Here is a 72,089-nt window from a genome sequence, read left to right on the forward strand (position 1 = left end):
CAGAACATTCTATGCACTAGTCCTTAAGTGGCAAAAGTCAGACATTCCCGGTTTAGAGCATAGAGTCGACAATCCTTTATAATTCTTAGGTTTATTGAAAACCATGCATAATGCTTGTCGACGACATAATATTCCTGCAAAAAGTAATATTTATTCATCGTGTTATCAATTTATAAGTTGATATTTACTTTTTTTCATAGATAAGTGGTGATGATAACAATGAACATATTTAATAGTGATTATTCAAATATGGAAAAACAGGAACTTCTCAAGTCATCCATATCATGACTTTAGGCTTTAGAGTGAGAAAGCCAGTTTACAACATAGATTATGCTCTAGATACAATATTAAAAGTACTTAATACACACGTTAAAAATAAATATATTCAATTGAGTGGAAAGTCAATATTCATTAATTCTTATTTAGTTGATTATATTGATTAATTTAAAAAAATAATTTAATGCTGTTATTAACTACATTTTGAAAAATAAAGATCTGCCATTATTCAATGATATAACCATAAAACAACATATAACCACTTAATTAACTATGGAATATCAATAATATAATGCAAAAATGGCGTACTATGTCTGTCAGTGTTTTAGCATATTGACAAAGGATATGGTAATTATCACTATCAGATAAAAGCAATAAAAAAAAAAAAAAATCTTAGAAATCTTTTCATATTATTTACTTAAAATATTAATACTGTGATATTTTAAATATAGAAGTTTGAGTTTAAAAGTTTAGTAAAAATGTTGCTTCGTGTTCTATTCAGTTAAACTTTTGAAGACTGTAGAGGACTATTGGGAGTTAAGTATGTATTTAGTGTACTTAACTCTGTTGCATTTCAAGCGAATAATAAACCAAAAAATGAAATTGATTATGTTGGTGTAATCAAAGTAATTAAAAATGTAATTTTCTATATCTTAAATAGATCAGTTATAATGCTGTACGTGTTATTGCATATTTGTTATCTATTGGTTGTGAAGAATGGAATATTAAAGAAACATCTAGACATAGAGTATTAGATGGTTTAACAACAGCCATACTAGATTGGGATCTCGATTCTGATCCAGATATTATTCAACATTCCATTGAATTAATACTACAGCTTGCACAAATTTGATACACACCTCAGCACACACCATAATATTACATGGTCTTTGGCAAATTTTACAAAAAAATACCGTAAGTTTTATGACTAATGTATTAAATATATTGAAAAAAAAAAAATAAATATAATAATAATAATATAAATAATAATATATGTAATATATTACAATTATTTACAGCTGAAAAATACTGTTCCATGGTGATAACAGAAGGTGGTTCAAGGATTATGAGTGAACTACTCGAAGACTAAAGTATACTTTATGTCAAAAATAAATGTGAAGCTATACATAGTTTAGAACAAATAGTTATCAACCAATGTCTAATGCAGTGTTTCTCAACTTTTTTACTCTGGAAACCCCCTTTTTGAATTTCAATTTTTTAGCAACCCCAACATATATATTATTTTATATACTCCTATGAATTATTATTTATAATTCATACTTTAAGTACTGTACATTACACACTATACAGTGTACATAAAATACATATATATTATAGTTATTTTTAACTAAAAATTGTATATCAAATATTTTATTCTATAAATATATATTTAAAATAGGGTTTTGATGGCTTGGTTATTGCTGTTGATATGACATTATTTCGTCAATTCTTGGTGTAATTGACTTTGTTAAACTACTACTCATAACATTAATATATAATTATATATATTCGTATTATGTAATATTATAATATTTGAATAAAATAATAAAATATTTAAATTTTAAATCATAGGCGATCCTAAATAATAAGTTGGCAACCCCAAAAGGGTTTAATATGTGAGCAAACCATTGATAATGAAACAACATAATGAATTATAATTATTTTTACGACACATTTATATAATTATTTTTACTTTATATTGTATGGTCTAATCTAAATTTACTTTTAATATTTATTGATTAATGTCATTGATTTCATGAACCTGTGTAATTATTTTGTTTTATACATTTTTTTATATTTTGATTATGTATTAAAAGTATAAGTTTAAGTATACCAATATATAATTTTTAGATAAAAAGTTAACATAGTAAAGTAATATTGTAACATTTTTCAAGCTAATTATTCATAGAAAAAAAAAATAGAATAATTTGAATACTTAGTATACAAAATTATTAATTTTAGGAATATATATTTTGTAACTTTGTTGCTTTATTAGTTTTAATTGATTGGGAAAGTTCAATTAAATTTAAATTATTACATTAACATGCTTAATTTTTCACATTATACAATTACTACAAGAGAAAATTGAATGAAATTAAAATTAGTTTTGAAATTTAAAAGTTATAATCTAGTTGATTTATTTTTACTAGTATTCTTATTGTTTTTAAAATTAAATTAAAATGAATCGTTATTCATACCATTTGATAAAAAAATGAATTCGCAAAAAACTATCAAAATTATGAATTTCTTAATGTAGGTTAAATGTTATTTTTTTAATATAGAAATAAATAATTCGTGTATATATACATGAATAAATAACTTTTTATATTTACAATATTATTTACAATATTTACAATTTTTATTTTGTTCTTTATTATTTTATTGTTTATTTTTTTATTGACTCTATTTATCTGCTGCTCATAACTACTATTTCTCCATCGACAAAAAATTATCTTAACATTAAAAGATTCATGTTTACTTGAAAAAAACGGATTAAAATTTGTAAATCTGTCATTTGAGGGTTAAATTATAAAGACAAAAATCATATTATTTTTGTATTTATATAGTTTAATAGAAATTATATAAAACGTTATTTCAATTTAAAGATACATCCAGATATACTCAACTTATAGAATACCACTTTCTGACTTATTCAGAAACAAATAAATTATAAATCGCACTCTCAGTGCATATATTACGAGAGGATCGCGACAGCAAAACGTGAGCTAGTTTTTCGGAGCAGTTATCATGGCTAAAATGAACGATAGTATCATTATCATCCTGTGTTTGTTATCAGTAAATATAATATAAAATCTATAAATATGATAAACAATTTCAACTTTGACGTTATTAACTCTATTAATATTTACAGTGAATTAGAATATTCGTTATTTTTCAATTTACCTTAACTACTATAAAGTATCAAGCATTAGAAATGCTCTCCTAAAAAATTTAATATTTTTGATATATGGCCTTCTTGCACTGATAGTGCGATATATAAAACGTATAATATTTTAGTATAAAAAAACTAATTTTAATAGTATATATAACTATTTTTATGTTTATTATAATAGAAAAATAATTTTTACTTTAAAAAATATAAAATTCTAAACGAATTTGGTTTGAATGTACTTACAATAAATTATTTATTCGTGATTATATAACATAAAAGAATATCTCATATGGTTATAACTGTTATATCCTAAGAAAAAAAATATGTATAATTCTTTTTAAACCAAATAGAGAAAAAGAAGAAAAATATAAATATTTTTCGACAGTAAAAATTTTACATAAAACGCGTAGTTAACTTTCTAAAAAAACTAAACTTTCCGGTTGGTATTATTGGAATCTAATGGTTATAATTATTATGAGTAATTACAATGTAGTAAGTTAAGAGCAGCGACTTACATAAACACATTTATTGTACCTAATCGTAAATTATGTGAATAATATTTTTAATAAATTATAGCTTAAAATATTTTTATTTGTATAATAACATATTAGATTAGATTACTTTTATTTTTTTTCTCATTGCAAGTTGATCTCGAAAGACTGGCCATCACGTAAAGCAGTATTATATTCAGGGATGAATCTGAAGGTTGTCTAATGGGAGGAGGTGAATAGAAATACTTATGAGTGGTGTATAAAATACAATGAAGACTTAATCGTCTATTTAGATCGATCTATCTAAAAACACAAGGGGGACAATCGCCATGTCCCCCCCTCCCCCGTAAGTCCATCACTGATTGTACCTAAATTTCATTGAGCTCTAAAAACGTTTACTGTAAACTGTAGACAACGTAATCTACTGTTATTCGTAAGAACGTTTGATTTCCCACCATCTTTGGCAGTGTGACCAACATGCAATGTTTCATATAGATCCTTTTAGTCAATATTAATATTTACGATAACAATACACTGGCTCACGGACAACGGTCAAAGCGGAACAGCGTCTGTTATGGTAGACCACGTTTTTTTATGCGTTACCCGTAAACATTAAGCCAAAACCTGTTTCGATCGTTTTTATTAACACTTTTATAATCATTGAACTATATTAGTTAACATTATTACTTAACACTATATTACCTATAGTTCCGAGTTTCCTAATTGGCAGTTCCCCGCTCGGTCAAAATATGCAACCAGTCGAAAACCGAGTAAAATCGTCCAGTAATTTGGTAAGTTTTTGAATTATAGTTAAATGTATCAGTAATAGTATAGTAATGTTCAAATAAAGGTTTATACTTCCATTAATTCTGTTCATTCCAGAAACCAAATTACTCGTTAAAATTTACTTTGGTTGGTCATACAAAAGCTGTGTCTTGCGTTAAATTCAGTCCAGACGGTGAATGGCTTGCCAGTTCGTGTGAGTAAATTTATAGACAGGGTTCTTATTCGTACATTAATATATTTATGTTATTACATGTTACGTTTATTATTTTAAATTAATACAGTGGTTGTCGCTTATAGTGATCAAAAATGCCAGGAACGGAACAAACAGCCGTTATAAGTGCATTTTTCGTTGCTTACAGTGTTCAGGTTTTCAATTATTGTGATCAGAAATATAAAATATAAGTATAATTTACAATAAAATCACCTATTTTTGTGTATAGAGAAAACGATTACGAATGACAATTATCTTAATCGTGAACTTTAATCGAGCTTATCTTATCTAATGTAACCCACGTAGTAAGCGACACTTCATATGTACATTCGTACATGTTTGAAACCGTTTTTGTTTTCACAAGCACCGATATTTTTACACTTTATACCCAGTTTATTTTCGTCCGTCGTTCAGTTTGTATAGTATGTAGTTGTATATTGTATTATGGCTAGTAGGAGCACATTTTCAATTAGTGAAAAAAAATGTATTTTCGAGTCGCCACTTATAGTGATTTCCGGTTATAATGATCACAGTTCTCTCGAACGAATGTGATCATTATAAGCGGCGACTATTGTGTTATTAAATTTACTAACATTATTTTATTTAAATCCTTAAAATAACACATAGTAATAAATGAAATTTGTTTCTAAACCCTTATGTGTATTCATTTTAACTAAATTTGATTATGTTAAATTTATTAATTATTTGAATTTCTTTTGTTTTAGCTGCTGATAAGTTAATTAAAATTTGGGGCGCTTATGATGGCAAATTTGAAAAATCTATTGCTGCACACAAATTAGGAATCAATGATATCAGCTGGTCGTCTGATAGCCGTCTTCTAGTATCTGCTTCTGATGATAAAACTATAAAAATATGGGAATTAAGTTCGGTAAGAAAGTATTTATAATAAAATCTACATATATATAAAAATCTTGTGTCACAGTGTTTGAAATGACAACCGATTTTAATGAAATTTTGTATATACATTTGTTAGGTCTGCAAATGGTCTTATCTATTTTTTAAACTCCTAAGTGATATTGTTTAATACATCGTAATTTAATTGAATAATATTTGACTCGGTCAATAACTGCGCAATTGAAAATAAATTATTAAATGATACTATTAAAAAACTATTAAAAACTATTTAAAAACTATTAATTTTATTTTTGGTATTAAATGATGGGTATTGAGTACATTTTAAACAATAAGATCCCGCAACAGATGCCAAAACAAACAAGAATGGTAGTTCGAAGGATTAATATGCATATCGGTTGATGATTAGATACGATCAGGACAACTTATTCTGCGATGTCGTAAGCTTGGTCAACAATCTATGGTCGACATGTATGTAATGATAAAGAGCGAACGATTACTATACTTACGATTCAATCAAAAAAAGCTGCGTGCGGAAGATTCTTAAAACAATTGTTAGATATCGGTGATGAGAAAGTTACTACAGATGAAACGGGATACATACAATTACCGACCTATTTCTGCACAATCATTTACACCGTTTACAGCACTCCATACCTCTTACACTTATATAACACATCCTTATACTCCTATATTAAATTAGTTATTTTTTTCTAGCAAAATATTCTCTAGAAATAATTTATATGACATAACAACGTTTGACAGGTCAGCTAGTAAATTTATAATTTTATAAATACCTACAATAACTGTAGCAAACAATTGTTGTAAACTACATTAGCTATTTTATAATAAATTGTTTATACAAATGTTTAACACTTAATCCTCTCATTAAACTATAATTATCATTTAATTTTTAGGCAAAATGTGTCAAGACACTTATAGGCCACAGTAATTATGTTTTTTGCTGTAATTTTAACCTTCAATCAAATTTAATAGCTTCTGGATCCGTAAGTTTTCAAATATTTTGAATTATTGTATATTATTTTATAATATATTCATTAATTAATTAGTTTGATGAAAGTGTGCGTATTTGGGAAGCGAAAAGTGGAAGATGTTTGAAAATACTAACTGCACATTCAGATCCAGTCAGTGCTGTTCATTTTAATAGAGATGGATCACTTTTAGTATCTAGTAGTTATGATGGTATATGGTAATATAAAATTATTTCATATTGTTATTTGTACTTATTATATTTTAATTCATTTTACTAACTAATATTGTATTTATAAAAATTTTTAGTCGTATTTGGGATACTGCCAGTGGTGAATGTTTGAAAACAATAACTGATGAAGACAATCCACCAGTTTCATTTGCGAAATTTTCACCAAATGGTAAATACTTATTGGCTGCAACACTAGATAATACGCTAAAAGTATGGGACTACACAAAAAACAAATGTCTAAAAACATATGTAGGTCACAAAAATGAGAGATATTGTTTATTTGCAAATTTCTCCGTAACAGGTGGAAAGGCAAGTGTTACATGATAATTATTATACTTATATTTCATGTCCTTACTTTAATTATTATTTTAGTGGATAGTTTCTGGATCAGAAGACAATATGGTTTATATTTGGAATTTACAGACGAAAGAAATAGTACAAACATTACAAGGACATACTGGTAATTAAACTTTGTTTAAAACTTACGATTTTCTTAAAAATTTTATAAATTCATTTTTCAGATGTAGTCTTGTGTACAGCATGTCATCCTAAAGCAAATATACTTGCAACAGCAGCATTAGAAAATGATAAAACTATAAAACTTTGGAAAAGTGATATTTAAAGTTGAGTTGAAATATGAAATAATTCTTCATTGTATAATGTATACAAAAGGAATAGTTATATTCTCTTGCCTATTGTCTTATTGTAATTTTAAAAACTGTAAAATAATCTACAGTGATAATAAGTGTTTTTATCTATATGTTTGGTATTTTTTTGCTCAAAATTATACACTTTTCACAACAATACAAATGTAAACTTTTATTAATTTTAAGAATTATTTAGAAAAAATGCCAAAATTAGAGTGATGGATTTAATTTTATGAAACCTTCAATCTGAATTTGCTTTTTATTTGAATAATATAATTTTTTCAAATTATTTCCAAATTATTATATAAAGCAGTGTTAAAAAAATTGTATTTATTTTTTCATAATAATAAATTTAAATTGATATCCAACTGAACTTAAAAATATACTAATGTAAATTTAATAAAAAATGGAATATTAATAAACTTATAATTGTTTTATTTAGTTATAGTAAGTCTTATTTAAATTTAGGTGGATTGATAATAATCGATTCTTAATTGTCATTAATATTATTATATTTTGACTTAAATTAGAATGAATTTATTAGAATATTTCATAAATAAGTTTATTTGCTATACAATTTGTTTGGTATTTTCATAACATTTGAAATAATTGTTTCACTATTCATTCCTTAGTGTTGGTCCATAAGTACTATGTAGTACTCAATAGAATCCAAATTTAAGAATAATTATTACTTATTTAATACTACATATTGATAATAATGTTATGTATTAAAAATAAATTGTTATGGTAAGTTGTATTTAATATAGTAAAAACAATTTGCAAACATATATTTATTTGAACCATATAGTTTGTTGTATATTTTAGGGTTAATAAATATAAATATATTATATACTGAACAAAATATTTCTGAAGTATCTTTATATACTTTTGTAAATATTGATAAGAATCAGTATAAAATAGGAACTTAGTTTTTTAGATAGCTGTAAAATATAAATACCAAAAATTTTAAATATTTTTTTTTTCTTTTTAGCGATTTTTATAGACCATTAATATAATTTTCTTAATATTTCAGGGGGGCTTCAGCCTCCTCAGCCCCCCATTAGCTACGCCATTGATTCAAATTATGTAAGCATCTACGCTGTTTCTATGACATTTTGAACATTCATGTTTTTCAATACGATTGTATAAATGCTTCCAATCCGTTATGCCATGGATAAATGTATTATTATCAGTATACTTACCATACAAAATATAGCAGGGTTTTCTAATCTGAAAGTTATCCACATACAACTTCCTCCATCTTTTTCAGTATATGCTTTGGCTGCAGAAAATGGTATATTTGTTTGCGGTTGATGCGAATGATATTATAAATATGCAGCAAGAACATTTTCATTTGGCCGAATAAAATAATTATGGTGCAGATCAAGTTCATTCCATTTTTCCACCTCCATACTTTTTTTGCGCCATTTTCAGCATAGACATCATTAAAAACATCTATAAAATTTCCTTTAAAAAATATAAAATAAAAACCTATTAGATACTTTTATTTAAAAAAAAAAAAATTGAATTCCTTTAACAATATTTAAATATAAACTGTCAAAATTACATTTGGTATGAATATATGGTAAAGTTTGCTAGAATTATTAACTATGTAGGTTAGGTTGTACCTAACCTAACCTATTACCTTCTTTCTGTGTGTCATTCTGTACATCATCATGAAAAGTAGAGTTAATAACTTCCACTGCTAAATGCTCTTGTGCACATAAATTTGTTGGACCTATAAAAAATTATATTAATTATTATTTAAAAATCTTTTAAAATATTTTATAATAACAAAGTATTATTAAATCATTAGGTATAAAAAACGCAAAGAATAACAAAATAAAATGAAAGAATACAAACAAGAATACTTATTTTTACATAGACAAAATTTAGTTTTGTAAAAAAAATAATTAATTAATTAATTAAATAATTAGGTAGTACCTAATAATAATTTAATACAACAAATGAATTAATTATAGGGCTAAGAAAAATATCCTTTCGATAATGCTGGTGTACATAAAAAGTAATGTAGTTGTAATCAATTTTATATTATTAAAACTATTTACAAAGAACACACATATCGTGCAATATTAAAACACATCTAGAGAAAAAAAAATGTTTAGTATTGATAAAGAACACAATACATAAATTGTTTAAGTGACTCCGTGAAACGCGAGTAATAACTATTAATTAAACTATTAATAAAACTTATTTTATGATAATTATAAGTATTTTTCTTGCTATAAAAGTTAATTAGTGATATTTCGAAAGCGTAAGATGATGTATATTTACTAAATTTAAAAATATTAAATAATTAATATCTATATTACATTTTTAAATATATAAAATGAAGTAAATATATTATTTTGTACAATATTGTTTTTAAATAATATTTATTCCCATAGTGATCTTATTTTTGTACTACACTCAGTTGAAATACGCATATTTTGTATCTTTATTTTTTCTTATTTTTACGAAATAATAATTTTACATAGTGAAAAAATCATAGACCTATTAACTATTTTTAGTTAATAGGTCTATGGAAAAAATATCACGCCTAAAATATAATTTTATTATTGTTTCTATGGTTTTTTTTTATTATTATTTTTTGCCTTTGTTAATGTTTTTATGGTTATCAGATATATATTCCATCGAAAAATGTAAAATAGTTGAAATTGTTTAATTGTTTAATAACCGATCAAGTTATAGTCTTGTGCGATTCAATAAAAACCGTTTTATTAATAACTTTTTGGTGTATTCGCAACAATGGCTGAAGATCACTCCGAGCACAATACAATGAAGAATATTTTTATAGACTTTTGGAAGAATAAACAGTCAGAGTCGCTATCAACTGAACGTCTAGATGTACGTGAATTGTTGACTAAATGTTTAGAAGAAGTGACTGCGTCGTACATGATAAGTAAGATTTAATAAAGCCGAACGGGGTGCTACATTCATAGGTGTAAACTGGGAGGGGGCAAAGAGGGGGCAATTGCCCCCCCTAAAAAAATTAGAAGGGGCAGTGCCTCCTCTGGTATTTAACATACCTTGTTTTAAAATAAGTACAAAACCGCTGGTTATAGCTATTATTATAACATTTTTTTTTTTAAATCTTAAATTTTCGCTTATCTAACATAATGTTAGAAAATGAATAATTTTATATAATAAAATGTAAGTAGTAAAGCGGCATTTAGCCTCGGACACCCTTTTTGTTAGATATGTAATTATATTTTTGAGATAATTGCCCCCAGTTGATGTTTGATGACGACTGAACAAAAGTGATTTTGTAATATGATCCATCTGCTTTAAGTCTTACTTCAACGAAAGGAAATCGAAACGTCCAATAATTTAATACGTTAAACAGAGCGATTAGTAATAGCAGGTCGTAGTATGGTCGTAAAATTGAGGTGTGGTGCGTGAACATTTTTAACGCTCTGTAGAAATTCTCTATAATTTTGTACTTATTCCTTGGAAAAAAAAACCAAATTCCTGTCCTCCTTTAACAAGATTTCCTTCTCTGGGTAAATCCATTGATCGAACATAATAGACAGTGTAGTGGCAGGTATACTAAGGTGACCATTTCCAGAAAGAAAAAAAACGGGAGAGTAGTTACTTTCTCTCTTCCCACCGAAATAAATTGCATTTTAAAACATAATTATAATAACTAAAAATATAATACATTAATTTTTAAAAAATAAAATACTGTTAACAAGAAAATAATTAATTTTTTATTATTAAAGTATTTAACATTAGGGAGATCGTTCCATATCATTACTGATTCATTTTTTTTAACTACAAATTAGAAAAATACTTAACAGCTCTCTTCAATATTCATGGATTTGATAATCCTTTTCTACACTTTTCACTCTTTTTCGTACTTTTCTAAAGAAATTATTGAATTTAACAGTTATCGGTGCTTCAAAAGAATTTACAAAATTGTGAACAAGCTAATGTTGTAAAGTACTGTTTCCCAATAATTACGGATCTTTTTAATATGGATAACATACGATTGCGAACGGACTTTCTCCCGCAACACAATTGCGAACATTTTTACCTGTCTTTTTTTTGTGTGTCGTTGTCAAATTTGGTATTAGGCCCGATGAACACCAAAGTAGAGCGGTTATATTTCTAAGCTTTTATTACATATTATTTTATTAATGTACCAAGAATCATTTTTTAATTAAACATATTTTGTATCATTTTATTTTAGTTTGTAACGTAATTATAATATAACAGTATTGTAGTGATCACTGTATAGAACACTGCAATCGACTTCCACATTTATTATTTAACGACTTTTTAACGTTAGTGTGAGGTGACTGTGAGAGAGATAGGTTTTTGATATAGGATTATATTTATAGGATATGGAAATAAAACGGGATTAAAACTGGTTTGTTTTCTAAACACGGGATAAAAAGCATCCCATGCAAGGGCGTATCTAGAAATTTTTTTCGGGAGGGGTCCAAAACATGTATATTATAATTTTATTGAATTTAGATTTTAACTTTTGATATTTGGTTAAAAATAAGACAGAAAAAGATTTAATCTTTTTTATCAAAATTAATATCATATTTTCATATGATATTATGATATAAAATCAAAAGCAGTCAATGATTAATTAGATCTTACGTCATTTTTGACTGAAAATATTTGTTGGTATTGAAAATGAATTATTATTTTAAAAATTCGTAAAATATTGAAGAAATTTCGAGGGAGGCGGTCCAGACACCCTGAACCTCCCCCCAGATACGGCCTTGGTTCCATTCGTATTTTGTCGGAACAATGAGAGATCATTATCATAAAAGGGGGACAACGTCGTTTTAAACGAGTCGTATGGTCTGTACCACCTTTGATGACGTGCACAGTCGGCGTTAGTAGGTATCAGGGGCGTATTTATAGGGAGTCGAGGGGGCCCGGGCCCCCTCCGAAATGGAAAACACCATTGTTAAAGATTGTTATTTTTAACATGGATATGTCTAAATCCTGGGGGTTTCCGAAAATTTGTCGCGACACTGAGAATGTTGCTTATGCAATAATTTAAAATTTTATATTTATAAAACATGTTTATTCTTTTAAGAAAATATGTGGTAAATTTTGAGTGACTCTAATAAAAAATTTGTTTATTACAATGTAGTTTTTATACTTTTAAAAAATAATAAATCATTAAAAAAATTGAGTTTCTTATTTTTCTAATGGTGTAAAGACTGTCGAGAAGTCTTATAGTGTTAAAGTAATTTTTTTCGTAATAGTGTGCTTCCTCCTTTCTTTCCACCCAATAAATTAAAACCTATATACGCCACTGGTAGATATGTTAATATGATGGTGCGTTGTATGTGAGCGCAGGTGACGTGGACCCGATGTTGAAGAGCACCATGGAGGAAATGTCGAAGACGGCTCTGAAGCTTGTCCAGGACGTACCGCCAGGGGGAAAGCTGACCGTGTCGGACGCGACTCTGGACACGGCGTTCCGGGCCGGTGTTGACGAGAGGGCGGAGGAGAACCACGTGGTACCGGATACCGCGCGGTGGCTGTTGTCTTTCACCAACGTAGTGCTGTACCCGTTCATCTCGTCCATCATGAAGAGCACGCTGTTCGTGCCGTACGACGAGTATTCCGACTGGTATTTTTCTGTTGATTTAAAACGGATCAGTGATGGCGAAACGTGCCATGACGATGTTGTTTTTATTGTTCTTATTATTTTTAATGTCATACGTGTACGTTTTACAGGCAATCTCAGTACATCGACTGCTTTGACAAGATCATAGACACTTATATGGATTTGTATGACGAAGGCGGCGAGGTGCATTCTGAAATAGTCCAGATAACGAGACTCAATAACGTTTACAAAGCGTTGTTAGAACTGTTCGAGCTCGTGGATTTTCCTATCCAATCCGAACGGAGGTCTCCAGACACCACATCCGCAGAACCTAATAATAATGATATTTTGTAGTACGCGGTATTACGATTGTGTGATGAAAGTCACCTGTTCGAACAATATTTTTTTGTATACGATTTAATTAAAAAAAAAAAAAAAAAAACACAAGATAATACGAATATTAATACGTAATAATATATAAGAAAAAATAGATTTAAATATGTATAATATATATATATATATCTTCATCAATCTTCAGTATTGTTATAAGAATTATGAAGTCAAAGTTGTTAACGGTTATTATTATAATTATTAATATAGAAGTTTCTATTATTAATTTCAATTTAAATGATTCTTCAAATCCTTTAATTTAACTCTAACAGTTTATCATTTATACATCAAATATAAATTAATACCTATAATTTACTTATTAAAAATAAAACCTTTTATCATTACATAGTTATAAATCTTCTTTCGAACAAATACTTGTGTCTCCGGAAAAATAATCCTCGAACTACTAATGTAGTGACCGTAATTTTCTAAGCACTACACAGAACATTACAGGGTCATCAACCGCGAATACCGTAAAAATAATAATACGTTGGTTGCTGATTCGTTACGTAATCTAACTCGGTGTAATTCCGACAGTCTGAGAGTATGCTGTTATTTCAAAATAATTATAATATATGAATGGATTACCGTGATGATTGCAACCACTGGGCTATGTAATCATATGATAAATATAATAAATACGACGTCAAACACTTTTCTCATTCAAACTACTATTGGTAATACACGCGCGTGACAAATGCAGTGCAATAACACCACGAGAACGCGAAAAACGTACAATAAAAATAATAATAATAATAATGTACCGTGTTGTATATACTAGGGGTTTATTTATTTATTTATTTCGTATTTTCTCTTCTATAGCCGTTCCCGTCTCATGAATTCACATCAGTGCAGTTCTCTTCGGTGATCTTGAGTGGTCTTGCGTATCCCCGTAAAGGTCTTATTTATTGTCCGATATTAGCGCTTTCTTCAGTGGCAGCCTATTTTCGAACAATGTTTGTCGTCAGGAGCGATTTCAAACACTTGGTTGAGAAGGACCAAGTTATAATTTTCATACGAAAATACGAGAGATGTAAGTGGCGAGCGTCAAATTAATCTGAGTGAGGGGGGAAATACTTTCTTGGTGGGGGTCAACTAAACCAGTACATTTTCACATAACTATAACAAAAAAAAAAATTATTTACAATAAATTCAAGTTGTCTATTTAACTAAATTTAGTTAAATATTCGAATACAAAATAAATAAAAACATTATTATTATTATACGCTATTTGTACTCACGTGGTAAAAGGAATTCTCTCAAAAAATACTATTAATACTAAAAAGATTATTTTAATAATCTTTTTCCTCCGAAAATTTGGGCACAGCTATCTTCTGATAGAATACATACGACAAATTCGAAAACAACCGTTCATACTATGCAATTTATCGGTCACCGGAGACATCCAAATTAATTTGATTAAAAAGCGCGCGAATCATTATTAATTTGAAATATATTTTATAAATAGTACGATGTTGGTTGATTTCAACGAAATGTATTTAATAAAATCATGAAAATCAAATCAACTAACATTACTATAAGTACCTATTTCATTCTAGATAAGTCTTTTCTTCTTTTTCGCAGCTAAAATATTATCCCACGCCGAACAGTATACAGCTTCAGCTACTTTAAACCAACATGAAAATGTTTCAAAACCCATTTCATGTATTAATTTGAACCTATGTACATCATCAATTAAATCAATATAAAATTATTCCATATACATTCTGAACTTCTGTTAATAAAAAAAATAATAAAAAACATACGAACGGCGAGCTGCGATCGAAAAAAACATGTAGTGTGGTCGGCTCTGTGTAAACTATTGTAATTTTGGGTACGTCGGAAACATATGGGCGCCTCCAAACCGCAACACGATGCATACTTTTTGTTTTCGACCGATTTCGGATCGTGATCGGTCTAGTCAAGTCAGGATAACGCGTTTTGTATGTCAATGACGCGCAATTTTACGTATTGTGTTTTAAATGGCCGATCATTTACGTTTTATCGGCTGCCGAAAAAAGCCAAGTCCGATCCCCGTACTCGATGCTATAGGAATACGGGATTTTATACCTTAAAACGCTGACCCACGCGTGACGAGGAGGGCGGAGAGAATAGAAAAGAGCAACAGGTTGTAGTACTATAAGCGCGCAATCGTTACCACGGCGACGAGTTCTTATTGTACGATCTCCGATTGACGACCATAGTGAAAATTTTTGTTAATTGCAAATACATACACCATCGTTCAAGACGGTGAACACGTGAACGCGTAACCGATGATGATACCGTCGTGGATCGAGATGGTGGTGATGACGGTGTGCCCGGTGTACGAGATGCACAACGAGCTGCATGCGATTGACCCGGACAAGTGCTGTCCCACGGTCACGGAGGCGCAGCGCCGGTTGATGGTGCACTGGATCGTGTACTCGGCGTTCCTGGTCATCGACTGGCTGCTACAGCGGTTCCGGTTACCCTGGTACGGGGCGGTGAAGATCGTCACGGTGCTGTGGCTGTGGTTCGGCGGCGGCACGCAAAAGGTGTACCGGGCGACAATCGGTCCGTTCCTGGACGTCAACGAGGATATCGCAGATTTTATTTTCGCAGAAAAAGGGTCGCTGGAACACGTACTGGACACCGAACTCGACGACAAGGACCCGGACGCGAGGGACGGGGAATATGACGGCATGGACGCCGAGAACCCGGAAGCCCGGAAGTTGTTGTATGTGGACGAGGACTCGGTCGAGGACGAGGACGAAATCGATCTCAAAAACGAGGACGAGATCGACCTCAAAAACGAGGACGAAGACGAGGTTGAAGACGAGGACGAGGTCGATGTCGAGGACGAGGTCGATGTCGAGGACGAGGACGAAGAGGGCGAATACGAGGACGAGGACGAGGAGGGCGAATACGAGGACGAGGACGAGGGCGAGGACGAGGACGAGGACGAGTGCAACCTGGACGAGTGCGAGTACGGTCAAGACAAATTCTGCCGACACGATGATGAGGACGCGCAGGATGAAGACGAGGAGGATGAGTATGAAGAAGAGCAGTTCGAATACGAAGAAGACGAAAACGAGGACGAAGATGAATCAGAAGACGAAATCCAGGACTTAGAAGAAGACGAATCGGAAGACGACTCCAGTCAGGACTCGGAAGAAAACGAATTGGAAGACGATGAATCGGAAGACTACAGTCTGAATGAGGAAGAAGATGGGTCGGAGGACAGCCAAGACTGTTGGTAAACGCGACTAACGTCATTTGTCATTGTACGGGCGCGCAGTGAGATGATTCCAGTGTTTAACTAGCCAAAAGTTCCATTTTTAAAATCTACAAAATCCTAAATTTTATTGTTAACTATTTTTTATTTGAACATTTTGTGGATAAATTTAAAAATGCAGTTCAATAAGTTGAATATCAAGTGAAATAGAGTGATTTGATTAGAAATATTAACCTTTTTATTGAATAATTGCGATTTTTACACGAAATATGTTAATTAATTTTATTCAGTCAGAATAGTAAAAAAAAGTACTTTTTTCTAGAATTCACATTTTTTGTTATTTTATTTAAAACTATGACAAAAAAGTTTTTCCCACACCTATTTTCAGTAACAATGCAATATTTAACAGAAAAAACCCAAGTTTCCAGTCATTTTTCCGCTTTGAAAAGGTTTTAGTAAAATGTACACAATATTAAGCAATTTTAATGCATACATGTTATGGTCCAAGTTGTCAAAAATAATTAAATAAAAAAAAATTGCATCAGACTTTTCTAATCTGGTACCTAATCATGATCTATTTCACTTGATATTCAACTTATTGATCTACACTTTTAAATTGATTCATAAAATATTCAAATTAAAAATAGTTAACAATAAAATTTAGGATTTTGTAGGTTTTCAAAATGGGACTTCTGGCCAACTAAATATTGAAATCATCCCACTGTGGGACGTGTGCGTTTGTCATCTCATAAATAATAAGTGTAGAACGGTAACTACGTCTCGACGCTAATTGCCCTCGACCACTTTTGAGATGAACGTTATAATTGTTACTTTTATGATTTATGGAAAAAGTACAAGAATTTGTGTTCGTATGTAAAATTATTTATTTAAGTTTTAAACGGTTAGAGTCCATTTACATTAATTATATATATGTAATAAAAAAACAAACAACATGTAACAAACAAAATAGATATGTCCATAACTATGAATTGACAAGCATGAAATCGCAATACATTTTAAACGAGTTGAATTATTATTTTTTTATTTATTAAATTAATCGTTTTAACAAATTTATTTTGTTTTTATAATTATTTTAACAATTAGTTACAAATTAATACTTTTTTTTTTGTATCTCACAGTAGATTAAAATTATACAGTATACTTAAATAGAGAACAAGTATTTTTTTAAATTTTTTTTTCATATAATGAGAATGGTTACGAATATTCGGATTTGAATGATGATGATGTATTTGGTGATAAAAAGACATCCTGTGGGAGGTGTGATTTTAGTCTGCAGTTTTTTATTTTTTTTTCCAGATTACATAATTGCATTTTATTGCACATAATATCAACATTCTGTAATTTTAGTTCATTAGTATTAATCAGTTATAAGTTATAATTGATTAATATTATATTTATATTCATATATTCAATTTATAACATAAATGTAGGAAAAGCCTCTTATAGTTTGCTAATCCTAGTTTTGAGTTGGTAAAATATAAGTAGTTGGGTTCTTTAATAATTAATACTTTAATTCAAATCTTTAACAATTTTTAGTTTATGTTTTTGAAAATATTTCTAGGATGGTACGTTAGAGAAAGTGGTGGATGGTGGTACGTATAGAAATATATGTTGTGCATCGTGGTTTATAAATGTTCACCTCGCCACTATAGTATATATATATATATATATAAGTTGTGCCGACCGGCCAATCTGTTGGACCAGAAGAAGATAAGTCCTTATTGCATTGCACGAGGTCTATGAGGAGTAGTTAATTATTGCCTACGTGTACTTGTCCGTGCACGATCCGAATTCATTCGGGCGCGCCGGACATAATCCACAACCAGTCTCCACGAGCCGGGGGTCGAACTTTCGCGAAACTCCCCTCCCCTCTATCGTAACTAGACGTCAGACTTCGCGATGACGCGGTTGAGACGTCATCGTCCGGCCGACCTGTGAGTGGGTCGTGGATGTTCTTTCGCCGCGTGCTCACGGAGAATCCGTTGCATATCTTGTGGCGTTGCTGTGTCGTGGACGCGCATCAAAGGTGTCCAAACAGCAAGTGCGTTCTGTTGGCGAACAGTGTCCTGAGCACAGGGGTGGGTTAGAGGGCATTAGCCCTCCCCTCTCGGGACTAAGCTATTCTACAAAGCCAATTATTATGATATATTGATATATTAACAATTATTATAAAATATCGTCAATCGTCATTGATAAATATGGTACCTATTTTATACATTTTTTTTATAAATAAATTGCTCAATTTTGTTGTTAATTATACGTGTATATATCTATATTTTTAAAATTGTTTCAGATTAAAATTGATACCAATAATGTAACTATTTAAAATTTGTCACTATTGTGAAAAAAAGTGACTTGCTTATGACGGAGTCAAAAACATATTCTGTAATTTAAAATTTTAAATAGATTTAAAAAACAACTAACTAAATTCTTGAACCTCCATTAGCCTCTACCTTGATGAGTGATAAAACCCGCTCCTGCCTGAGCATCAGACGAAGACTTCTGGTGGTCCTCGGTCCGTCACACGTGGCGATCACGGTCGCGAGGGCGAAACCACTCGGACTAGGGCCGCGTCAGGTCAAACTCTCGCGCTCTGTTCCGGCGGAGCGTATCATATTGATTGCGTTTTGTTTCTTTTTTGTTACATTTATACCGTGTCAACGCGCAAATCTTATTATTATTATTGTCTGTGGCGCATGTTGATGCACTTATACCTATTTTGTTGCACGTAAAGGAGCGCCCCATTTTCTTTTTTTCTAACACCATTTATCGTTACACTTATAATAACAGCCATTATTTTTTTCTTATAACATTTTTGGTTTTTTCTCAAATTGTTTGAGCGTAGGTACCTTTTATATACCGTGGTACGCGTCGATGTACTCCATCAAATTACTAACGACCTTTCCTTCAAGTTGACATACTCGTAGTACGATCTTATGCCGACATTTACGTCACATCGACTTAAGCTAATACAATAATTATTTAAAATATTTATAATACATTTATTACATTATTATATGTGAATTCGTACCATCACACACACAGTTATTCCCAATAAAAGGTGTTCGGTCAATCAAAAGTGTATAAAAAAATTGAATAGAACAGTACACAATTTAAATAGATTTATTTCTGCATAAAAATTATTTCATAATATTTGAAATAAATGATAAAGAGTTCAATTTTATAATATTGACATAGGTATTACATATTTTATTGCAAATCATAGCTGAAAAAAGAGAAAAGGTACAATTCAGATCTGAAGTATGAAAATGAGTTTAAATTTTATATTAAACAACTAACAAAAAATTTATTTTACTCCTTATTTATATTGATTTTAAGTTAAGAAAAAAACTAAAGAAGAATAAACATAAATACAGGAAAATTAGAATAAAGGAGAAACAAAACTCAGTAGTATGTTTATTTTGATATTCAGTTTCAACATAATATGATTGATGATACAATTTATTATTTACTTTAAATAAACTAAAGCGATACTAGGTACATTTATAGAATTGTTGAAACAAAGTAATACAAACAAAATACAATTAAAAAACAATAATTTTTAAATAGTTTATATCATAAAATATTATAAATAGAAAAAAATTCTATTCGTGTTATATTTAATAATGAATATACAGGGTGGGGCACTGAAACGGTTGATTTTCAAAGATAAATTTTCTCAGTAGCAATTAAAGTAAAAATTCTCTCTAAATATTATTAGTTGCAAGACATGCCATTTAGTAACCATGGAACAGTGGAATGTTGAACAAAGTGCTTATGCGATAAAATTGTTTTATAAAAATAATGACAATTACGTAGCTGTACAGCGTTCATTTGTTCGTCTCCATTTTAATCTTAAGAGGACGCCACACCAAAAGCGAAACGTTAACAACGACCGATAGAACGCGCTATTAGGTGTTTTCGCGCGGCGCATGCACGCGTTTTAATTACTCACGATTGGTACAACCAATCCGACGAATATTCCATGTGGGAGCGCATTTTATTATCACATGAACAGTCTTTAAGGGGGTACTGACGATAACGTAACAAATATAAAGATAATGATTTATGACTATACTGAAATTACACTGAAATATTAAATTATTTTATAATATCCACGCGCACGCCCCAAACTTATGATACTTATGAATACTATTTACTCAAATGTACAAAGAAATCATTCGTATAATTATTTTGAAAATTAGTCGAATAGTATTTCATTCAAAAAAAACAAAAATTAAAATTCACTGTAAAATTAAAAAAAATTACAGTGAACTTTAATTATATGTTTTTTTGATTTTTTTTTCTAATTTCTTTGTTTAGAAATTTAATATTTTATAAAATAAATTCTTATTTTAAATTGTAATTAGTGAGGTACCTACCAAATTATTTGTATGATTTTTTCGCTATTTCGACTTCGTATATTTTCCCTTTCCCTATTTTTTCCGTATTTAATAAATGCATTATTACGTATAATTTACGTTATGATCTTGTATGTGTACCTGTTACCACATAATTTTTTTTGTTTTTATGGAATTATTTATAATATTTTATCTTTCTACTGCTATCTATTTTACTTCATACTTTTATACCAATTATACCTTCAATTTACAAATTTTAAAGATATGATTCACACACGCATCTAATAAAATGTGTATATTTTTTAATTAATAAATAATAAAATATGTAGTATACTAGTATATATAGTATGCTATCGTTAAAAATTGTATTGAAGTAAAATTATGTTTCGGACGGTATAATGATAAATAAATATTAGGACTTACAAATCATTTTTAGTAATCTACAGTGAATACAAAATGTAGGAACAATAAGTTAGGAATAACAATTATTAAAACTTCATAATGCAATTTTTTTTGTAAACGCTTTGTTTGTTGTAGGTACTAATACAAAATATTAGTTATTAATAAATTGTTTTAATATACTCTAAAATATAGGTATTTATTAACAAACTATTTTAACCAATTTAGTTTTCTTTTCTTTTTTATTAAAAATAATAAATAATTATATATGTTTATTGAATAGCCCATATTGGATAGTATACGTATACATACAATCAGTGGCGTATTTAGGGGTGGTGTCCTGGGGGTTAAACCCCCCCCCCAATTTTTTTGTAGTTCTATTTATAACTGAAGTATTGCAAAATATTGTTGGCGAATGACGAAATATTTAAAAACTGCTTTGAAAATTGAATAATGTATCTTATACCAAAAAATAGGTACTATTCATTAGCAAAATATTATTTGAACTTTCGCAGTAAACCGTGAACTACGTAATTCTTAGAATTGTATTATCGTTTCGTGATGTCGGGTGAACCGTATTATTGGTTATCACCTTATTATCTTTCTTCGAATACAAGTTATTGTCAACTACTATAGCAAAGGCCGACGATATAAAGTATATACTGTGTACAGTGTACAGTACACTCGAAGTACCTACGATTTTATTTTTTGCTCAATAATTAAAAATTTAAGTAGATATCCTAAGATTTTTTACTAAAAAATTACCATTTATGTAAGGTATTAAGATGTATTATAATCAGGTATGAATTCGTGATGAAACTATGTTAATATTTGTTGAGATAAAGTATTGCCAGGAGTCAGGACACCCCCAAAAAAAATCTCAAAATACGCCACTGCATACAATTTAGAATACCTAATAATAAATAATTAAATTTAAAGTTCTTCAAAAAGAACAAAAATACTAAGATATTTCTAAAATGATATTTTGTCAAGAAAGTGCTAATATTAGTACCTATTTGGTGGAAAATGCAAGTCTGTATAGTTTATAGTAAGTTATCAATGTCTATTTTGATTTTATTAAGAACACACGATTTAATGGTATATTTTTTTGTTATGAATTTATATTGATTTAAATTAAAAAATGTTTATTTTGAAAACCAAACCACTAATTTCATCTCAAAATGTACAACAATTTAAAAAAAAATTGTATGAATCGTACATTATCCAACTGATTTATGATAACTTTACGATACCGCGGTTTCAATTTGTGTAGCACTGAATAAAAGTTATATATTAAAAGTTAAATATTAATTATTATTATTAGAATTATAAAATCGGAAAAAAAATAAATATTTATGGGCATTATTTTCGTATATTATTTGATTATTTATAGACCATACGCGGTTGCGATTTGCGATAAAAACCAGTTTTGACCTATGCTGCTTATGCGCGCGGTGTATGATGTTGGAACGCGCTACCGCTGTACCCACAGCACCGTACGGTTACAAATAAAATTTTTTTTTTGAATACATGTCTCAGGAGAATCACTCTCATTTGGGCTACACTATTCGTATAGTAACCAAATTTCGACAACGTTAAGATGAGAATATTTTCTATGTGGGCTTTAACGTGTACGTCTATTCAATTGTATTTTATAAGCTTCAAAAAACCATCAACAACGAAAAAAAATTCAAATATACTTTGCACGGTGTTACGGGTCACGTTAATGTTCAATAAATATAATAGATGTATGATTTAGATTGTGAATAATTATCTTATTGAACACAAAACTAATACTAATATATACTTGAAAAAGAAATCAAACAGAAACATTATCGCAAAATGAAATGATCTACAAGTGTAAAAACGCAAGAGGTAATAACACGTAATAACACAATAAATTGTGTACATCGTAACACAATATGAATACTTCTTCAGGTGAAATGATGATAATATTTATTGCGCACAATCATAAAGCGTCCCGTGAAACCATGATGATTATGGAGAAAATCGTCAACAATCGATAAAAACCGTTATCAAATATATGTACCACATTTGTTATAGGTAATACCATAGTAAAATGTCTATGGTAATAACATATAGGTACACAAGTATAATACATTTATCGCATGGTTTACTTACAAACCCTTTGACTTTATATGATCGAAGTTCAAACATATAGGTGGTATAGTATAATAATTACTATTACTTATTATAATAATTGTTTAATAATTGGGTACGTACTATCGATTTTAGATTGTACGGATAAGCGGTACGGTAAACCGAGGTTTCTCAATCGGAGTGTTGCCTTGGTCTGATTATAAGCGTTTGAAGACAAAGACAATTATATTTTTAATAAAAAACTAAATATTAAATACATAGGTAACAAAAAAAATAAAAAAATTATAAAATATGTAATTAAAGGGAAACTAATTCATGATGGTTTTATACTCAACAGTTTGTTTATTCGGGATTCAATGTTTGAAACGCACAATGATAAATTGTTTTTTAGTGATAACGTTCGTAAATGTTTTCGTACATATATTTGCTACCTACTTGTCTCGTTGATACCATTGTGTATTTTTCAACACGTAGAACTGTTTATTAGGCTAAAATCAGTTTTTACTGCATGGGTATCTTCCTTGCAGACGTCTTCTATTTTTATTCATATTTTCCTTTGGTCATTCCACTCTTGACTTAAATCTGTTTCACTCGCTCCACTCACATTATTTCCTCGATCATTACTTCCTAAATTCTGCTGCCTTCTTTAGTTAAACTAATTTACATAATTTATCAGTAAATATATTTATTTTATTATTATTATATTGGATAATGATGATTATGATGATTATTATATTTGTATATTATTACAGCATTGCTGTAATGTATCCAATGAAACTAAATAAGAAATAAAAATAAAATAATACTGCAAGGGGGTTGTTCGAGGGGTGACCAATTGTATTGTTCACCTGTACCGGGGGTTGCGTAAATTTGGTGACCGGTTGGTGATAATTAATGAAACTTTTGTCAACCTTTGTAGATCGCGTACAACGAGCGGTAACAAATCTAATTTGTCATGTTTAGAACATCGGTACCGGTGTAAGGGGAGAAAAAGTATGGAGCTAATCTGCAGAATGGTAGGAGGGGAATCGTCGACCAGATCAATGATCTTTTCGGAATGATTTACGAACACCGTTGTTCGATAACGACTCTCATAACTTAGAATAATATAATTATACATAATATGTTGTAAGCGCTAAAAATTATTAATTTGTTTATTTTTTTTAAAGTAAAATAATTTTGAATTACGTATACAGATTATTTGTTCGATATTTTCTACTTTATAGTATTCCTATAGGTACATTTAAATTATTCTATTATTAAAACCAATGCTCATCTTGGGGGGGGGGCAGGGGTACGGAGTACCTCAATTAATTTTCAAACATTTTAGCGTCCCCTAACTATTACTACGCTATAATCATAACGCTCAGCCAGTTTTGGGGACATCTTTTTTTTAAAGTAAATAGAGTCCCCTTTCTTTAATTTTGCCAAGTCGAGCACTGATTAAAACAATAATAAATTGCATTCCATTTTACAATATAGTTTTTGTTTTTGTGGTCGAAATTTAAAAAAAAACCAATCATATTATTTAGGTGAGTCTCAACACACAATTTAGACAAGACCATGTTGGTATTTTCAGGGCCGTAGCAAGGGGATGGCGAAAGATGCCTACGCCCCGGGCGCAATTCCTGGGAGAGCGTAAAAATTAAAATCTTGCATTTAATGTTAAAAATTACAGAGGTCAATGTCGTATATTTTGTTTACAAAATCTTTAACATCCTTCATATTAATTAAAGCAATCATTGAAAATAATATCTAATAAGCATAATATTTTTTAATTAAAATTACATAAGGGTGCGTTTTGAAGTTTCAACCCGGGCTAGGGTTGCCATACGTCCCGGAAAACCGGGATTGTCATCAGTTTTGGACTTCACTTCCCGGTGTCCCGAAAACATTTTTCGGGACGTCCATATGTCTCGGCTCAAAAGTTTAGAGGAAATTTAGTATTGTTTAATTTTTAATTTCAACCATTTTATCTCAAAATACATTTTTAATCGTAATCGATTAACATTATATAATAATTTACACATATAATATATATTTAATTTTACAAAATGTTTTCTAAACATTATATTGCCGGCCATTACGCTCCTCTTCAATGACGTATACATAACTTTTATATGAGGCCGCTCGTACATTGGATACGAATTCGTTTCGTACCAAAAAGGTACAATTACTGGTCGTACGAATTGGATGCGCACACTGAACACGTTTTGGTCCGTAAAACAGTCAGTGTTACGGTGATATCGTATTCGTGACATCCTGGCACGCAACGGATAAGGCACGCACATTGGATGCGTTTTCGTACGAATTTGATTCAAGTGAACTTTGTACGTACACGCCGAACGATCCCGGCCTACCAAATACTATGCGAGCGCGCAGACTGGGTGCAAGGTGTTCGTACGTATACGTACGTGTAGCTCCGACATACGAAAACAATCCGAACTTGTCCGGATTTCATTAACGTTCGTACGTCGGAAACGGATTAGGTATCCATTGCGTGCAAGGATGTCACGAATGCGAAATCACCGAAACACTGACTATTTTACGGACAAAAACGTGTTCAGTATGCGCACTCAATTCGTACCGCCAGTATTAGTACCTTTTTGGTACGAAACGAATTCTTATCCAATGTGCGCGCGGCCTGAGGGAGATAATTTGCAAACAATTCGTTATTTTTATTTTATTTTTTTTTTTTTTACGTTTCTAACGCCCTCGCACTAAGAACATTATTTTATAACATTTAAAAAAAGGTCCTCTCAATATATTAAAAGTTATATAAAAAGTATATTGCTCAACATGTGTTTGTGTTGTCTCAGTTTCGCCTTGTAAATTAATTGTTACCCTACCCCTGGCGCAATGTTTGGTTTCTACGGCGCTGGGTATTTTCCCACTAAACGATCGTTAAATCCACCACCACTTGTGAGTACACTTCTAACAAGCAAGTCAGGAGTCAAGTCGGCCGACCTAGCATTAACGGTGTTCATAATGTATAAGAATTCATCAATTGAGAACGGATGGGCCGATTTGGCTCAGATTTTTTTTCAGTTATTCGTAATTACCAGGAGAAGATTTTTACGGAAGCAAATTTTGGGAAAACCCATTATTTTATTTATTTATTTTTAATTTTTTAAAATTACTCGATACGTGTAAATCGTATACCTACTCATAATATAGGCGGAATCATTGGCTTAATATCTATGATAATTGCAAATTGTAAATATCACACATTCTTATCTGTATATATAAAAATGATTGTGTATAAAAAAAAATATTTGATTTGTTCTATTCATTGCATATTATTAAGGCACGAATATTTTTGCATTTGAAACTTTTTTTCTACTACTCCAATTTATTGCTAAGCAAGTTTTAAATGCGTTTCCTGTATGTACGAATGAAAATCTATAAATTTAAAATGCAATTTTCACAATTTTCGACGTAATTACAGTTTAAAATCGAAAAAATAATTCAGTCTTACTTTTCATAGAATATGAAGCACCACAAACATCTTGGAAGAGAAGATTATGAGTAAACGACCAACAGGAAGATCCAGACAATCGTATTTCAATGATATCAATAAATGAATAGGCTTCACATCATATCAATAACTGAAAAATACGACGCATGATTGAAGAGATCGGTTGATACGACAAGGCCTTGTATTTAGAAACTAATGATAATGAAGTAGTCACACCTTGATGTGATAAATTTTCTAATATGATTTTCAAGACTTCGAAGAGGTTCTCAACTATAATTTTGTAATTTTATTTTATTACCTACTATAAATTTTTTAAAAATGGTGTACTTATTTTTTTTAATAATATTTGTTACTATAACATTTATATTGGGTTGTTATTTTTTATTGCGATCGTAGCGATCAGTTTAATACAATGGGGGTAAGTATATTACTGATATATTTTGCTCAAGACTCTTCTTATGGATTTTCCAACTTTATTTGAACCCTTAAATACGTTACTGTTTTGACGTATTATTTAGATAAATTAGATTAAAATAATTTTTTAAAAATACTGAAGAAACGGTTCCGGATTTAGCGAGGATGTAATTCACAGGGCCTCAAGCTCTAAGAGGCTCCTAAAACCAAAATTTAAAACGAGTATCAACAAATTATAGTTGAAAATCGCAAGATCAGACTAAAAATGCCTCTAAATAAGTTAATTATTTTTTTTTATTTATATAAAAATGTCTTAAAAGTATAAGAAGCAAAATAAAAACTAAATTTAAATCTAATAAATACTGCTAAATCTGAATGACATTATTCTAATATTTTTCATTTTGATAATCTATCATTATATAATTTAGTAAAGTTGTTGATTAATTAAATATTTAGAACTTGCAATTTTGTATTGCAGACATTTGTATAAATATATTTACCATTTTAATAATTGTATTCTTGAACATTATTTTTTTATCAATGCATATTGTAATCTACAATCTAGTTCAATCTAAAATCATTGAAAACTAATTAAAAAAATGAAAATGTAAGTACTATCAATATGAAATAGTTCTGATATTTTTTTTTTTTTTTTTAATATTATAGTAATATTAGTTTCATAATTATTTAATGCTATATGACTCAATATTACAATTGCATTGAATTTACTGTACTGTGATTGTCAACTAGGTAATACAATGATAAATTATTTTTACGTTCATTATCAAAATATTAAATAAAAAAATATAATAATATGGATATTGTAAGTTTTCTTTCAGTATTCATCAATAATTAAAAAGTATTTATGCCGTCAAAACCCACAAATTATTTAAGTAATTTTGTGTTTAAAAACAACAATTCATACAACGATTACAACTATAATAAATACAAACAAGAGTTAAAATTAAAATCTATAAGAAATATAGTTGTTTTTAATAAGTTAACATTTAACAATAATAATGTTACATAAATATAATTTTAAAGCCTATATACTAGTAAAATTATTACATAAAACAAAAAATTAAAAAATAATAATCTCCTGTTTTCTAAAATAAACTTTATATAAGTATAATAAAAATAAAAATTTATAAAACAATTATCTCAAATTACAATTAAAATAATAAGAGCATGATGTGGTAGTGCTATGGCTGCATGAGCTATTACTAATTTCTGGATAATCACTGGTAACCATTCAGGTATTCAGTAACAAAGCAATACTCATATACAAAATACTCTAATCTACTAACGAACCAATACAAAAAACTTACTACACCCTTCCCTCAATATATTTTGAATAGTCATAGCTATGATTAATTTAAAAAATCACATTAAAAAAAAACGATCAATAATAAATATAAATAGAATCATATTAAAAATTAATTAAATGAAACAAAAAACAATACAATTAACTGAAACAAAAAATTAAATTAAATTAAAAATTAATAGTTAACAAATAACAATAACAATTTAAACTATTGATTACATTTATAATAAGACAATAACACCCATTATATGATAATAAAAGCTTAATGTAAACATATTAGATAAGTTTATATGGCCCCCATCAAGAAGATAAAATTAATATAATATGAAATTATACATTCATTGGCTTAACTAGAAAATACGATCAGGAAAACTTGTAAGACTATTTAAACTGGAAGATGAAGACGGCTTTATTCGATTGAAAGCAGGCAATGATTGATTAAGCTCCACCTGGGCCTTAGCCTTTGAAATTTTATTTAAATAGTCAAAATTATTCTGGTGTATTTCTTTCATCTTCTCAGCAAGATTTGATGGCATAGGATCTGTCCAGAAAAAGCTATGGTTCAAAGCTAAGTCAGCATTTATTCTTTTTTTCGGGTCATATGTCAAAAATTTATCCAACAGGTCACCAGAAAATATATCACGTGTATAGTTTTTTAGATAATCCTTGACCTGTAAATATGTATTATATTAAGAACCAAATAAAAATCCAATTTAACATCTAACCTTTCGTGGGTAATTTTGAGGTAGTTTCATTGATCTGTATAGCACTAATTTATCAACATTAGGCCATACTTCTGGCGTGATTGGTCCACATAATTTGATGATCTCCAATAACTGCTCTTGTTCCGAATCGCCACGCAAAATTGGCCAACGAGTAAATAATTCTGCCATAATGCAGCCAATTCCCCATATGTCAATAGGTGGACCATAATTACGATCACCAAGCAGCAATTCAGGTGGACGATACCACAATGTTACTACACAATTGGTATATCTACACATGTAATAATATAACAGTAAAATATAAATCATAGAAGACAGCTATATAAACATATCAATGAACATTTAATTATAAATTGGGTTTTAATTTAATTATAAGATTATAAATTAGGGCTACACATAAGTTCTTTTCAATAAAACCTTTTTGATTTGAATAAAAATAATTACCACAATATTATGAAGAAATTTTAATTATTATATTGCCACATTGATTAGATCCAATGTACTCATAACCCTTCTACTATATAATATATAAATTATTATTATAAATAATTTGAAGTCAAGTTGTATTAAATTATTTCTATAACTAATATTATAGTTATTATTGTTAAATTATGAGAAAAATGCTGTGTAGTTTCACATGATATATGTATTTATGTAGATTGTGTTAATTAGGAATATTTTACGCAAATTAGATAATAGTTAAACAACCTTGTCATAGATTAATTGCATAATGCAATTAATTTCTGATCTAGTTAGTAAGACACTAGTAGGTAAGAGGGACCGACCTTTTACTCGTGCCTCACTTCTTACTTGTGACTTGTAAAGAGTAAAGTAATCCGTATGTGGAGAACTCCAGTCTAAACCTATTTAGTGTAAAAATTATTAAAGTATTATATTGAAATAAACAAATTTTTATTCTGTTTTTAATTAATTAATAGAGTAAGTCTATTCAACAGCTCACTACAGCTGTTTGGGATATTTCATTTAAAAATAAAATTCATATTTAAATAAAATGCACAGTATTTAACCAATTTATAGGTGCATTATGGATAACAAACATTTTATTTAAATATCAAGAAAATTTTTCCAAAGATTATGCCCATAAAATAAAACACTTAAATAATTTTTTTAAACTAACCAATATAATTATCTTTATCTTTTCTAGGTTTTTTCTGTATTCCACCTTGTTTAATGAGTAATTTTATAAAATTATACCTGCACTTATAATATATATAAATATATAAATTAAAAAATATATTTTAAGTATAATTTTATATTTAATCCAACTTGAACAGACTAGTAATAGAAAAAGTAAACTGTAAACTAAATTAAAAATAATGTTAATAGGCTTGTATAACTCATATATTCTCTTGAAATATACAGTATTTATCAAATTTGTTTATTGCCCAACTAAAACATTTATTTTTTTTTTTTTTTGAGTACCACATTATATTGGTTATCATAAATATATTTATCATTTATCATCAAACTAAAGCTTAAATATCATAAATTTTATAATTAGAATAATATTAAAAAAAATCATAAAAATCTATTATTACTTATAAATAAATAATTAAATACTAAATCATTTATAAAAAATAAGTCATGTTTTTTTTTTTTTTTTTTTTTTGTAGACATTTATAATTAATAAAGTTGTAGTATAACAAATATATAATTTTAATAAGAAATATATTATATAAGTATTAAATATTAACCTATCAATTTTTAATATTTAACATAAATTTGAATTTGTGATACACATAGTTAAATAAAAACTTTCACTTTTTGATCATTCATATTAAATCAACATTATAAAACATTAAAAATATACATTTAAGGTAATGGATTTATATACATGATAATGTATATTAATAAATTTATTTCATTAAATTTTATAAAAAATTTCAGAATATAAAACTTATTTCATTTATTTATTGTTTTTTATTATTTATGTTTTTGAATACTAACCTGTGTTATGCAAAGTAAATGTAAGGTTTAAATCTTAAATATTTGAAAATATTTTAAATAAAACAATTTATGAAACTATAATATAACTAACTTATTTGCCATTAGTTGAGATTTATTTAAATATTCTTATTAGAACATGTCAGAATTGAAATTAAAGAGAAACATTTCTTTAATACCCTGTTTATATATATTTTTTGTAATAAATAGTAATGATCTTTTTATCAAAAATGTCATTCAAATTTTATTGTTCGATAGTACCTATAAAGTTTTGAAAAAAATATATTTTTATGAAGCAGTATCATAAAATATTTAATTTAATCTTACTTATTTTCCATACTCGCAGGTAGTTCACTAAATGCTCTAGATAAACCAAAATCAGCTATCTTCACTACTCCTTTTTTAGTAATTAATATATTTGATGTTTTTATGTCCCGATGTAAAATCTGTACAAAAATAATTTTATATTAACACAAACATTTAAAATTCTAGTTAAATTAATATTACTTTATTTGCGTGAATATAATAGACTCCATTGAGCAATTGTTTTAACAAGTTTTTAATTTCACTTAATTTGAATTTTATCTCATGATTTAATACTAAACCAGATAAATCATGTTCACAGAATTCAAAAATTAAATGAAATATCGTCCGAAAATTTGTTTTAGCAGAGGCTGTAAATAATTTGCACATTATTTACTTACACGACAAATGATAGTTGAATTATACTTACGTTTAGTTTGACAGACTTCTATTAATCTTACTATGTTTTTATGTTTTAGTTTTTTTAAAATTCGGATTTCTCTTTCAGAAGTCATTGGAAACTGAAATTAAATAATTAATACTATTATTTAGTAGATATAAACAAAATAATTTTCAATACTCCAATGTACTATGAAAAATATACATATGTAATCATAAAACTCCCATCATAAACAGTTTAATACTACGTTACTTTATTGTGATTTTTATGATAAAAAAAAATTTACTCACACCTTCCTTTTCATTTGATTTAAGAATTTTTTTTATTGCAACAAGAATCGGTTTATTATATTTGATTGTCGATCCTTTAAATACTTCCCTAAAAAATTATAACATAAATTTAAATATTCATGATATATTGATAAAAGTATTCTACAAATATGTTTTAGTATTTTTTTTTTTAATTTACAGAAGAAATATATGAACAAACAAATTTAAAGATCAACAGCTGTTCAATACCATTACATAATGTATGTATAATATTTATATATATATATCTAAATCTCTAAATGTCTTATTAAATCTGAAATATCACAATAAGGAAATCTTAATTAAATACTCTATAAGTATAAATTTAATTATACACATTTATTTTTTTATAAATTCATTAATAATCAGAAACAAATATAAAATAAAATATTTAACCAGCTATTTAATTTAAAATATAGTTATTATAATTCTGATTGTTAAATTTAACATTTATAATAAAAATAAATAATTGTTTATACATTAAATACCATTACAGATAAATAAAAAAAATATTAATATATTTAACCTTTTAAAATATTGAAGGAATGTAAAACATAGGATTAAGTAAGGTTGGATGAAATGGAGAAAAATGTCGAGCATTTTATGCAATAAGAAAATTCCAATGAGGCTAAAATTTAAATTTTACAGTAATGTAGTGATACCAACTATGCTATATAGTTTAGATTGTTGGGCAGTTGACAAGAGAATAAATTAGAGTATGACTATTGTGGGAATGAGAATGTTTAGATAGATAAGTAAAGTGACAAGAGAAGATAGAATAAGGAACAAATATGTTAGAGGTAGTATTGGTGTAGCATCAATAGTTGACAAGATAAGAGAAAATAAACTGATATGGTTTGGGCATCTGATGAGGCGAGAGAAAACAAAAGCAGCAATAGTGGTTATGAAAATGAATATTGAAGGGAAAAGAGGAAAAGCAAGGCCAAAAAAAAAATGATTGGATACGAATGAGAATGATGCGAGGACTGTTAGTATGTGTGTAGATGTATAAAATTGAGATGTGTTGAGATTTAGAATATATGTGGCTGACCCGAAATAGTTGGGAGAAAGGCAAGAGAAAAGAAGAAGAACCTTTTAAAATATTGATTGAATTAATATTTGAATACACCTAACTAATAAGTAATAGTCTTCTGTTTAACTCATACAACTATATATTTAATATTAAAAGAAACTATTTATAGTTGATTTAAATTGAACTATGTATGATTTGATACCTACTAGGTAACATTTTAATGATAATTACAAGAATATAATTGATGACTTTTTTTTTCAAAATCCTACGTACTATAAATATTTCAATATTGAAAATATCATTGATAACTTTCAAATATCCAATTTTAAATTAATAAATCATTATAAAATGGCGTTTCTCTGATAATATATTAACAAAATGTAAAATGCAACCATTCCTGAATTAAAGTGAAATCAATTTAATATAAAGTTCTTCAAAAAGTTGCAATACGTAATAAATAAATAAATACTTATGTATTTATATATATATTTTAATTTGTTTTGTATTTGTATTTAATATTGTATTATTATTAAGGAACACACATAGTACATTTTACTAAATATATACTTAAACGTACTATGTATATGTTCCTTAGTCAATAATAAAACAGTTCAATATTAAAAACGTTCACAATGGATATAGCAATACCTACTATACGATAAATCAATAGTTGTCATGTCTACAAGTATCTAGCGACTTAAGCACAACCATATGATAAGGTGGTTCTTAATATATTCTAAGCCATGGACCCTTTTGAAAAATATAATATAATCATTTAGCCCCTTACTCCTTAAAAATAAATCTTTTGGTTTTGATTGTTATGTAATATTCTTGAATTCGTTTGAAAAATTATTACTCTATTATTATTTTACAAGTATAAATTAGTGTATTGTGACTAAATGGTTATTTGAAAAATAGGTAATATTTGTTTAATATTAGAATAAATATTTAGAACCATTTCATGGACTCCGCAACAATCATGTACAGATCCTTCGGTCGTCCATGAACCACTGGTTAGATTCCAATACAATATTCTTCGATTACACAATAATATAAATACATTTTTTTGGCATTAGAGTACTTGCGTTATTAGTCACAATAATAACAACTACTGAATATGTAGGATTAACAGAAAACCGTACGGTCTCAAGGCTTGATACGCGACGGTCGTATGGTATTTACCCAAACGTGCCTTCACCAATTTTCGATATCAAATTGTAACGGGACAAATCTGGGCAGAACGGGTAATTATAATTTGCAAGGTACTCGTCCTTGGCTTTTCTCAATTTTCGCATTTTTTCCATGGCGGTCGACGGTTCATCGTCTTCCGTCAGGTCGTCTTCCAGATCGCTTAACTGCAATGCCTCTTGGTACGTCATCGATTGGAACCATGACGAATGTATCGAGGGCGGGCTCGCGTTGACCGTGGTCGGCTCAAGAGTGTTGGACGCGGTGGGGGGAACAAGGGTGTTGGACGCGGTGGGGGGAACAAGGGTGTTGGACGCGGTGGGAACGAGGAAGTTGGACGTGGAGGGAACGGAAGTGTTGGACGTGGAGGGAACGGGAGTGTTGGGCGAGGAAGGCATGAAACTTTTGGATGTGAAGATCAAACGCGGATCGGACATCGCGGGGACGTACAAATTGGACGTCGAGGGCAAACACGGTTTGGGCGGCGCGCACGAGTCGTCGGGGTCGTATTCGGACAGCTATCACCGGCGCAGGTTCGCGGTCGAGGACGGTTCAGCTGGACGGAAAGGTATTGGATCGATTCGACCGTTCGACTGCTGTCGGTTACGTTACGCTCGAAGCACAAGCACGTGCGCGTCGGACGTTGAACGAGGTTATGGTCGCGACAACGCTTATCGGCACTGTCCACTCGGCCGAACAGGTGGGGTTCGTTTGCGTACGTGTTCCATTACCGTGCACCGGGGTCGACGGGAACTTGCGCGTACGTGCACCGATCTGGTTTTTAGTTTTTTTTTTTTTTCCTTTTTTTCTTTTTTCAATACATTCGTGTACCACACGGAGACGTCGGTCCGCGTCTCGTAATAATTCCCGTAACTCGTACTCGATTATTTACGCTTCTACGATGTTTTCGCTTAAACATCCTGTTCCGCAAGTTTCGCAATAGGTGTTTTCCGTCTTAGATCACTTGGCGAATAAAATGCCTTTCGTCGGTTTCACGCGTGAACACGTTCTACCGTTGAAAATATTTTGTACGACGTCGTGTTCTTAGAGATGTGCCCAAGGTAGTGGCGAAATTAGTTTTGCTAAAGTACGATATTGGGGGTGGAGGGAATGCGTTCGTCGCGTCATTGCGCTTATGGTCCCTGAAACCTCGTCGGCCAAATAATATCGCTGACCTTCTCGACACGGCTCCTGCGCTCCTTCCAGTGAAACGTTCGGTTGTCTGTTCGACCCGACGTGGATTAGTCGCGTACTCAAAGTTTCCGCCAATTAAGGAGGACAACCGCGGTACAAGCACGCGCGCGAACGATATTTTCGCGAAGCAATAAATCCCGCGACCGATTAGGAAACCGCATACGAACGGGCGCGATTTTGTGTCGAAATGCACTTTCAAATGGTATCTACCTCGGGTACCACCAGAAAACGATTACTGCAATACATTAGTACTAGAAATGTGTTTCGGTAGTTTTGAGTACTCAACGTTATCCGATTATTATTTCTTAAAAAACCAATAAAGCGTATCACATATTTTAAATATTCATATAAATTTCATTTTTATTCATTACACGTAGATATACATACCATGTTTTTTATTATTGTTCCCGTCTTGTCGACGATCACTTTTTATAGAACGACGGTTAAATTTCTATTCGTGTACATTTTCAAACGCATCAAGTATTCGACAGGTACAAATCGTACGAACAATATTCAAATTATTCATTTGTAGTTTATACTGAAGTATTTAAATGTCCGCGGGTGGTTACCTAAATTCTATACAGATCTCATTGATAATATCTTGAACTATACCTACGCGCCGACTTTGAACAATGTTTTGAATAATTTAATATACTCGTATAGTCGCGTAAGATGCGCTCGCTTCGTTTGACTTATGCAAGTATCTGTAATCATATTATGTGTATGGGAATAAATGAATAATAACAACATTTCACTTCACTCGACTTAATACATACATATATATATATACATAAGGCACTGACCTTATACCCGTCACCATAAAACTAACATTTTGCCATCGAAATAAATTTAGAGTTATATACAGATGTTTAAAATACAAACATTTAGGTTCATACATTTTATGTCAATTTAATTTAATTAAAATTGTATAACATTGATACGTGGCATTCAATAAATACTTCAGAGTACTCGGCCAATATGCTATCTGCCGTAATTTGATGATAGCATGATATCTACCATATATCCGTATGCTGTTTATTAAATATACTTTATCATTTTGCAATTAAAATTAAGATTTTAAAAACCCCAAATTATATTATATTTATACCTTAGTAGTAGGTATAGCTTTATATTATTATTTAGTATGCGATTGTGAGTCGTATCGAATATATGTGTTTTTACTGTTATTTATTCATTATTATTATGAGTTTGTAAACTATGAGTTATTTATATCGACATATAATTCAAAATGAAGAAAAGATGTGCGAACATTTTTTAAGCATATGTGGTTTATTACCAATCGACCGAATATGTACAAAAATTAAAAACCAATCGATTTGTGGTGACGAGTTAAAAAAAGTGCTGAAAAAATCATTCCTCGGAGCGATCAGAAACACGTATACATAACTACACGGTAGTTGAAGTATTTACGGTAAATAGCATATTTAACCATCAAACGTGCGGTAGATAGCATTTTGGACAAGTACCTACTTCAGTACGTATCCATGAATTGTTTTAGGGTAGAGCTAATCAGTTACATATTACATTAAAACTATATCACGGCTATATCTAAAACATTTTGTTGATGCACCGAAAACAATAAATCGCGTTATGTAACAAGTTTGGTCACAGGAAAATAGCGTATGATATCCATCCGTGTGTTTTATATTACATAATATTGAGATATATAATTTACTATTGAAATCGAGAGACAATATCTCTTCCCTGAGTACATCATTGACATATTTTAATATCGTAACATATTTTCTACGAAAAAGGTGCCGGGTACATATTATAATATCGTAATGTAACACGTTAAGGTGGGAACAGACTATTGTCACGTGCTATCACGTGTTATCACGTCACGGGAAAAAAGTGTAGGATATAGATTTATACAGTATTTTAATGTATCAGCGCCACACTTATGTCACCTCACGCGCGTCACGTCATATTTCCTAGCTCACGCGTGATAGCACGTTTTGATTTTCTAACATCACACACATTTTTGACTCACGTGTCATCACGCATTTGGGTCTTTTTTATAAAATATTAAAATTAAAATTTCATTTACCTACTTTAAGTTATTTAATTTTAAAATGGATGAACTTTTAATCGAAAAAGTTCGTGAACATAAGGCATTATGTGACCATCGTTCCACCGATTATAGGAACCAACAAATAAGTTAATAAATTTAAGGAAATGTTTCTGCAATGCTCGGAACAGACGTAGAGAAGAAACACAAAGTGGCATGGCTTCCAAAAAGAAATCTGTGTGGAAATACGAACCACAAATGTCATTTATTATACCATATTTAGAAAGCAGAAAGTAAAAATTAAATTATTAAATTATTATGTTATTTTTTATTTTATTCCTAATGTTTTTTTATTCAATTAAAGGACGCATAGTAACTTAAACGAATCTCAGACATCTGCAAATTTGATCAATGAGCCAGATGATTTGTCAGAGGGGACCGAAGACGAAAATATACAGTCCGAACAAGCACAGATACACAGAGAAACGCAAAATGAACGAAGTATTGAAGTTAACCAAGATGAAGCAACATTCAGCAATGCTGCGGTAGATGAAACATATTATAAACACATGAAACGTAACAAAAAACAAAAAACTAACAATCCAGCACAACAGCTAGTTGAAATTCTAAAAGAAAATTCTACTCGTAGAAAACGTCAGTATGAAGAAAAGTGTGTCAGCGAAGGACATAAAATAACTAACCAATTTGAAAATCTGGATATGTACATGTTTTTCCTGAGTATGTCAAAAATGACAAAACAATTACCAAAATTTGAACAGGCTCAAATTAATCTTGCATTAAGTAACTCAGTATTATCAGTATTATTAGTTTTTTATTTTCTTCATCCAAAACTGCAACAACAGCTGCAGTTTCTAATTCTTCTTCAAACTCTGAACTACTTGAAGTTCATATTTCCATTTTAATTTTAAAAGTTCAATGGGTAAAGTTGTGCCAGGATTTATACGAACGAAAATAAAAGAAAATGTGTTAAGATTAAGGTAGTTATATATATATAATCATTATTTTTATGATTAAACAATATTTTTTAATTTTATTCCTCTATGCAGATACGCAGTGACTAAAGCTATATTATTTAGAAAAAATATGAAAATTGCTCATAACGAGAAAACAAAATTATTGAAAATTGATATTACGAACGGACCTTATCATGTATTTGGTTCTCATGATAAATGTGATATGTAAGAATAGTACATTTTTTTTACTGTACCTACTCTCACAATAACGTTTGAGATACACCTAATAATGTTTTATTGTTATTTTAGGTATTTTTGTACAAGAAAAAATGATACTGATATAAATTTAGTTCCAAAAATGCAAGAATGTGGTATTTGGAACGATATTATAGCATCTATAAATTTAGTGGCATATCATTCAGAAAGTTTAGTTTATCACGTCAATAACAATGCAGTCGAATCATACAATAGTATTGTGGCGAAATATATAGGAGGAAAAAGGATAAACTTTTCATTTAGAGGTGATTTAACTAAATTAATTTTTAAACATATTATACTTTATAATAAAATAATTACGCATCTCATTTTAAAATTAAAGGTTCTTATACGACTCGCTGTCATACTGCGCTGACTTCTTATAACTATGGGCCGGAATATTTACGAAAATTGCATAAAAAGGCAACAAATTATAGTCCAGGAAAATTTACAAAAGCGTTTATATTAAAAAACATTAAATCTCAAAAACAAAAAGAAATAAGAAAACCACTTCAAGCATTCAAGTACATTTTTTTAAATACATTTTTTAAAATTTACTTTTACATAATTAAATATTTTATGTAGTTCTCGAACCAAAAAAAAATTGATAGATGGACTCGACGAAGATTATGGTGCTGTAAATGAAAGTTTAGGATGTAAGCCATTAATACTTTCTCGTGAAGAATTTGAGGAACAAAAATTAGATATGTTATCGCGGTTAAAACTTAGCTTACAAGATATTAATAAAGTAGAACGTCGAACTACTGAACAATCACAATGTGAAGAGTGGAAGAGGGAACGTTCATACAGGCTGACAGCATCTAATTTTGGCAAAGTATGTAAGCTTCGAAAAAGTACAAACCGGAAAAATACAATTGTTTCAATTTTATATGCATCACAATATTTTCATGGAACAACTGCTACCAGGTAAAATTTAAAATAATTTATACTATTATGTTTTGAAAAAAATGTAATAATTAAATATATATTTGTTATAAGTCATATTGTGGATCAAAAGTAATGATTGACAAATGGTTTTGGTGCGCGGTTGGAATGAGTAATAATATAAAATATAATACCTAATAATAATAATAATAAAATAATAATAATAATAATATCTACGTGGCTTGCGTTGTCGACCATGCTTCGCTCCCCACCACAGACATGACGAGGCTGTACGACGGATTCCGACCGTGTCAACGCACACTAATGATAATTTACTTTGCACACAAACAAACTGCGTAACGTGAATAAAACATTGAATTGCCTATACACGGCCCCTTATTAAATCACCGCTTCCAATCCCCTTAAGAAAAAACACCTACAAAACACAGTGACTGTTGACTTGGTACTAAATTGTGACATGATAATGTATTTATGTGACGATAGTTTATTTCTAAGCGTGATATCACGGATTAAACGTGCCAAAGTGACAGCTCGTGAGCTCACGTGACGTGACAATAGTCTGTTCCCACCTTAAGCTATACGGTATACGAGTACTTGTTCCACGTCTTGCCGCCGCCGCCCCCCTTCGTTGGATTTTTATATTCCCCATATTATAATTTCAAAATTACGTCGTGGCAACTCGTCGGAAGATTAATAAATTAGATCCGTCGACATAGCACCGTTAAGTTATTTTGTTTGGCGATTGAAAGCTATGCGTTTTCGTCCGCCAGTTAATATCGTTCGGTGAAACGGTGAGACGTCCCGTGTTCGACACCATTACCGAAACGTTAAAAGTACGTTGTTACGTCTTCGTAACAACGTTGCAAACTACTGCGCGTACGAACGGACCATATCCGTGTTTACGATAAAACTGTATAACGCCCAGTGAATGCGTAAAAGAACGTGTCGACGTTTTCGAGTCGATCGGCCGAGACACGGAGGTATACCAGTGAGCTTTTTATTTTTAATACCTCTCCCCAAAACCCTATCCCGGGAACAGTAAATCCATCGATAAAAAAAAATAAATAACTGAAAAACTGCGAATTGTGCGCAATGCCGCGCACGGAACGCGTTTCGCGTGTGCGCGTATAACGGCGATCTACGGTAACAACGTTGTGTTCACAAAGCGCAGACCACGTTCACGGGATACGTAATGTCTTATCATTATGGTATGCTTATCTCGGGGCGACGCTATTCATGGGAATTAATCGATCTTTCGAATCGCTTTAAATGTGAACGAAAAGTTTTGCCTGCACTCAAGGTGAAAGGTCGACGAAAACACAAAATGTTCAATAACTTTTGATTTGCAATACACAATCGGATAAATGAATCGATTCGCATGAAATACCGTCGTACCGACGAACCGATTCATATTATGCGCGCACCGTGTACGTGAAACGTAACACGTCGTAACGATAACGCTATCACGAACGTAGTTCGCAGCCAATGAAAACCGTCGATTTCCTACGGGCAACGTACACGCGCGGCATACATAACGTCAGCCGCAATGTACGTGTACGACACGTCGTGATCGCCGTACAGTGAATGCTCGCGGTGCACGTTGACAGCCTGGAGTGAAGTACGCAACAGAAACGAGACCGTTGCAACGCCACTGGTAGTCTCGACGCGCTGCCGTTTTCCACGTAACACCGAGCAACGACAGAGTTCGTAAGTCAACCGCGGCCGTCCCGCGCGTTCCAACGACACGCCGGGGTACGCGTTCGTGCACGGGATGTGCTCTCTGCTTATCGCTGACTTCCCGGGATGGTTAATTTTTTCGAGCCGTTTGTCGCTTTTATTTTTTACCGTTGACCGTGTTGTTCCGTCTCCTTCATCCCGTGTAGACCGTTCGTTTTCCATCCGTGACAACAACTTATTGAACATAAACCTTCTGCTCCCTCTAGTAAAATGTCAACATTTAGATTGAATCAATTTCGGTTAGAATTTTTCTAAAATAATTCGATTATACGTAAACAACAGGTTTATAGTCAGCACCGTTGGTCAACAGACACGATGCATTAAACGTACATACATTTATGAATTTTATGTCTTACAAATTATTATTACAAACATTGTTGCGTGCCGGCCGGTATGTACCGACTAATGCAACAGTAGTAGAGCACAATCAATTATACAACTCCTCAATCAATGTAGGTTAAGATATGTGGTGAAATAAAATAAGCCCTCGAGTTCAAAATGTTAACTTTATTACAAATAATTTTAAGTCCATTTTATTTAATATGTAAAGCGGCATGAAGGCTCTTGTATTGATCGGACTAAAACACATCTAAAAATGGGTTTTTTCAGGACGCCCTTATTTATTCCAATCTCGTGAGAACTCCCTATTGTAGCCCGAAACAACATACATACTGTACAAAATAATCAGTCTTCTTTGTCAGTTTTTTTAAAACTTTTATACATTTGATATGGTACATAATCATTCCATTGTTCGTGTACAGATGGTTAATCAAGTTTCTACTGTAATAAATATATTTACAAAACATACAATTTTCAAAACGACATACTTCTATGGACTAGATTTCTTAATAATATTTTATTTCTAATCATTTGAATCTCATTTATGTTGGTTACACATATTGTTATTTTCTTTTTAATGTAAGAGAACTTATTCATATTTCTTTCATGTTCTTTTTCTTTTCCTTCGCCTTTCTTCCAACTATTGGGAGTCAGCTATCCTGGTTTTAACCTTTACTCGCCTCAATAATTGTAATTGGAAAGACATTAATAAATTGTAATTACTAGGTATCCATGAAATAGAGTAAAAGAAGATTTAAAAGTTTTCTTTTGCCTAAATTCAACAGTTAATTATTTATTTTTATTTTTATTTATTTTTTTTTTTTTGATTTTCTAATCACTTTTAGTCTTATCATCTTACTCATATTAGTATAGTTTCCTTTCTAACAACCTGATTATTTATATATATTCATATTCATTCATTATTGTATAAATATTAATATTCATTTCATATTTTAAATTTATTAAGTACATAAACCTTTTCATTACCAGGTTCTAAATTAAAAAATTAAAAAACACTTGTTTTATATTGTTTTTTCAAATGTAATTGTACATTTGTATGATTAGTTAATTAATTAATTAGTTTACATATTTAATATTTAAAATTGTAGTATTATTTACTGTTAAATGATTTTTTTTAATAGTTATAGATTCACAATGATGTATTCACCTGAACTCGAATCCTTTTACGGGAAGTGTATACTGTGGTTAGTCGTTCTAATTGCCTACTGCATTTTTACTAAAAAAATGCTGTATGATAAGAATTATATAGGTATATTTATTTTTCATGTTATACCTTTTGAGTTTGGATTAGGGTTGCCATATATCTCAGTCATCCCATTACATCTACCAAGTTTCAATTATATTTAAAAAAATATGTATAATATAATATAAATTAAGTATTTAAAGTAATTTTTTTTTCATGTACATTACATTTTATAACGGATATTCTTTACTGATGATGATATTATACTGCATTATTATTAATATAAAAATATAGAACTAAATAGAATATATTCCGTAGTCATTTTTTAATTATATCTGTAATAATTTCAAAATGATCCTACAGAATTTCATATGTTTATCATGTGAAAACTAAAATTTCTGAAATCGGTCAAAAATGTATTTAATTTATAAATATACGGATGAAATTTATAATTCATATGTAACTGTAAAATAAATAAAAAATTATAATAACTAACTTGGTAAATTCTATGTCATTATGATTTGGTTTTTATTACTCAAAATTCTATAATTTAATATTGTATTTAATATCTAATCGCAATAATTCCTAAAGAGTATATACTTTATACAAAATAAAATATTTGAAATTGTTTTGGAAAAAATTTCAGTCATTATTTGAACTTATATGGCAACTCTTGTCTATGACCATAATTTAAATGTTTAACTTTTGTATTGTATTTTATTACCTTACTTCACTTAAATGCTAACAAGTCCTTGTATTTACAGATGAAAATGAACTTCAAAGTGTGGAGTGTGGTGACGACAAGCGTCTTTTGGTTCCAGAATATTAGTCCCATATCTATTATATAAATTATTAAAATGTAACAATTTTTTTTTTTTTTTTTTTTTTGCTCCTATTGTTTCTAAGTTGTGTAGTTTGTAAAATAAATCCAAAAACAAATATATTATTAATAATGAATTATGAAACATGAATGTTATATGTAATTAATAAGCTATTGTTTAATTATTACAATATTAAATTAACTGTTGCTTACGTCCAATATTAATAAACTACAGTGGTCACTGTTTATTGTACTCACAGTTAATTATCTCATTCTCCAATTAGACTTACTATTTAATATAGGCATATTTCTACCAAAAATTATTATGGTAAGGAAGAGTGGGGCAAGTTGGCTATGTTAAGGTTCAAATATTTATTTTTCTGTAACTGTTTAATTCGGAGGTCTGAAATTTTGTATAGACGTTGTTTAATGTCTAGAATAATATTTAAAAATATTATAACTTAATATTCAACGGTTTAGATTTTAATTGAGTTCTTTTCTATTTTTTAAATTTTCGTCATCTTTCCAAGTGGCTGGGGTAAGTTGACTTAGTATTGGGACAACTTGACTATATCTGTTTAAATGAAGTTTCGTTACTTAAAAAAAGGTTTAATCTTCAACAGGCAACATATTATAACACATCAAATTAGTAGATGTATTATTTAACTTGTTTTTAATAATTTTAGAACTTTAAATAAAAAAAAAAACTTCTTTGTGTTAAACAAATCACATCTAATTTGTAAGTAGATGGGTATGTTGGTAAAATGTATCTTTAATAAAATCAAAACCACTTTAATACTTTCAAAATACTTTTATTAATCAATTAAATAAAAAACAACTTGTGCCTAACCATCAAATGTGTAATAATTACATACTATATATCGATATTCAATTACATTTAATACGAAAATATTAACAGCTCACAGTATAAAGGTTAGAGGCAAGTGAACGAACTCGTCAACTTACCCCAAATGAAAATTATACAAAACAGATATTTTTGTAATAAAAATTCAACAGATTTTAATCGTACAGCAACTAATAGAAATGTTAGAATGTGCACTAAATTTATGTATTGAACGAACTTAAAAATCTTATTTTTTTTTCATAGAAACTTATTTTCCAACACCCGTTAATGATAATATTACCTCCAAAAACAGTAAAATGATAAACCACGCGCGTCTTATCAGATAAATTTTTTAATCAAAATATTAAATAATCACTTTTACACACATGTTATTTCTGTGATAGTACACTCTCAGATTTAATTTTATCATTATAAATTCGAATTCGTCATCTTACCCGGTGCGTCAACTTACCCCACTTTCCCTTATATATATAATATGTATATGTTACGCCGATTTCATGAAATCAGCAACGTTGTCGCTGAATACGTGAAATCGGCAAGACCCTTCTTAAAAATTATAAAGCAAAATTTAATTTAAATAAATGTATAAAACGCTAGAAATATAATAAAATCAAATTATATTAATAAATATTATATGTTATTAAATAAATGTGTAAAACAACGGGAATATAATAAAATAATAAATACATTTTAATGTGTAAACAAAGTAAATAAAAAAAAATTATATTATGTTTAAATATATTGGCAAGTATGGCCTGGGTGACACGCCGAATTACACATCATATTTTTTTTACATGTGCATTTTTTAGATGTCCAATTCATACAAGTACAACGTCAATATATAGCCAATCAATTGCCTTGTTCGATCCCAACTAATCCCAATCCAACAAGTTCCCGTAATGAATATTCATTTTGTTGAACGTCTGCAGTCGTGAGGGAACAGTACTTTGTAGCTGCCAAACTGTTCCGCTCTAGTCATGTGCTTAAAATCCCTTCTTTAGTCCCAATACGAAATTTTCCATCTTTTTCTTCTATGATAAATGCAAGAAGGTTGGCTGTATCACCTCGCCCTCGATTCACAGACGGGATTGACGCACATTGTCACCAACTTTTAAAGGAAGGAGGAAATTTTCAATTACTGCCATAAGGCACAATTTGTAATTATATCATAATAATGTGTTATCGAATTCGTGCAATCGGCAGAAAAGGCTGCATAATTAACGAAATCAGCAATCAAAATTTGCCGATTTCGTGATTTTGGTAGCCAAATTGCCGAATACACGTATTTGACGACAACGTTGCTGATTTCATGAAATCGGCAATTTCATACATTCGGCGTAACATATACAGTGTGTTCACCGATTTAGGGAACACTGAATTTCTCAGCCGGATTAGTTTGGAATAAAACGATTTTTTTTTTTTTTTCACAAACTGGTGGTACATGAATACACTTTTTTCGATACATTTCAAAATTTTTAGAGAATTTGGTCTGCGCATGCGAAGTAAAAACTTTTTTTAAATAGCAACTCTTATTTTTAACACCATATTCGAATAGGCCTATTTTTTTTAAAGTAATTTTTATGTATCAACTAAGGCTCTAAGTTCAATATCGACTGAATAAGAGCCATATCAATTTTATTAAATAATACATTTTTGAATTTTTTTTTAAACATTTATAAAATGATTTATAATTCTTATTGGTTACTTTTTGAATATTTGTACGTATTTTTTTTTAGAAATTTTATAAACAAGACTAACATAATATAGATATGAAATTATTAAAAGTCGATTAGTACTACTAGGTACAACTGGTACAAGTCGAAAATAGTTATTTCATAAAATATAAAGTTATCGAGGTTTGAAATAATAAGATATTGTTAATTAGCATAGTTATTCAGATAATTTAATACTAAATAATTATAAGTCATAACAATAGTAATATGCACTATTATAAGATGTATAATATAATAATAATGTATAATAATATAAGCGATAAATTATACTTACCTATTAATTCGTAATTATTTATAGATAGATAAACTGTTTTGATTATTAATTTTACACTCTAAAACGTAGATAAAGTGAATCATTTTTGTTTCGATTGTCATAGTGTGATAGTTAGGTTAAAATGAGCAACCAAGAAAAAGTGCAAATGCTTTTAATTTATGGTAAATGCAATAGAAATTCTCGTCAGTCAGTAAAAATGTACCTATGTCGAACAATACCCAGGTCGGTACCATCCACCACACACATTATTTATTAAAATTATTGATTGACCATGGAGCATTTTCTGTAAAAGTAGGTCGTAACCAACAAATCAGACAAAATAATATTAATGAAGATGTGGAAGTTCAAGTTTTAGCATACATTAGATGTTAGGTTGTTAGACTATGCCTACGACATATACATATTTTAGTTTTACAGAGTTAAAATCTCCATGAATATTTTAAATTAAATTAAATGTTTGATAAAATATTTAGTTATTTTATATAATGTATGTATTGTTGATATTTTGTTTATTTGTTTTTATAGACTAATATGACAAGGTCCCAATGTGAGTTCAATAAGTAGTAACTAACTATTTAATAGGTTAAATTATTTAAATGCATTAAGGTAAACAATGAAAAATTATATTATATTATATTAAATAAAATAAAATGCAGGTCCAACATTTAATTGGATTACTGAACCATTTTTTCTGTAGCATTAACATAAGCCATATATATATTGTATTGTCTAATAAAGCAACAGGTTGATGTTTATTGAATAAAAATATATAATAACAAATTTTTAAGTTATTCGCTTTATAATTGTATCTTTATAGCTGATAATATACTATTAATTTATAATGCTTTATAAGAAATTATAAAGTTTTGACTGTTATTTAAACCACAAATAAATTCTTGTCATTACTTCAATATTGTTAAAATATTTATCTAGCTCATCAATAATATACTTCTTTTTTAACCTTTAAGTTGACATGATCAGTCTATATCATACAGTTATGTTGATTTATAACAGTGGTTTTCAACATTTTAACAATGCGGCATAATTCATCTCCAACAAAATTTTCACAGCACACCAATTCATAAATTATGTGAACCATATTTTATATATATACTATTTATAGTCTACTCTATTAGAGGGTTATTTATTGTGAAATATATTAATACAATCGATCGATTAAGACGGCTACGGTGGGCATACTTACAATAAATAATATTATATGTATCTACGATTAGTTTGATCAGTTTTCATTTCGAATATAAATACATACTTATAAAACAATTTATAAATTTATGGCGGCACATTTAAAAGGCGTTCGCGGCACACCGGTTGGGAACTACTGATTTATAAAGAAAAATATATATATTTATTTTAGCTATAATTTATTTTAAGACCTTTAAGAGAACTATTGCTCTCTCTCATCAGTAACACTTATATTGGCACTTATTACTTGGCAAAGTAATTTAATTTAGAATGAAGAACAACATTTTTTGATAAATGGGCTATATTTTATAATGTACGAGTATAAGAAAAACACTAAGCATAATTACAATTTATACCTGAAATGGCTAATTTAAGCTTTTCACTGAGAATAATGTTAATGAACAAGATATAATGTGTTTATAATAAATATTAAAATTATTACAACCTTAAATCTAAATAGAAAATAGCTATAAATAAATGTGAATCTATATTTATCCAAACACAAAAACAAAACCGAAAGACCATTAAACCACTCAAAACATGTTGTCCGAGACAGAACATCATCTCCAAAAGCTTGCTACAAAAGTTCAAAAGTTTCACTCGAACTTTTTCCTAATTTAAAACAAAATTTTATGCACACACGTTGTTCTTCTATTCCTTCCTTTACGGAATTCGCCACACGACTGAATCATGTTTTTGTAAAAATAACATAAAATAAATATAAATATTGTTATCGATTTCAAACCAACGCTCAAATCCTCGTTAGAAGTTACTTTATCGAATGACATTATCGGAATTTCGTTATCTTAACTGATATAAATATTATTAACGCAGTCCGGGTATTTTTTGATCACACCTCGTAATTTGTGAATTACAAAAATATTAAATCATATAATATTCAATTATAACTGTGATTTTCTCAAATATTGTTCCATTTCTTTAAAATGAAATAAAAAATAAATTTATATAATTTTTCAAAGCTAGTTATGTAGGTGCTGTATTATATATTTGTTTAATAATAATGAATATGAAAATTATGGTTTGTCATTTATATTTAGAATAAAAGGAGGTTTACTATTTTAATAGTTCTAAATTTAATTTTTAAACATATTGATTTTATTAGGTCCTGGAAGGTAATAGTTAAAATATGCATACAGTACTGAAAGGGTTAAACTGTCAACCTTCAAGTCCTCATACAAAATTTAAATCCTTTTTTTGGAATCATCACCACTGTAATTTTTATTTTTAGTAGCCATTTCTTTTGCACTTTTTTTAGCAGCTGAAAAAACAAAATTTTGTAAAATTAACATATGATTGAAAAATAATTTAAAAAAGAATATTTTCAATTTATGAACTTTCTTAAAAATTATTTTAAATATAAAAAATATTGTTATTAATTGTTTATATATTAAATGTGTAATTTGTATAAATATTAAACAGCAATAATGAAAAATATAACTTAGATGTTATTGAAAAAATTTATTAAAAATATCCCTTAAAATTAAAAAAATACCTCATGAATATATTTATGTAATTATTTAGATAATGGTCTAGTAACTATTAATAGTAAATTATATATATATTATTAGTACTAATAATAATAACAATATACAGTACCTACTCAAAGTACTACTATTATTAGTATATTATATATAAATATTCATAAATTTCAAAAAATATTAATTTTTTATGTATTAAATTAAGGCTTTAATAAAATAATTAATAACTACCTGCTTTTTTAGCAGTTTCTTCAGCATTAGCCTCTTCTTCTTCATCATATTGTTGTAATTGTTGTTCTCTAAATTTGTGAAGACTGAAATCTTCTTCATTTATTGGGACATGTCTTACAATTAATTTTGTATTTGTACTACTACTTTGAACACCAATTTTTTGTCGTCTTTTACATAAGCGTACCCTAATTTTTTTTTTTATTAAATTATATTAATATTCAATACATTACATAAGTTGGTTTAAATTTACTTTGTTTCTAATTCATTGTAAAATACCCCATCAGGTCGTATAGTTAGGAAATAATTTTCTTCATAACCCTTACTACTTTTACTTTTAATGTTCCAATCGTATTCTCTTGCCATTTTATACTCATATTCATAGTCATCATCATATGGACGATTATTAACAGCATCTTCACATCGTTTAACAACTGTTTCTTTGGATGGTAAAAAGTAAGCCACAAATTGTTCACCATTCTCATCCATTACACCCCTGAAATGTAATTAAAAAATTCATTCAAACATTTTATATTTTAATAAATATAATAGAAGTGACTTATAAAAAAAAAAAAAAATTGATAAAACTTGTCATATAAGCTTCAATTATAGGATAGTTATAGATTTTAATTAAACAAAGAATTGGTGTTTGTTATTATTATTTTTATTTTTTTATTTTACCAAACATATGAAGACTAATCACCCAGAATACCTGTAATTTTATTTAATTGGTGTGCTAAGTCACTTAATAGAAACTTCTTAAAAAACTGTAATTTACATTAAAATATTTTAAAAATCGAAAGTAAAGTATTTAAATAAAATATAGAAAATAATAATCTAAACTTTTTTGATAACTGGGCATTTTAAATATTAATGAATAATGGTTTACTTTTAGATAAAATATTAGTATTATCATTTTTAATATTAAAAAATTTTTTAAGAATACATATAATTTAAATTGAATTGTAATTATAATGAAAATCAGGGTAACTCCTCCTCTCAACATTTTCTAAAAAGATTCATTAACTAACATATTGTGTTTTTTTTAATTTTTTTTTTTAATAAATTAATATTTTTTAGCTAGAGTTTAGATGATATTACTTTTAATCCTCAAAAATATGGACTATTTATTAATAGAATTATTTAAGTAATTATCTTAATTTTAAAAAGTAATTTATAAGTGTCTTAACTTTGTGTCAATAATATTTAATTTAATTTTTGGGACAATTTAACTCTAAGGCATTGTCATTAGGTAATAATGTTAGATTGCTATTTGACAAAATTTAATATTTGAATGAAAACTAGTGATCTTAGCTAGGTCACTTATGCACAAAAATGTTGAAAGATTTATCAACAACTTTTGAATTTATACTTAAAAAATTAATATAATTGTATATCTAGCAATTTTGTCTTATATGATGAATTTTTAAAGATTATAATATTATTAAGTATGAATTACCTAATCATAGCTTGAGACATTTCTTCTGTTTGTGCAGGTATTGGCTGACCTTTTGGTGCCGGATCAGAGTCAAAAATGACTTGAGCACATGGATATCTCCAATTCTATTTAAATAATATAAATAATACAAACATTTATTTTTTTTTTACATGTAAAATATTTGATACTACCTTAAAATCTGGAAAAACATTTAATGTCTCAACAGCATAAACATTTGGTTTGCTGTAATGTTTTTCGATAGGTTTTTTATTGTCTTTGAATGTTTTTTCAATTGCTTTCATCTGACTGTCTCTATCCATGTAAAGAGTTTCTTCCTGAAAATAAAAAATTAACAGTTGAATAAGACTTGGTAGTTGTTTTATTTTATATATACCTTAAAGTTCTTTTTGATACTAAATCCAACTTTAGCTTCTACTTTTTCAATTGTCTGAGGTTGGAACCGAGTTTGTTCAGTAGAAATATATTCAGTACGTTTTAACCATGACACACTTTTGGCATGATGTTGAGATCTAGATATTGAAATTGTGTTAGTTAGATTTTTTGAACTCCTACTAGTTTATAATTAAAAACCAAAATGTTGTTAACTCTACTGTATATATGTATTTCATTATGAAAATGTGTACAATATTATAATATAATAATAATTTATTTATTATAAACTATAACGTAAATTGAAGATTTTATATTTTTTTTTTATCAACTACAAATTAACAACATTTTAAAATTTAATAAAATTTAAGATGAAAAATAAATTTAATATAACGGTTTTTGTTATACTACAATAATTTAATATACTGCAAATAATAACTATAAAAGTACCATCAAAATTATCAAATATACTGATTTAACTTAAAGCGGGCTTCATACGATCAGTAATATTAACAGTATTTCAGATACTGACAGTATTATTGATCATGTGAGATAAGTATTGATGTACTGCTAGTATGAAAAAACAATACTGATGACTGATGAAAAAACTGGATATCGATATACTGTCAACATTTTTACTGACAGTATTACTGATCGTGTGAGGCCTGCTTAATATATTGATCAGAATTATTGATATTATAATACTGAAATACTGTCAATAAAAATGTTTGATGAACAGTTTATAACTAGTTCATAAATTCATAATTTACAAAGCTTGAAAAACTATCATCTGATCAAGATTTATGTATTTTTCTAGTTATTAATGAATTATTAAATTCTAAATGATTATTCCTTTCACTTTAAGTAAATATATTATACCTCTTAGAGTCTTGTAATGCTAAAATGTCTTCTTCTAATATTTCTTCATCAGCAGATTCCATTTTTACATTATGGTCAACTGTATACTTATCCTTATTAATCAAGTCGATTTTAACTCCTAAATCGTTATCTGCTAAGATTTCAAATTTGTATGATCTCTCTAAAGACGTTGTTTTATACTGTATAAATCTATGAAGATAAACATCATACATTAATAGTAAGAAAATTAACAATTGTGAATAAAACGACCGACCTTGATTTATCAAACGAATAGCAGATAGATTTCAAATCGAAGGGTATGTCCGGAAGCATATTGCAATATCGCACTTTACGTACTAATGCCGCCCTGTACAAAAAAATATTAGTCAAAAAAATACTATTATCGGTAAAAGATGGAATAAAGCTTAACCTTTTTTCAACGGGCCGTGGTGGTATTTTTTCTTGAGATTCATCATCACGAGCAGTCGGCGCCATAATATAAATCGTATAACTCGATAATAACTCTTGAACACTATTTACCATACAAGTCAGCACGAACACACGCAACAGAATACAACATCGGTTATTCACTTGTTGCCATTATGTATTCCGATCGATATACTCTGTAATAAGAACATTCACGGTTCATAACACGGTTAGAGACGACTATTTTCGTAGGACCGTGGTTCATAGCCATAGATATAACAAAATTGTACCATCTACGTGCGTGTAGGGATACGGTGTGTAGCCCTACTAACTCGTATTACCAACTGTTACCTCATTCAGAATATCTTACCATAATGAATTTTTTTATATATGTTCCTTGTATGTTATAAACGATGTAAACTCTGTGCGGCAGGGCCGGCGTCACCTTTTGCGAGGCCCTGGGCAATACTTATTTTGCCCACAAGCCTGTGGGCCGCAACTAAAGGCGATAACATGTAATCAGACTTGGTGACAGCTGTACGCGATATCGGGTAATGACTGATTACGTTTCAGAAAGGAGATAAAATAAATTTCCTATGCATCCCGGTTTCGCACTAGCCTGGCGATCCACCCATTTTACGTTTTATTTTATGAGATTTCCGTACGGAATATTATTCAACGAAAATCGCCCCGTTTTGCCACCCCCTAACGCCGGCCCTATCTGTCCGTTCAAACTCCGACGGCTACTGCGATTGTCGGGCGTCCTGTCAGCCGTGAGCCGTATTGTACGTATACGACACGTCGTGATCGCCCGACACTGAGTGCTCGCGGTGCACGCCGATAGCCTGGAGCGGTGCAACGTACGCGGCGGCAACGGGACCGTCGTCCTTGACGCGCTGCCGTTTTCACACCGAGCAACGAACGTACGTAAGTCAACCGCGGGCGTCCGGCACACACGACCGGGTTAGCGTATCCCAATTTATCGCGAGCTTCCCGGGAGGGTTCATTTTTTCGAGTCGTTTATCATTTTCTTTTTACCATCGACCGTGTTGTTCCGTTTATTTCATGCCGCGTAGAGCCCTCGTTTTCCGTCCACCGCAACAACTTGTTGAACATTAACCTTATGTACTCCAAGTATAACGTCAACATTTAGACTGAACCAATTACGGTTGGAATGTTTCTGAAAATAATTCGATTGTACGTAAACAGCAAGACCGTTGGGCACTGTGCAGGTTAACAGAGATAAAGGCTTAAACGTACATTCATATAATATATGTTATATGTTTTAGAAATAAGGTGTACAAACGTTGCCGGCCAGTGTGTACCGGCTAGTGCAATACTTAAAACTGATGTATTATTTACATATACTATTAATTGATTTTTTTAATTGTTATAGATTCATAATGATGTACTCACCTGAACTCGAATACTTTTACGGGAAGTGCATACTGTGGTTATTCATTCTAATTGCCTACTGCATTTTTATTAAAAAAATGCTGTATGATAAAAATGATATAGGTACATTTATTTTTCATGTTATTGGTCATCTCGTTATATTTTCCAAAAGTTCCAATTATATTTAAGTAATATACAATAACATATAAATTATGTATTTAAACAATTTTTTTTTTTTTTATGCACATTCAATTTTATAAAGGATATTTAATATCTATGTGTAAGACTATTTGCACTTTTACTTTATCTTTACTGATGATGTATTAGACTGCATTAATACTATTATAAACATATAGAAAAAAAAAGAATCTATTCCATAAAGTCATTTTTAAATTATATTTGATATAATATCAAAATGTCTCTACAGAATTTCATATGTTATGGGAAAACTAAAATTTTTTGAAATCAGTTAAAAAGGTGTTTAATTTATGAATGTATAAATGAAATTTTTAATTCATATGATACTGTAAAATAAACAAAAAATGATATTAATCAACTGAGTAAATTCTATATTATTGTGATTTTGTTTTTATTAATCGAAATTCTATAATTTAGTATTATATTTAATATAATCACAATAATTCACAAAGAGTTAGTTAGTTATATACTTTACACAAAATAAAATATTTGAAATTATTTTGGTAAATATTTCAGTTAGTACTTGTACTTATATGGCAACTCTTGTCTATGACCTTAAATGTTTAACTTTTGTATTGTATTTTATTACTTTACCTCACTTAAATGCTAATAAGTCCTTGTATTTACAGATGAAAATGAACTTCAAAGTGTGGAATGTGAAGATGACAAGCGTCTTTTGGTTCCATAATATTAGTCCCGTATTTATTACATAAACTATTAAAATGTCACAATTTTTTTTTCTGCTCCTATTGTATGCAAGTTGTGTAGTTTGTAATCTACAGATAAAAATATTATTAATTATGAATTATAAAACATGAATGTTATATGTAATTAATAGGGCCCGGAATTGTAGGAATTTGCATATTTTTATATTTTAAACTAAAAAGTAGCTAGGTAAAACAGAAATTTGAATCTTAATCTAATGTGATGGTATGCGAAATTAAATTTGGCATATTTACGCATTTTTGGAACATTTCAAATTATTATGCATATTTTAGCATTTTTCTTAAATATAATGTATGTATAGAAAAAAATACTACGCCGTTATTAATATTATTATTTATTACTTAGCGCATGTCCATCATAAATTCCGTGAATAGTGCCGTTATATAATTTGATTTTTGTGTTATAATAAGATATGATAGAGTTTGCTAAAAGTACCAATACGATAGTAACTATTCAGGTAATTTAAAAAATATTATGAAAATCCGCTTGATTTGTTTAAATTGATTTTCGTTTGTGACTTTTTGTGTAGATGAGTGAGTGTTCAAAATAAAATTTAATTTCAATACAATATACAGTTCTTTACAGTTCAATAATATACATAAAATATAGTTGATATATTTTTAAGTATATTTTTTATTGAATATTAATTATATAATGAATTATATACATTTTAAAATTAAATTAATTTAATAAATAATAAATATGCATTTTTGTTTGCATAATTTCGCATATTTTGAGTGCATATTTGAATGATAACCATCGCATAAATGCATGCATATTTCTTCCGTTTTTTAGTGCATATAATTCCGAGCCCTAGTAATTAATAAGCAATTGTTTAATTATTACAATATTAAATTAACTGTTGCCTACATCCAATATTAATAAACTACAGTGGTCACTGCTTATTGTACTCACAGTTAATTATCTCATTCTCCAATTAGACAGCGAGTCTATTAAATATAGGCATTTAAGAATAAGATTAGATAATTAATAATAAGATTGATTTCTACCAAAAATTAAGGAAAAAATCAAGGAAAACAATGAACAATTATATTATATTATATTAAATAAAATAAAATGTAGGTCCAACATTTAATTGGATTACTGAACCATTTTTTCTGTAAGCCATATAAATTGTATTGTCTAATAAAGCAACAGTTTGATGTTTATTGAATAAAAGTATATAATAACAAATTTTTAAGTTATTCAGTTTATAATTGTATCCTTATAGCTGATAATATACTATTAATTCAGAAGTCTTTATAAGAAATTATAAAGTTATGACAATTATATGTGCTGGGAAAATATTAATACTTCATAGTAACTATATACTGATTTAAGCCACAAATAAGTTCTTGTGTTTACTTTAATATTATTAAAATATTTTTTATTTTGGTCATCAATAATATACATTTCCTTTTAACCTTTTAGTTGACATGATCAATTTATATCATACAGTTGTTTTCATTTTTAAAGAAAACCTATATATATATTTTTTTAGCAATTATTTAGTGTAAGACCTTTGAGAGAACTATTACTCTCTAATCATTAACACTTATATCACTTGGCTAATCAATTTAATTTAAAATAAAGTAAGAAAAATGTTTTTTTAAAAATGGACTGTATTTGATAATGTATAAGAAAAACACTAAACATAAATACAATTTATACCTGAAGTGGGTAACTTAAGCTTTTCACTGGGAATAATTTCCGAATAATTTTCTTTTTAATTGTTTATCTCTACACATTATTTTAATTTATATAATGTTAATATTATTATTTATAGTCTAGACTATTTATAAAAATCTTAGTTAATAATTTTTAAGAACATCTGACTATTTAATTTTTAATAACAAATAAAATTTTCTTTATGTCACCAATAGTAGCTAACAAGCAAGACTAAGGTATAATGTGTTTGTTAATATTACAATTATTACATCCTTAAATTTAAATGGATTACCTATAGCTATAAAAAAATTCGAACAATTGTCAGAAAATAAATTATTTTAATAAACCTCTAGATCAGTGGTCCTCAACCTTTTTTTGTTCACGGCACACCATTATACATCACAAGTTTTCGCGGCACACTCATGCACTTGACAACAACATCAATTTTGGCTAAACGCTAAGATATCCAGTTGGGTTAAAACCGTGCAGTTCACCTACATATGTATCTGCACAATTAATTGACATTTAACTGTCATAGTTTCATCAGTCCGTCGGTATTTTCAAATATCAGACATTTTTCACGGCACACCTAGTCGATCCCGCGGCACACTGGTTGAGAACCACTGCTCTAGATCAATCCAAACACAAACAATCATTTGAGAACTTTTTTTTTTTTTTGCAATATATAGAATGAAAGACAAATTGTGATTTAATTTATCAATTTTTCATAGTCAGATAACTTCTAGCGACTGATTACTATATAAATAGTAACCAGTCGCTATAAAATACATGACGAAGGTGATATTTGATATAAGTTTATAAAGGTTTCTGAACATGTTTGTCATCTATTCGTTGAACAATGAACCAGATAACTAACTCTAATTGTTTGTCTTCATTGTTGACAACATCTTAGATAGATTGCATGGCAGGGGTATAGTCCAGAAGAAGTCAGATTCCAGAGCTAAATCGGCTTTTATTCTCTTATCCAGTGAATTTTATAAGGAATTTTCACTGGGCCACAAAAATTGTTTTTCTCAAAATAGTCAATGTATAATACAATAGTACGATTATAGTATTACACGTTTGTTTCGCATTATTTCGCCCAATGTTTTAAAACTCTGTTGACAAAGTATAATTACTGGGCGACATTTGTGTCGCCTAGTTAACTAGTTAAAAAATACACTGCTCTTATCGGTGTTCAGCATCAGAAGTTTGTCTAATGGGTTACATATATCGAGTTCTACGTAGTCCTTTGTCGGTGTACATATATTATCTTAAGTAGGGGTGTATTAGTACGTATACGGGGGTAAACGTCGTGTAACCGTCAGCAGATTTTCGATTTTCGGCGTATACCCAATTAGTAATGGGCAGAAACGACTATTTGATACTACCGACTATTATTCGGTTTTCTTTACGTACTACCGTCTATTATTCGACTAATAATTTGTACGACCAGCTATATACAAATCATAGAAATTAGTCGAATAATTAGTCGACTATTTTTTTCAACCAACTAATATGAATAAATAAAATTAATCGACTAATTATTCGAACTACTTTTTTCCAACCAACTAATATGAATAAATGAAATTAGTCGACTAAAATAACTGATAACTCGGTAATTCTAAGAAATTTAAATTGTAGTCATAATTCTATTTAAAGGTAAGGTTTTATTTCCGCAGTTGACTGCAGCAGTCATACATAGTCAAAACAAAAAAAACGATAATGACACGCACGGCTCACGTCGCACACACTACAAATTTAAAACAGTTGTAAATTTGTATTTATTTTTCCTAGTAATGTTTATGTTTTTTGTTATATTGTTGAATTAAAGTAATTCATGCTAAAGTTTGCAATCAGTCCAATAAAAATCAGTTGAATAATAAAAAAAAGTCAAATTGAATAATGATAATTAGTCGAATAATAAAAATAAGTCGAATAATAAAAATTAGTCGAATAATAATAACTAGTCGAATAATAAAAATTAGTCGAATAATAAAAATGTTCGAGTAACTAAATTAGTCGTTTGATACTACCGACTAAGTCAGTAGTTATTAGTCACTTTTGCCAATCACGATACCCAATATAACGGGTATACGCATAGGCGTAACTTGGAAATTTATTTGGAGAGCAAAAATATAATCACATATCTAACGAAAAGGGTGTTCGAGGCTAAACGCCGCTTTACTACCTACATATTATTTTAACATTATTATACATACATAATATATTATAACATTGAATCAAATATTATAGAGCATGGATATTTAGCCCATGGTTCTAAAATCTGTATCATGTAATTTACAATATGCGGTAAATATATGTCTTGTAGTTAAATAGTAACTATGGTCTATGACTAAATGGTTTCATTAGAAGTTATAAACATGTATAAAGGATTAATATCAATATTTTTTTTAGTGCGTATACCTATAATTATGTAAATATTTATGTTATTTATGTTTTATATATATATTTACAAATACATCACTGATCTTAAATAGCAAGATAAAGTTGATTTAAATGATTTTTCGATTGTTGTTGAGCAATTAATCATAAAAATAAAAAAACTGCCTACAATGAATAATTCGCACCTATCGCTTTAAGATGTAATGTATCTATGAATCTAATGTAAAATCGCTTTGTAAAATAATATATATATATATATATATAACCATTAGGAGGTCTCAAAATGTTTTTTTACGAAATTAGTGGTCCGCATTACTAAAAAGGTTAGTATTCGCTATTGTATTATAGAGTGAGATTCTATTAAAAAGTAAAAAGATAAATAAATATTTATGAATTACTTTATACTAGTTTATTAATGACTTAATAAAACATAGTAAAACTACAAAATAAATTTGTTTTTCCATAGCCTAGGCATTAATCATGCTAGCCCAAGTACATTGTGCACAGTGGTCTGAAAATGAAAATAATTGGCCAAAAATCTAATTTTTTCAAAACTAGTTAAAAATAATATACTATAAATTAATTAAACTATATTTTCATGCTGAATTGATTTTTTTTAATTATAAAGTAATAAAAAAGTTTACGAAATAATTCTGTTTTATGGGGAATAAAATATTTTTAATGATAATCATAAAATAATATAATCTTATTCCTTTTTTAATATTTTTTATTACAATATATTTAAAAATCGTTAATTTATATAAATTATATTATTCTGAATATTCATCACTACTATCATTCGTGTAATTTTAGGACTTTAATTCTTATTTTTAAATTTTTTTATTTTTTAAATAAAATTTGTTCACAATAAAATGATCAACTCACCGAAGTGCAATTGCTTACTACAACGAGTTGCGCAAAAATGCGCAGCTAAATATTACAAATTTTTGTTCAATAGATAATGGTTAGGTTAGGGACTTTCAGGTTAGGGAGATTTTCAAAAAATTATGTATTTTTAAAGTTCTATATTTAAATCAAAATCGCCATTTGACAATTTTATCAAATACGAAAAAAAAAATATCTTTTCTACAGGATAAAAGTTTCAAGTTTTTAGCCACATTATTTTTGGAATTATAACTAAATAACTAAAATCTGAAAAGTGAAAGTCTCATTTACAGCGTATTTTTACTGTTTCAGAATAGCTTTTTCCTCACGCCTAGAAAAACTATTAAGATTTTTAAAAAATTACCTATTTAAAGTTAAAATTAAATTTAATTAAATTAATTAAAAAATTAAAGTTAAAATCTAAAAAGTTTTTAGAAAAAACTTAGACCAGTATTTCAATGCGAAAGTGTTAAAAAAATAAAATACAATGATCATTATAAAACCATAATATTTTTCACTTAATTTAGAATCTGAAAGTGATCATGTGATGAAACATTTGTGTTTACCGACGGGCAATTCGTTATATGCGCAATAAAAATATAAAATCAAAGCGAACAATTTAAATTTAGAAATATTCAAATATTTACTAAATATCTTAATAACTGTTGAATTGTACGAGTTGCGAGTGAATATAACCATTAAGGAACACGAAAAAGATAGAAGAGCTTCAGTATCCCCAGTTTATTCATTGAAATTGCGCCTCTGGATAAAATCAATAGGTACCATAGGCGTGCGCAGACCTCTTTTTCAGGGTATGCAAAAGGCTGTCACTGCCTCCCCTCTTAAACTGAAAGTTAATTTAAGCGCTCGATATTCTGGTTAGCATAATATCATATTATGATTTGTGTTTCAAAAATAATTTAAACTGTCTGGGACTGAATATAAAAATATAATAAAAATCATAATGTAAAACAAAATTACATAATATACATAAGACCAAATGAGCCATAATTTTTATTTATTTTTTGTAATTTTAGAAAGAAGGCTCTATGCATACCCCCTGCGCACGTCTATGATCAATACGAACACTATTTCGGTGTTCTACAAAAACAGCACGTCGATTCGTTGTGAACGTAGACCCGAATCGCAGATGCACTTGATGCGATCGGCCGAAGCGCTTTACGGTTACGCGATCACTTCTGAAAACCCGAATCGAGCGGAAGAAAAAAATGGGTTACGCTGATTTCAATTAGTTTTATTGAGTGTTTTCTGATCGCGCGGTGTGTAAAAATAATGCAATGAAAAAATAATAAAAAAAAAAAAAAAAACATAACGGCGTGCGGTGAACACCACCACATAACATATGTCGGTTTTGCACGCGGAAAAACGTTACTACAGACTACGTTGACAACAATGTTTTCCACGTATAATCGCTATAAATCAAAACTATTCTTGTCGGCCGCCGAAGAAAAACCCGCAGAACGGAACGGTCACCGTCTCCGGGAACAGCTGCGCCAGCTCCTCCGTGGACTCCTCCTCTTCAAACCCCAACTCCTCCTTCTCCTCCTCCTCCTCCTCCTCCGCCGCCGCCAACCAGACCGAACAGGAATCGTCGTCGCAACACCGGTCGATGGGCGCGATCCGATCCGCCGCCGCCGCCACCGCCGCCGGACACGTGGCGGTGCGCTGTCCGTAGTCCGGAGAGCACTCCGTCACCGGGCAACACTGATCGCACGGAATCGATCCGTCGCTTTCATGCAGCGCCTATACGCACACGCGCACATAACATTATTGACATTACATTATAAAAACAATTTCGCATCACGTTGCACCCCATTTGTAGCCGGAAATCGTTTTCGTTTTAACAAATGTATTATTACAACGAACGGAATGTTTATCGTAACGTTGTCGTGCCGGACCGCATTCGCGTATTGCTCGTCAGTGGCGTTTTTACGTAGGGAGGGGGATTATAGGGGTCTGCGTTAGGGTTGTGAATGTTATATTTTATATATTTTTTCTTGTAACTATGATGCTATGCTATATTTTTTTTTTTTGTTGGTATAAGAATTGCATTTTAAGACTTTAAGTCAGGGGCGTAATTTAGGAGGGAGCGAAGGGGTGATCACCCCTCCTGAATCCGTATTTGAGGAATTTATTAAATGCGAGATACACATTTCAATTTTTTTTAAATGTGGATCATTTTATAACGAAATAAAATTGCGCGTGGCTGTGAACACTTAAGGTCGATTCACACATATCAGTCACGAGACAGTGACGTATCCGATGATCAGAGATAGTCAAGTCACCGACGATTTTGACTGATCAGTCAAGTGTTTTTCACACATATCAGTCACCGAGACCGGTCAGTTTCGAGAAATCGGGACAGTCGTGTTGAGTCTATACCAAACACGCGTTTACACATCACGTATTTTTATATATATTTTTGTTATTTTTTTTTTTTTAAACATTAAAATAATACTAAGCATTACAACGTGAAAATGGCGAATTTCACTGATGAAGAATTATGTATTATTGCGATTATTTTGGACGAGGAAACCGAACAAGAAGAAAAGAATACTCCGAAGAGACGAAAGTGGGTGCATGAGGCATGGCAAAAAAGAGACAGTGAAGGAGAGTTTTTGACACTTTATAAGGAACTGATTGAAGATGGAACTAAATTTTATCAATATTTCAGAATGTCTGAATATTGTTTTAATACGTTACTTGAGAAATTGTATGTATATTTAAAGAAAAAAGATACACATTGGAGAAAAGCTATAACACCAAAGGAACGGTTAGGAACGTTTTTATATGAAGTGTCCATATATTTTGGATTTGATAGGTCGTATAGCACTTCGTACTGTCGAACACATTCGATGAGATGTTCGTCATCCATTTCGTCTACAATTGTCATCCGTCAAAACAAAAAATATCGTTGGCGAGAATTCAAAAGTTCTCGGATCTGTGACTGAACGGATACTGACGGATCGGATTCGGATAGAAAACTGATGAGTGTGAATGACGCGATCTAAATTTAGCGAAACGTTAATTTCTATGACTGAGACTGACCCGAATTCTCGGAACTGAACGGTCTCGTGACTGATATGTGTGAATCGACCTTTAGTTGGACTTTTTGACGGGTCGATACATAGTGAAAAATCAAATAAAACACTATCATAACTTTCAAAACACAGAAAGATGTTAAAAAATAACAACACAAAAGTCGATTCTAATTTGATTCGGTATTAGATTAAAAAAAAAAAAAAAACAATAAATATTAAGGATTCACCTGATTTAAATATTACCAACAATTTTACTTGTACATTTTGAGCCTAAATTAAAAAAAAAATTTGAGTCGCCTCCTCTAGAAGTAAGTCTAAATACGCCCCTGCTTTAAGTAATAAATCATTAATGGGGTATACATTTTTCGTTTTTATATACTATAAAATAATGTAAAAGAAACCCCTCCAGATAAAATACGGAAAACCGCAACTGTCGTCCGTACACTAACGTCACCAACGCGCACGGGTGTCGCCGAATCGGACGCAAAACGCGAGCTTGCAGTGCACGTGGGAAATGCGCTCGTCAGTGAAACGACACCGTAAGCAGACAACGATCGTTGAACATTGTAGTGCGACTCACGAGTCAAGCCGAAGTGATAACGATTTTAAACTATCTGATTATTACACTTCCGAAATAGGTACTTAGAACGACCTGGTTGCGTTTGAATGGGATCCAACCGCATTGTGTTTGTGGTGTCCGGTCCCGTGCCAAATGAAGGTGACAGTAAACTTTAAGGAGGTTTCAAAGGGAGGGACCAATGTTTTAATGTTGACGGGACCCGTAATTTTTATGTTTTGTGCATTCGAACATTTATCGTGTAACCCACTCGAATAATTAATGATTATTGTTTTAACAAAGTAGGTATTCAAGATGTGTTAATATCGTTAAGAAAAATAAAAAAACGACATTCCTTTTGTGTTGATATAATGTACCAGTGATCTCGACTTCTTTGAATTATCCTCAGTACCCTCAGTTAATACCACCACGATCGTCGAAAACTAAGCAGCTTTTAGTAACGGCGAACGATCCAATGCCTCCTCCCTTAAACGTGATTAAATATAGTCATATACTCGTATTATTAGTAACTACTTTTGTCAGCAATAGCCGTCCGTCGTAATTGGTCATCTGCTCGTTGTCCATACAATATCCGTTTGGTTGGACGCAACTCTTCGGACGAACCGCAATCAGACAATCTGCGTGAAAACGATACAATTTTTAAATTTTTAAAATCTCAAACAATTATTACCGTCCGAGTTATCGATCGATAAAGTATTGCCAAACACTGTGTACACTAATAATTAGGGAACGGATTTATATGTAAATACATATTTTTATTAAAACGAGATATTTAAAATTTGATAAGAAATGTTCATGATTTAAATCATTCCTATTAATATGATGCTACTTTTATTTTACATATTTTTACATATTTTGGTATAATTACATATTTTTACATATTTCACTAATTTGTAAATATTTTTAAACATATTTTATTATTTCATCATTCATACGTCTTCTTCGTACAAAAATACAAGAAATTATTTCAAATTTAGATCCAGAACTTCTATCGCTATTAGAAAAGCTCAAAATATTATGCAAAATGAAACATTGAAAACTCATTTAATTTTCATCTCAGTGAATTTTAGTTTTATTGCACATACATTTACAAAATAAGAAACAAAAATATGTCCTTGAATGAAAGTATGCAAATTGTCGAATCAACGATTGCAAAATGAAAACTCGTAAACGAACCAATAGGCGAAGTTGTAAAAAAGAAAATTCATGTTGTTACAGAAAAAAATTTCAGGCCATATTGATTATAAATCAATCAATGACATAGAGTGGCAGACACCCTTCTAAAATTTTGGAATTATCGCCTTCTAATATTATGCCCTTCAAATATGCTTAAATCAACCGATGTAGGTTGATGTGGAATGATCATTTAGCCGTTTTAAAAATATTTTCAGATCTAATAGGCGATATTTAATATTTAATAATTTAAAATTGTAATAATTCAATGTAACAAATAATTTTGATAATTTAATAATTATAATTTTTTTTTTTTTATTAAATTTTTTTCCTACATATTTGGATGGTTTTAGCACATATTTTATACATTTTACTTACATAAATATGTACATATTTATGTATTTTTATTACATATAAATCCGTTCCCTACTAATAATATTACCTCGCCTCAGCGCTGTGTTCAGAAAAGACTCGGCCGAATCGTACGAACGCAGTTCTAACGTGTTACCCGGTGATCTCTCGTTTCCGTTTCGTCGGCAGATCATCTTGACATTGCTCGGCCATGGGCAATTCTCGCGTTCTTCGCGCTCAAACGTAACGCAACCGTTCGACCGTCCGGCGCTCGGCAACGCTCGTTTCCGTTGCGAGGAGTTATGCGGCGACGGTCGACTCGCGTCCAAATACATTTTTTTGGTCGGCGTTTTCGTGTGCGTGCTCGCCGTCTTCTTGTTATTGGTCGTCATCGACTTCTCGGCGGTCGTGTTTGATGCCTTCTTCGCGGTTTTTGTCGTTTTCTTGTTGGTGTTGGTTGTCGAATTCTTCGCGGTACTCGACGTTTTCTTGTCGGTGGCGTTTGGTGTCTTCTTCGCGGTATTTGTCGTTTTACAGACGGTGGTCGACGGCTTCTTGGACGCGGTACTCGGTGTCTTCTTATTGATTTTAATTGGTTTTTTTCCGGTGTCTGGTGTTTTTTTGTCCATTTTCACCGATTTTTCTTCAGTGATTGGTATTTTTTTTTCAAGTTTCATCGACTTTTTATCGGTAATTTGTGTCACCTCGTCATTATTTATCGACCTCTTATCGGTGGTTTCCCACTCTTTTTCAACGGTTATCGATTCCTTGGTACGAGTTGATGCCTGTACGCTGATATTCGTCAGTTTTTTGCCGATGTCTATCGGATTTTCTACGTCGTTGAGTAACTTTACTACTTCTTTATCCGTATTTGTCAGATTTTCATCGGTGGTTAAAAAATCCACGTTAAAATTTATCATATTCTCATCAGTACCTGTTGGATTCTGGTCGAAGGATTTCGATTTCAACATGTTATTTAATATCTTCTCTTCAGTATTTACCGTCTCTCCGGTGATCATCGAATTATAGTCGACGAATGACGTATTGACGCCTACATCGGTTGTCATATTGTTGGTATTTGTTGACTCCTCAACTTTATTGTTGTCATTGTTTATCGTCTTGTCGTTGATGGTCGACAATTGGACGATGTTGTTAGACGTCTCATTGTTAGTATTTGCCATTTTCTTTTCGGCGGTTGTCGAATTCTCATCAATGGTGGACGTGTTCACGCCAATGTCGGTCATCTGCCTATTGCTGCTCGTTAACTTCTTGGTTTTTTTTTTGTCACAGTTTGTCGACTTATCGCTGGTGATTGACGTATTCACGCCTATATTGGCTGTCTTACAACCACTGATTGTTGAGCTTTCGAATATATTGCACCCATTGTTTGTCATCTCCTCGCCAGTGGTTGCCGTATTCACGCCTATATCGGTCGTCTTACAATCGTTAATTGTTGACTCCTCCCAAACACAGTTTGTCATCTCCTCATCAATGGTTGACGTATTTATGCCTATATCGGTTGTCTTACAATTGCTGATTGTTGACTCCCCGCAAACACAATTTATCATCTCCTCGCCAATAGTTGACGTATTCACGCCTATATCGGCCGTCTTCCTATCGCTGGTCGTTGAATTTTTGACTAGATTTTTGTCACTGTTTATCGTCTTCTCGCCGATGGTTGTCGACTTCACGATATCGTTTAGCATATTTTTGCCAGAATCTGCCGTCTTCTTGTCCGTGGTTGTCGACTTCTCGTCGATAGTTGACGTATTCGCGCCATTTGTATCGGTCGTTTTACTATCGCTGGTTGTTGACTTCTCCACCATAATGTTATCACTGTTTGTCGTCTTCTCGCCGATGGTTGTCGACTTCTTGTCGATAGTTGACGTATTCGCACCATCTGTATCGGTCGTTTTACTATCGCTGGTTGTTGACTTCTCCACCATAATGTTATCACTGTTTGTCGTCTTCTCGCCGATGGTTGACATATTTATGTCAGTATCGGTCGCTTTACTATCGCTGTTTGTTGTTTTCTTGTCTATGGTTGACGTATTTGCGCCATTATCTGTTACGTTCTGGTCGGTTTTAGTTGTCTTTGCAGTTTCATTTACGTTGTTATTAATATTTTTAGTCTTCTGGCCGATAGGTACCAATTTTTCAATGGTTATCGTCTCCTTGATACAAGACGTCCACTTTTTGGTGACAGTGATCGACTTATTGACGGGAATTGATTCATTTTCGTCCATGGTTGGTATCTCGTCGATGGCAAAAAGTTGATTATTAACAGATCCGCTCGTCGATTCTTGGCCAGTTATAAGATTGCCACCATTATCATCTTTTCCGAAAAAACTAAAAGACTGATACGGCTGTGCAATTCCGTCTGGTGATATAGTCACTGTCTCGAAGATGGTGTCCATCTGTAATATGTTAATATTGATATAATAAATATATTCTATATACTAATATTTATTTTTTTAAATTTTTTTTCATAAGCAATTTTAACCGATTGAATTCTCCAACTGCATTCGATTTAGAGCAGTGAAAAAAATTTATATTATTTGGTCTAACTATTATTATAATTATAAAAATAATTTAAATATTTTTCAAATTTACTTAAAAAAACATGTTTGATATTAAACAGCCGCGTGCTTTTAATCTAAATGCGTTAATCATCATTTTTAATTTTAATCGATTTGAACTTGTAACTAGTATCATTACTATTAACTATCGAAAAAAATTATACCTCAAATTTCAAAATATTCTACTTTAAATCATTAAAAAATAGTAATAATAATAATCAAAACACTTAGGTATCTTGGAAGTTAATATTCAATTTTAATAATAACATATTTATAACGTATTTGAATCTCAATTGAATTATAAAATATTTACCAACGATTTATAAATAAAATATATTTTACCAATATTAATTAGTTTAATTAGTATATCTAGTATCTGTCACCAGTGGTGTTTTGGAGGGTATATGCGAGTATACAACGTATACCCGTGAACCATCATGGTAATTTAGCGTATACTTTATAAAAGTAACACCAATACGCACGTATACGCTCGTATACCTACTTCATAAATAGAAAAAAAATCCATAGAACATACGTTTATTTTTAGAAAATTTGTTATTGGTAGGTTAATAATAACATTGATAATTGATTATTATTTATAGCTATCAATTATCGTCTAACTATATTCATTAGGTATCAAATTATAATATCTACAAGCGGCCGTTGACGTTTCTATACAAGAATATACTAGATAGTGTGGTCATTGATTAAATAAACATAAATAGCCCACGCAATGATAAATATTGGAAACGCCTAAAATGTCTCAAATGGAGCCAGAATTGTAGTAGTAATGGATTCCTGATAACTGAATGCGCTGGCGTTCCATATAAACATTTGTAATCTTCAATTTATTGTTATCCGTCAAATAGTCATTGTCATAAATCCTTAAATACGCGTATACCCTCTAGTTTTTTTTTGCCAAAACACCACTGTCTGTCATACTCCATGCTGAAATTATATTTTAGTTTTGTAAATCATGTTTATTATATTAGTAAAAGTAAAAATTATTGTTTTATTTATGTGTATATATATTGATTGAGATTATTTATCTGTCAACTGTTGAACATATTTTTTTAATTGCTCTTACATTTTTTTACAATACAGTGTGTAATCGATAGCTGGAAACACTTTGTAACTCTGCACATATTAAATATATTTTAATTATGTTTTTTTGGATGCCTAACAAACTTTGTTATACACTTATTACACTAATTTTAGGCCATTTAATTTGGCGCATGCGCATAACAACTTTTTTTTTTAAAGGACAAACCCCCTTTTTCTGGTAATTATTTTGACAGGTATTTTAATTTTAATGTTCAAACCAACTTCCTAAGTTAAAAATTAGCTGAGTTATGGATTTTTAAATGTTATACATATATAAATAATATACATATTAAAGTTGATAATACGTAAATATTGTATAAAATATAACTCCAAATATGTTTCTATAAATGGCAATAATATATTATAAATACTTTACAATATTGCTTTGATTAAATCATTTTTGTTTTAATTATCAACTTTTGTAATATGACATTATAAACAAAAATATTCATATTTAATTGAATATCATATAAAAACGAATAATTTTAATTTTTGATTTTGATTCTGTAGTTTAATTATTTTAATATTGAATGATGCACAAATCCCGTACAAATATTTATACGGGGAAATTGTAATACATAATATCGGGGCAGTTATTGTTTACATACCTACAAAAAATATGTTTTATAATAATTTATATCTCCATTAAAACTAAATAATAACTTTATTTCTAAATAATGATTCATAGTAGAGAGAGTACTTAAAAAATACGAAAAATCTACTCTAATTAAGTACTTTTCAAAAAGACATAATCGAAATTTAAAAAAGTTCGAAATTAATGAAAAGAAGCTGATCAATATTTTAGAAAAAAACTATTAATGAACTATATTTTGGTATAAATGTATATAAAGTACCTATATATTTTTTTTTATACGATAAACTATTTATTAAAATCCTGTTGAAAAAATAATTTTAGTTTGTATAATAAGGCATTTTGTATGTATTTATTAAAAAATACAGTTTTTTTAGTAGAAACGTTAATTTCGAAAGAAGTAAATAGAGATATTTTACTTTTGTCAAAAAACATGTGTACAGAAATCATTATATTTTGACGCTTTTGCCCCGTTGTTCTTCCTACACATTAACTGTAAGATATATATTCAGATAATGAACTTACCCCAGGAACGGGAAAAGTGTGACATTTGAAAAATTGTTTAAAAAAGATTACTAAAAATGTATATTTAAGCTAAATGCCTTTTTGATACGAAATATGAATAGTGTATAACTAAAATAAAAATATGATATTATTAGTGAAATTCTAAATCTAGAATTTTAGCATGTAAAAATAATTTAGGTTGAACTTTTTTTTGTGACCTACTTACCCCTATTAACCATTTATAAAATACAGAAATCTGAAAAAAAAAACAGAAGTTAGAAGTTTTGTGTGGCATCCATTATTAATAAGTAGATTAGTGCCCATCTTATTGTGAAAAATGAATACCGCCTCTGCATTCACTACAATCTGCTCATTTTTAAAACACAACTGTTATTTTTTGTATTCGAGTTTAACGTACCAAAATATCCAGAGAAACATTATACATCAGAATATAAAATTAAATCTATAATATGCTATCGTTTAAAAAGGTAAAAAAAATACCCAAAGAACTTGTATCTAAGAAATTATCATAAATAATTGAAATATAATCGCTTCGCGAAAATTTGTGAAGAACCTAAACTCTACGTCTTGAAACTATAAAACAAAAGTACTGTTTTCAAAGACACTCAAATTTACATAGGAAAAATCTAATAAAAATTCTTCCAAGCGTAACTGATATTGTAGTATGGGTACCGTGAAAACTGTTCAAGACGGGATCACAAGAACTTCGATTTTGGTTTTAGGACATTTTCCGGTTTGTCGTCCGGTATACAATATCTACGGTACTATGCTACTAATGTGATTTGCGAAGGAAATAAATCCGATTGAAATGTTCGCTAGGGTTTTCGACGCTCTCGGCATTAGTCCCGAACAGCTTTCACCGCGAAATAAAAACAATTGTTTTACATACCGTGTGCGGTTCTTCGTCCGGTCCGCGTGCGGCCGGTGACTTGCATTCGTCCGACGACTGGCAATCAGTGTGACGGTACATTTTGCAGTTGACGCATTTCATCATGGGCGCCACCATCTTCCTCGTCTTGCAAACCATACACTTGTGATACCATTTCGTGAACGGTTTACTCTCGAACGCGTGTCGCCGGTCCATTCGTGTTGACGTTGGTCGGAGCCGGCGTTGAAGTCCGACTGTGCCGCGGTCGGAACGAGTCGATATCGGTTGATAAAACGGTGTCGGGTGTGTAAGTATCAAACGTTGTTCGGTACGTAACGAAAACGGTACGAACTGTTACAGAATCATCGCCTAGTGACGTGATCGGTTTTGTTCTGCAATTAATTCGGCCGAATAATAATAATAGGTAATATATATTTTACTAGAATATTGTTCGGGCGGTGCGATCGCGAAAAAAATAATTTTAGTAAAACGCCACGGATTGCAGATGCAACACACAATGGACGAGCGCAACGACCGTTGTTCTCGACCAATCAGACGTCTTTTACGGTTTTCGCCGAACGTGTTACAATGTTATAATGCACATACAATACATATGTTAATACGTTGTAATAGTTTAACGTTGTCCATGATACGTCTATGGATTTCGCGCGCGAAGCGGACGGCGGCGGTAACGACAACAACGGCGCGCCATCGTTGAGGAAATGATTTTTCAACCGAGGGAGGAACCGAACACCAATCTTACCAAATTGATAAAATGGCATATCGATGCACATGTATACTATTACGATTACGTTTATACCCTTCGCGCGCTATGTGGTGCAACTGGATTATGGCACATGCGACTTATTCGATTTGAGGTCCATCAACACGGAACGATACTCGATCGCGTGACTTGTTTAGATTTCGGTTTGAAAAATTTCGAGTTCGACGAGTTAAAAGGCA

The 72,089-nt window shown here is 29.9% G+C and overlaps 7 protein-coding genes, 2 long non-coding RNA genes and 1 pseudogene across 10 annotated transcripts in view; 7 read left to right on the top strand and 3 right to left on the bottom strand.

Annotated features, from left to right (window-relative positions):
- LOC112691175 overlaps positions 1–283 on the top strand; it is a 2,613-nt gene extending 2,330 nt beyond the window's left edge. Inside the window, exons 2-3 of the long non-coding RNA XR_003149290.1 lie at positions 1–143; positions 201–283. The exon at positions 1–143 is cut by the window's left edge and continues 6 nt beyond it. This is a non-coding gene — a long non-coding RNA (uncharacterized LOC112691175). The remainder of the gene's footprint in view (positions 144–200) is intronic.
- Positions 284–873: 590 nt separating this feature from the next.
- On the top strand, positions 874–1,492 carry LOC112691183 (protein zer-1 homolog). The gene is given in 4 exon segments (XM_025565338.1): positions 874–887; positions 943–1,141; positions 1,143–1,191; positions 1,296–1,492. Coding segments are annotated over 4 exon segments (333 nt in total). The 3' UTR covers positions 1,367–1,492.
- A 2,721-nt stretch (positions 1,493–4,213) lies between these two features.
- LOC112691170 (protein will die slowly-like) lies at positions 4,214–7,494 on the top strand. 2 transcript variants are annotated; one of them, XM_025565326.1, is made up of 8 exons: positions 4,214–4,451; positions 4,543–4,639; positions 5,383–5,546; positions 6,448–6,537; positions 6,601–6,740; positions 6,830–7,061; positions 7,125–7,212; positions 7,274–7,494. In XM_025565326.1, the coding sequence occupies exons 1-8, from the start codon at positions 4,410–4,412 to the stop codon at positions 7,372–7,374; spliced, it is 954 nt and encodes a 317-aa protein (XP_025421111.1). In that variant the 5' UTR covers positions 4,214–4,409; the 3' UTR covers positions 7,375–7,494. The 2 variants fall into 2 exon arrangements, with proteins under 2 accessions (XP_025421111.1, XP_025421112.1); XM_025565327.1 differs by lacking the exons at positions 4,214–4,451; positions 4,543–4,639 and adding an exon at positions 5,067–5,141.
- A 982-nt stretch (positions 7,495–8,476) lies between these two features.
- Positions 8,477–9,481, bottom strand: LOC112691184 (annotated as a pseudogene).
- Positions 9,482–15,685: 6,204 nt separating this feature from the next.
- LOC112691185 (high mobility group nucleosome-binding domain-containing protein 5-like) lies at positions 15,686–16,627 on the top strand. Its single transcript, XM_025565339.1, has one exon. It carries the CDS (start codon positions 15,686–15,688, stop codon positions 16,625–16,627), a length of 942 nt encoding a protein of 313 aa, XP_025421124.1.
- A 12,339-nt stretch (positions 16,628–28,966) lies between these two features.
- LOC112691171 (cyclin-dependent kinase 9-like) lies at positions 28,967–35,369 on the bottom strand. Its single transcript, XM_025565329.1, has 7 exons — positions 34,637–35,369; positions 32,404–32,491; positions 32,144–32,234; positions 31,918–32,084; positions 31,738–31,856; positions 29,446–29,716; positions 28,967–29,391 (listed from the first exon to the last, which is right to left on the bottom strand). Exons 1-7 carry the CDS (start codon positions 35,077–35,079, stop codon positions 29,071–29,073), a joined length of 1,500 nt encoding a protein of 499 aa, XP_025421114.1. The 5' UTR covers positions 35,080–35,369; the 3' UTR covers positions 28,967–29,070.
- A 2,695-nt stretch (positions 35,370–38,064) lies between these two features.
- On the top strand, positions 38,065–38,791 carry LOC112691186. The gene is made up of 2 exons (XM_025565340.1): positions 38,065–38,161; positions 38,233–38,791. Exons 1-2 carry the CDS (start codon positions 38,085–38,087, stop codon positions 38,789–38,791), a joined length of 636 nt encoding a protein of 211 aa, XP_025421125.1. The 5' UTR covers positions 38,065–38,084.
- A 363-nt stretch (positions 38,792–39,154) lies between these two features.
- On the top strand, positions 39,155–40,028 carry LOC112691187. The gene is made up of 3 exons (XM_025565341.1): positions 39,155–39,363; positions 39,441–39,621; positions 39,683–40,028. The coding sequence occupies exons 1-3, from the start codon at positions 39,201–39,203 to the stop codon at positions 40,026–40,028; spliced, it is 690 nt and encodes a 229-aa protein (XP_025421126.1). The 5' UTR covers positions 39,155–39,200.
- Positions 40,029–41,291: 1,263 nt separating this feature from the next.
- Positions 41,292–44,194, top strand: LOC112691174. Its single transcript, XR_003149289.1, has 3 exons — positions 41,292–41,710; positions 43,222–43,349; positions 44,048–44,194. It is a non-coding gene; the product is annotated as an uncharacterized LOC112691174 (long non-coding RNA).
- Positions 44,195–49,259: 5,065 nt separating this feature from the next.
- LOC112691169 (RNA polymerase II-associated factor 1 homolog) lies at positions 49,260–53,510 on the bottom strand. Its single transcript, XM_025565325.1, has 10 exons — positions 53,388–53,510; positions 53,022–53,214; positions 52,866–52,958; positions 52,613–52,801; positions 51,738–51,873; positions 51,535–51,678; positions 51,365–51,468; positions 50,159–50,401; positions 49,909–50,093; positions 49,260–49,457 (listed from the first exon to the last, which is right to left on the bottom strand). The coding sequence occupies exons 2-10, from the start codon at positions 53,132–53,134 to the stop codon at positions 49,381–49,383; spliced, it is 1,284 nt and encodes a 427-aa protein (XP_025421110.1). The 5' UTR covers positions 53,135–53,214; positions 53,388–53,510; the 3' UTR covers positions 49,260–49,380.
- Between the last annotated feature and the right edge of the window lie 18,579 nt (positions 53,511–72,089).

Source organism: Sipha flava, unplaced genomic scaffold, assembly GCF_003268045.1.
Source record: "Sipha flava isolate LNK unplaced genomic scaffold, YSA_version1 572_pilon_pilon, whole genome shotgun sequence".
Taxonomy (NCBI): domain Eukaryota; kingdom Metazoa; phylum Arthropoda; class Insecta; order Hemiptera; family Aphididae; genus Sipha; species Sipha flava.

Bases quoted from the DNA above. Each gene is read 5' to 3' on its own strand.
- LOC112691186 (XM_025565340.1), top strand. From the start codon at position 38,085: ATGGCTTCCAAAAAGAAATCTGTGTGGAAATACGAACCACAAATGTCA. The intron at 38,162-38,232 runs GTAAAAATTAAA...ATTCAATTAAAG, and splicing joins CCATATTTAGAAAGCAGAAA to GACGCATAGTAACTTAAACG.
- LOC112691185 (XM_025565339.1), top strand. From the start codon at position 15,686: ATGGTGGTGATGACGGTGTGCCCGGTGTACGAGATGCACAACGAGCTG.
- LOC112691170 (XM_025565326.1), top strand. From the start codon at position 4,410: ATGCAACCAGTCGAAAACCGAGTAAAATCGTCCAGTAATTTG. The intron at 6,538-6,600 runs GTAAGTTTTCAA...TTAATTAATTAG, and splicing joins ATTTAATAGCTTCTGGATCC to TTTGATGAAAGTGTGCGTAT. The intron at 7,062-7,124 runs GCAAGTGTTACA...TTATTATTTTAG, and splicing joins TCTCCGTAACAGGTGGAAAG to TGGATAGTTTCTGGATCAGA.
- LOC112691169 (XM_025565325.1), bottom strand. From the start codon at position 53,134: ATGGTAAATAGTGTTCAAGAGTTATTATCGAGTTATACGATTTATATT. The intron at 51,679-51,737 runs GTATATATAAAA...TTTTATTTTCAG, and splicing joins GTATCAAAAAGAACTTTAAG to GAAGAAACTCTTTACATGGA. The intron at 51,469-51,534 runs GTAGTATCAAAT...TTATTTAAATAG, and splicing joins ATGTTTTTCCAGATTTTAAG to AATTGGAGATATCCATGTGC.
- LOC112691171 (XM_025565329.1), bottom strand. From the start codon at position 35,079: ATGTCCGATCCGCGTTTGATCTTCACATCCAAAAGTTTCATGCCTTCC. The intron at 32,492-34,636 runs GTAAATACCATA...ATAATTTTTTAG, and splicing joins ATTGGTGAAGGCACGTTTGG to GGAAGTATTTAAAGGATCGA. The intron at 32,085-32,143 runs GTAAGTATAATT...AATTATTTACAG, and splicing joins AGAAGTCTGTCAAACTAAAC to CCTCTGCTAAAACAAATTTT.
- LOC112691187 (XM_025565341.1), top strand. From the start codon at position 39,201: ATGCAAGAATGTGGTATTTGGAACGATATTATAGCATCTATAAATTTA. The intron at 39,364-39,440 runs GTGATTTAACTA...TTAAAATTAAAG, and splicing joins GATAAACTTTTCATTTAGAG to GTTCTTATACGACTCGCTGT. The intron at 39,622-39,682 runs GTACATTTTTTT...TATTTTATGTAG, and splicing joins AAACCACTTCAAGCATTCAA to TTCTCGAACCAAAAAAAAAT.